The sequence below is a fragment of the Cyprinus carpio genome, chromosome B8 (assembly GCF_018340385.1).
Source record: "Cyprinus carpio isolate SPL01 chromosome B8, ASM1834038v1, whole genome shotgun sequence".
Taxonomy (NCBI): Eukaryota; Metazoa; Chordata; class Actinopteri; order Cypriniformes; family Cyprinidae; genus Cyprinus; species Cyprinus carpio.
In genome coordinates, this window is record NC_056604.1 from 9768345 (window position 1) to 9834029 (window position 65685).

The 65685-nt window shown below is 38.4% G+C and overlaps 3 protein-coding genes, 2 long non-coding RNA genes and 5 pseudogenes across 6 annotated transcripts; 3 read left to right on the forward strand and 7 right to left on the reverse strand.

The window, feature by feature from the left end:
• The first annotated feature begins 292 nt into the window (after window positions 1–292).
• LOC122138322 lies at window positions 293–5177 on the forward strand (annotated as a pseudogene).
• Window positions 5178–12421: 7244 nt separating this feature from the next.
• LOC122138123 (serine/threonine-protein kinase TNNI3K-like) lies at window positions 12422–13978 on the reverse strand. The gene is made up of 4 exons (XM_042728962.1): window positions 13880–13978; window positions 13680–13801; window positions 12777–12856; window positions 12422–12519 (listed from the first exon to the last, which is right to left on the reverse strand). Exons 2-4 carry the CDS (start codon window positions 13796–13798, stop codon window positions 12443–12445), a joined length of 276 nt encoding a protein of 91 aa, XP_042584896.1. The 5' UTR covers window positions 13799–13801; window positions 13880–13978; the 3' UTR covers window positions 12422–12442.
• Window positions 13979–15688: 1710 nt separating this feature from the next.
• Window positions 15689–18023, reverse strand: LOC122138122 (serine/threonine-protein kinase TNNI3K-like). Of its 2 annotated transcripts, XM_042728960.1 has the most exons (4): window positions 17844–18023; window positions 16979–17085; window positions 16222–16274; window positions 15690–15963 (listed from the first exon to the last, which is right to left on the reverse strand). In XM_042728960.1, exons 1-4 carry the CDS (start codon window positions 17882–17884, stop codon window positions 15817–15819), a joined length of 348 nt encoding a protein of 115 aa, XP_042584894.1. In that variant the 5' UTR covers window positions 17885–18023; the 3' UTR covers window positions 15690–15816. The 2 variants fall into 2 exon arrangements, with proteins under 2 accessions (XP_042584895.1, XP_042584894.1); XM_042728961.1 differs by lacking the exon at window positions 16222–16274 and having other exon boundaries at window positions 15689–15963.
• Window positions 18024–18211: 188 nt separating this feature from the next.
• Window positions 18212–18934, reverse strand: LOC122138128. The gene is made up of 3 exons (XR_006155331.1): window positions 18816–18934; window positions 18652–18708; window positions 18212–18332 (listed from the first exon to the last, which is right to left on the reverse strand). It is a non-coding gene; the product is annotated as an uncharacterized LOC122138128 (long non-coding RNA).
• A 297-nt stretch (window positions 18935–19231) lies between these two features.
• On the reverse strand, window positions 19232–20882 carry LOC109094081. The gene is made up of 6 exons (XR_006155328.1): window positions 20509–20882; window positions 20203–20311; window positions 19978–20059; window positions 19657–19891; window positions 19442–19586; window positions 19232–19302 (listed from the first exon to the last, which is right to left on the reverse strand). It is a non-coding gene; the product is annotated as an uncharacterized LOC109094081 (long non-coding RNA).
• A 989-nt stretch (window positions 20883–21871) lies between these two features.
• On the reverse strand, window positions 21872–25351 carry LOC122138117 (fucose-1-phosphate guanylyltransferase-like). Its single transcript, XM_042728925.1, is given in 4 exon segments — window positions 21872–23752; window positions 24477–24569; window positions 24650–24820; window positions 25077–25351. Coding segments are annotated over 4 exon segments (1737 nt in total). The 5' UTR covers window positions 25153–25351; the 3' UTR covers window positions 21872–22355.
• Window positions 25352–25364: 13 nt separating this feature from the next.
• LOC122138323 lies at window positions 25365–29367 on the forward strand (annotated as a pseudogene).
• Window positions 29368–30998: 1631 nt separating this feature from the next.
• On the reverse strand, window positions 30999–37365 carry LOC122138324 (annotated as a pseudogene).
• Window positions 37366–37630: 265 nt separating this feature from the next.
• LOC109083731 lies at window positions 37631–49764 on the forward strand (annotated as a pseudogene).
• Window positions 49765–52886: 3122 nt separating this feature from the next.
• On the reverse strand, window positions 52887–54858 carry LOC122138120 (annotated as a pseudogene).
• Between the last annotated feature and the right edge of the window lie 10827 nt (window positions 54859–65685).

Below are 65685 nucleotides of genomic sequence, written 5' to 3' on the forward strand. Positions count from 1 at the left end.
GGGCTGTAAAAAATAGGACTATTAGATTTATTAATACTAGACAACTTTAGCATGTACATAAAACAAGAATGGCCGAGTCTTGGATGGACATCGTCCACGTGATTCACCATGGCAACGGCTGGCTGGCATCAGTTCCGCGCAGGAAAAGGTGTTGAAAGGTGTTGAGTATTCAGAGCTGGGCAGACAGATGCACGCACACTAGGTTTATTGTCCTCTGGATAAAAGAAAGCTCTCTTATTATCGCTTGATTTTCATATCAAAAGATCACACTGCGCTCACCGGCAAAATCAAAATGAGTCATCTAAACCCAGGTGAGTAACTAAGCTAGACCAAGTTGCAGTGGCTGACTATAATGTAGGTGTAAATGTTCTCTAACTTTACTGTACTGTCTTAGGACATAAATCAGTATGCATAATAATTATGAGTTTTCAGCTTTATTTTAGGACATGAAACTATGACCAAAAAGCTATGTTACTGTGGAGATGCAACAAACAGAAGAGATCAACCACTGACTTGTTTTTGTATAACCACGGGCATGTTTTTGTTTTATCTTGTTTAACATCCGCCAATCCAATCTCTAGCGGTCATATTAATTATGTCTTAATTGATAAATTTAAGACAAAAATGAATTACATTTAGCCTAAGTGTAATATGAATGAATCCATATGTTTAGACTGTCTTTCAGAGGAATTATGTTTTATTTATGAACATTTTAGACAGAGAACATGAATTCATTAGGGGGCCATGGGTTAAGTGTGCTATCCACACTCCAAAACTCCAGTTCCAATAGAAACCAGACACTGGTATGGTATCTACTTGGCCTGTGGAATTGCTGCTACAGGTTGTGCTGTCTTCTTTACGAAACGCTGAGGGAAAATCAAATCTGTATCGGAAAAAAGCCAGGCAGACAAACAGTCAGCATTTCCAAGACTACACGTGACACAGGATGTAGCTGTTCACCTCAAGCTGAAATCCGCTTGGCACTGGTAGCCTTGAGGATCACTGGACATCATTCCATCAGTCTGGTCGTGAGGCCTGTCTTTACATTACAAGTCCATCCATGCTGTATAAATGTTACAATGTGCCTGACAGCAGGCCGATTTCCACTGGGATTGACAAAAAACTGTTTAGATTAAATTCAAATAGTGTAACATCTTGAAACAGTATCAAAGTTCAGGAATACAGTGTTGTTAATGTTTTTCTCCATGTAGTCTTATTTCAGCTTACAATAGCTTACCTGTGACAACACATCTGCGGGCTGGGTACTTCACCAATGCAAGGAATACGAAGACATCTTCCAGAAGTTGGGCTGGTATGTGCACATTTAACATAGTCCAATCTAGAAAAAATTATGTTATGATTATTCATTTGAAATTAACCAAGAGTTTAGATCGTTCGAAAAAGTTTAAATATTTACAAACTAACATACGTTGAGCTTGAGTTATAGAATGGAATAAGTATTCACATAATGATCACTTTAGGTAACCTGTCAAAAGATGAAAGGAAAAGCACTTTTATTTATATACAAGATCCAGCATGCAATCAGTCATGAAATGCAGGTGCATGTGCTTCAGATTCTCTCGGAATCAACCGCGCGGTCTCCGGATTGTTCCTGATAAGAGAGTACAAGTAAGCACAAAGCTGATCCAGCGAGGGCATCAGAGACATGTGAGGGTCAGTGTCTAGCTCAGGCCATCTTTCACAAGGTGCTAGACATGGAGGTGAGAGCTATTTGTATACAGTCCACAGGTGCTTTATCAGACACTATTATCCTTGGCCATTGTGTAGTGTCAAAAAAAGGAAGAAGAGTACTGATGTCAGCTATCTTCTGCTCACATAATCAGATTTGTACAGTGTAAAGACAGTATTTATGAAACTTTTACAAAAAATACAGTTCGTTTAAAATGGAGCACAAATAGTCAATTTTTATCTAGACGTCTCATAAAATCATAAAATGTATGAAATCCTGTACTAAAGCAAAAAAAAAAAAAATGTTTTTCCATAGTATTTTCTATAAGAATAATTCACTTTTCCGCTGTTTATTTCAGCGCCTTCATCAAACTGAGATCAAGAGAAAACTTGAGGAATTTGCAACGGAGGGAACGAAATCCACAAAATGAAGGTTGGTATCTCTTTGACAGAACTCCTACCTTTCAGACTCAAAAGTGGCCTTGGTGACATGATAATAAAGTTTTTTTTTTGATACATGCTTTTTGCATTTTATGTTAGGCTGAGCGCACCAAGAGATATGAGGATGAAACCAGTGGCTAAAGCGGTCACCTCGGCCCACCCACAAGGCCCAAAGATCTCACACGCACAGCATTCTGGGCCGCAGGGAGAGCATTCCGAGTCAACAGAATCTGTGAGTGGCCTATTTGAGTGTTATAAGGGTCAAAATAGCTTTAAATTCTACTTAAAAGTAGTTTTTACTGGTTACTTAAATTAAAGTTTTGTAATTAATGCAATTAGCATTTTAGTGTTAATTTATCTATGTTCAACAATACCTTTATTTACTGAGAGGAGGTTTGTATTTTACTGGCATAATAAAAAGGTTAGTGTATATATATAACTCCTTTTCTATAATGCACAAGTGTTACATTAGTAGGACATGTCACAAAACAGGTATATATTCAGGTATTATATCTCAAATTTGGTAAGGTAGTTTATTCTCATACTCCTGTAGCCGAGTTCCTCCAGGCCCAAAACACAGCTCCAGGGACGATGCAGAGGCCCTGTTCGACTTAAGCCCTAAAACAGTAAAAGTGCCACGGGCTCTCTGAAAAGAACGTCCCCTCGACAGAGAACCCGGGGACCGGGACTCCTCCAATGACACAGATCAGCCCCTCAGTTATACGGTGAGACCCTCTTGAGATGCTAATACATGTTCACTTACAAAGCCCCTTATCACGGGTCACTTACAAACAGATCAGCCCCTCAGTTATACGGTGAGACCCTCTTGAGATGCTAATACATGTTCACTCTGACAAGTTATTGAACGAATCAAAAGATTTTTTATATTACGATTAGAAATAAAATTATAAATATGTTGCTCAAATTTTATAAAATCTTATAAAACCCAATCATCAAAGATATGATACAAATGATTTTTATAATTGCATTTTTTATTAATCAAAAGTCTTTTAACTTAATTTGACTGTAAGTCAACAAGTTGGTTCTCAATTAGTTTGTTTTATTCTTATACGGATTTTTAAAGAAAAATAAAGTTTTATAAGAACTGGTCTCCAGAGCTATAAACTAGCAACCTTTAGAGCATTGTTATTTTACTATCATTAAGATACTATTATAGTTTTATATTAATATTTTGAATCAGTATATATATATAGTTTATTTATCTTATATATTCTTATATTTTTAGTTAATGTTTATTTCAAGTAACAAACATTTTTTTATGATTTTTAAGTGTAGTTACGTTTTTAGTGAACAGTACTAACTCTATTAATGACTACAAATTTCTGTCTCTCTGGGTTGTTTTATAGCTGGGGAACAGAGATGCTGTGAAAACAGTTGACCACAAACAGGCTTCTCTAGCACTGTCATCGCCCTACCGTCTTTCCTGTCATGTTAACAGTTATTGACCACCCCTGTGCCGCCCCTCACAAAGAAAAAAGAAAGAGAGCCCGAGAATGAAGAACGGCACCACGTCGAGGGGTCGAAAAGTTAAGGACCCAATACTGCACCAACAGTTGCTACAGAGGTCAGTATATATTGAAGTTATTTACATTAAAATAAACCTTCACTTACATCTACTTCCTATTATACGCTTATGCTATTCCTCCATCTACAGCCGTCTTCTCTCCAGAGGACATCAGCCCAGAGTAAAGTATTAGTACGCATGGTTGTACTTTGGAAAGAGTAGTGTTCACCCTGTCTCATGATCTGATGGACCTCAGGGATGAAGTGATGAGGTCTTCCAGCAGCACTGTTGGAGGAGAGAACCTGTGTGTCTACAAAGGGAAGCTGAGAGAAGAAGGTCAGTGTACAGGTCTCTGTACATCTGGGCTTTGTAATCATATTTTAAGGACACCATGAATTGTGTTACACTATTGATCTGGGGGCTTTTTGATAATAAGTGGTTCTTACCCTGGTAGTGTCGGCATATATTAGCAATATATATTATGCATATATTATGTGATTCTCATCTTGGTTATAAGACACAATCATCAAAGGCAAAATGAAAATGAACTTTCTTTTGCGCTACACCTTACTTGTAGAAGTGTTCCAGTTTGTGTCAAGATGCCACCAGGGACTTTCCCTTCAGTCTTACGTTCTTCCTGAATGGCCTGCAAGTGGATCGGCTCAGCTCCTGCTGTGAGTTCAAACACAGGAAGGTGCGACGGGCTCGGGGGCAGACATGGACACTTTGGATTTTGCGGTGTGGAAGGAGCCTCTCCATGCTACAAGTAATGAAAATTTATTTCAATATATATCAATTTCAATTATATAGGTACATACTACCTTTCAAAATTTGGGGTCAGTAAGTCATTTTTTTTAATAATTCTGCACTTTTATTCAGCAAAGAGCATTATATTGATCAAAGTAGATGAAAGTAAAATACATTATAACAATAATAAGTTGTAAAAAAGTGTATTCCCAAAAAATATTAAGAAGCACAAAAAGCATATCAGAATGATTTCTGAAGGATCATGAGACACTGGAGTAATTGCTGCTGAAAAATTCAGCGTTATCACGAGGAATAAAATGTATTTTAAAATATATAAAAGAAAAAATAAAAACAGTTTATTTTACAATTGTAATAATATTTCACAAATATTACTGTGTTTTTGACCAAATATAGCCTTGTTGAGGTAACTTTAACAAAATCTTACGAGCACCAAACTACCTACTATCATTATTATCGTTGGTTATTGAAAAAAAAACACTAATCAAGAGCATTGTGGTTTTTACGTTGTCATCTTCAGGAGTATTATTGCTATGGGCTTGGACAAAAAAACCCACCCTCCTCCAAAAAAAGAGTGAAAGAGGAGCTGACAACCTCTAAATCCTCTTATGCTAAGGAGGCCACAGAAAGTAAATGAAGCTATTAGAAACACCCATTCCAATGCAGAGCCATGACAAGCCTCAGGAAAATGGAGACAGAATCTAATGGAGAGAAACAAACACGACAGAAAAAGACCAAAGACGGTACACCTCTATGAGTTTGCTGATTTTAAAAACACTATCTTTTAATTGATGGCCTCTGCAGGGTCTATTGTGTACTAAGCATGGGTCTCATCTAGTGAGTTAGTAGTAGAAGAGCAGTAGAGCCTGGCCTCTAGCCAAACCAAGGGCCATGGGTCTTGAATCCCATTAGAAAAACATATAAGGATTAAAATGTATGTGTCACAATACCAAAGTGTATTTTAATGCATCTATAAATTACCATTTATCTTGTGCTCGCATATCGAGTATGGAGGAGGACCTTTGCGGCAGATGATGAAAGGGCCCGTTGAAGATGGTGATGAAGTAGAGGAACAATCCAATCACATAACTGACTAAATGAAGGAGAAACACGAAACTGAGCCCAAGGGCTGAAAATGACATAACTGAAGAGGGAAAAGCAAAACTACTGACAGTTGATGTCTGCCAGTATGTCTAGTATGTATTACTTTATGGACACACTATTCAGCAAACACAATTGTTCAAACATGGAAATTAAACACATTCTGTGTTCTTAAACACCTTATAGTCTCCGATTATTTGTCTTCTTCATTCAGGGTTTAAGGTAAGGTCATCATCTGTCTAATCGGTTCGAACCGTCCAGCTGTCACAGCAGTGACAATGACCATAGTGAAAGAGAAATTGGGGGAGGCCAGCCATAAGAAGTCATCACTGATGATGTTCCAGAGGACCCGAGCACTACATGCACCCCGCGAGGAACAGTTATCACAACAGACTGAGGCGCAAGATGATGTAGAGGACAGAAGGCCAGCAGAGCTCCACAAGCGATGTTAACATTGGACTCAAGCTGCCTGCTGCGGAAAGACCTCTGGGACACGGAGGATAAGTCCAGGGGATGGCATGGCAGAAGACAAGCGACCTGGATGAATGTCAGAAGACACAGACAAGACAGACGGAACTGAAGGTTGAGCAAAGTCTGGGCGGGAGGCGGATGCCAAACCGGAAGATAAAGCACAAGAAATGAGACGGGCAAGAGGTGAGTGTCTGCATGCAAAACAGTGCGGTGTGTCGTGGTCCTGATCTTTTGTGTTTATTCATTGATAGCTTTTACAACATCAGAACTGGAGGTCTGTTTGATGCTATTTACAACATAAACTGCCTGGGAGGATTGCTGCTGAGGATAAACCAAGTGTTTAGTTACGTCACACTGCATTTTTAATTAAAGCTGAAGTGTCATTTGTTGGATGTTGAAATACTTTCTCCTTATCCCAACTTAATCTCGAGAGACATCTGGTTTAAACATCTGTGTTTTTGTCACTACAGGCATAAAAATCACACATTTCAGCTTTAACCTGATGGAGCAGGCTTTATGTGAAAAACTTTACTTTCCTTCACCTGAGGAGAGGATATGACATGTACATGATCACCTAATTACGCGAGGTCTGATTGTGTTTAAAGCAGTACAATGTAACTTCATGCTCTGTGTAAATTGGCAAGACCACTGAGCGCCCAGTGTGTTAAAATTCTATGGGGTCGTGCAAACAGCATTGTCTTGATTGGTTGGTGTCATCACAAATGTGTTTTTGATAGAATGTTATGTGATGTGTTTACATAGGCATACTGCGCTGTCTAAACTGACATTTTCTTGACTTTCACAATTCATCAAGAATGTTTGGACTTATTTTTGAGCTCCTTATATTTTTATTAATATGACAAGTGCCCTGGCCAAGGCAATCTATCAACAATCTATATATTATGTATTACATGTTAGCTCTTGTGAGGGATGTGTTTAAATGGATGGGGGAATTAGAGAGCCGGTGTTTGTCTATTTGTGATTTGGGGGAATTGCTGTAAGTGTTTTGATTTCAGTGTGTGTGTATCAAATGTGCATCAACCATTTTTGATTTGTTTCTGTCCACATCTCAGAACTTTGATGACTGGAAATGGTACACTTCAAGGGGTTGATGTGGAAAATCCATGTGTATTCTCTGTCAGAGAGGGTTATGAGATCCTTTTTGTTGAGCGCGCAGCCTCGCGATCCTTGAGCGAAAGCTTTTGTGATAGCTAGTGATTGGAGTCACTGCATTTTGCTGGAGAGTTCTCAATCCAACGTGGTTTGCTGTGTTTCGGTGGTCAGTAAATTTTCATTTACACTATTATTTTGGTTCATTGCTTCTATGTTTCATTTCTAAATATTGTTTAACATGACATTGATCCTAAATGTTATTATGTAGTGAGTGACATTCACAAGGTAACATTACAATTTTGTTATGGATTACCTGTATGTCTGATCTGCCCTTCCCGGACTATAACACATAGCCAAGTCAAGGCAGGAGAAGTTGGCTGAGACCACTTTTGAGAGGAATCTCAATGTAGTTCAGCAGCCAGAGTTTAGTGCGTACAAAGCACAGAGGAGATGAAGGGGCCTCAGTAAAGACCCAACAGGATGGCCAGGTAAAAAAAAAAAAAAAAAAAAAAATCGTCTTTTAATGTAACACAGTTATGTATTTCCAAAAATAGCACTAGTACAAAGATAATTTGTATTCTGGTAGTACACAAACAAAATATTGACAGTTTTGTGTTTGTAAATTATGTATAAATCTGAAAATGGTTTCATTATAAATGCTCACTTTTACAGGAACCGAAATGGCTGAAATCACTTCGCCCACCCCAACCATCCAAATACACGTGATGACATTCTGGATGAAAGTGAAGCAGCCAACACACATGAAGCGGTGTGTGTGAGAAACCAAGGGGCGACCGATACATGATGATATTGAGAAGGTGTCAGCCTACCGAAGAGACATATGAACAGGAACCTAATTTCCACACAGAAGAAGAAGTACAAGAAATAGATGACGCACTCAGGAGGTGAGCAGAAAGTTTAGGACAGGGCGCGAAAGAACAAAGTGAGAGTACAAAACGAGGCTGAACAACAAGATAAAAGAGAGGAAGTAGAAAAAAAACTGCAATACGTGAGGGGGCAGAGAAAGAAAGTTATGGAGGGGGGATAATACAAATGCAGAGGTTAATACGGAGTCTAAAAAAGACAAAGACAAAGTATCATTAGTACAAGAACCAGAAACACTTGCTGAAATGTGGACACTGGAAATACAGACACGTGAGGTTTCAGGAATTTTTTTGGAGGGAGAGGGTTCGGCATCTCAGACCTAGAATGGTACCAGAAACAGGTGCAGGTTGACACTGAGAGGGGCAGCGAGATGCTGATGACGTAGATCAGAACATAGAGAGGAGGAGCGATGGACAAGACAGACAGAGATGAAAGAGAAGACCTAACAGATGAGGCTGGGGTTGATAGGTCAACCGGGGAAATGGTACAGGAGACATATGACAAGGTTGATGATGGTAAGGTGGAAGATGGAGAAAAATCTAGTGAAAAAAGGCGGATAACGGAAGAAGCTGCAGAAAAGCTAGAGGGTTCAGGATAGAAGGGAAAGTCTGGGGAAAAGAGGAGACAGAGAAACCTGGGGATGAAGAGACCCAGGATGGTGAGAAAGAAAAAAGAGTTTGGGGGGGTGGCAAAGTAATTTAAATGCAGAAAAGAAAAGAAAATGAGGACACAGTACAGAAAAAGATGAAAATGGTGTAAATGATGAAGCTTAAAGGAGGTGAAGCTAAAGAACTGTCTAGTGAGGCTAGGATTACACAAAATTGAGTCAGAGGATGTTCAGGATGTGAGGACACAGGGTAATGAAAAGAGGAGGATGCCCTGAATGATGAAAAGGTTAGAAACGAACTTAGTGTTGACGAGCAGAGGGGAAGAAAGGCAAGAGAAACCAAAGAGTGAGGGATGATAATTGGAGGAGAGAGGAAACCGATAAACGTGAAAAGTGAAAAGACAAAACAATGGAAGATGGGGCTCAGACCAGAGAGTCGAGAAGAAGCATAGCTGATGGAGGACAAAGACGATAGATGACGATGGCCGACAGAGAGGAGCAGATGGAAATTGTGTAGTAGAATGTGCTAGAACACAAGTGAAAATTTGGTATTAGAAGAGCCAAAGAAAGAGGTGACCAGATATGACAACCAAATTAGTGAGAATACATTAGAAGCAGGGGATTTGGAAAAGATAAGAGGCGGTTTCTGATGAAAATACAGCCCAAAAACTAGAGGTCAACTTTGAGGACCAAAATGAGGAATCTATTTCACAGGAAGAACAAAATGAAATAGGTTCAAGGGGGGCACCCGATGATGACACAGAGGTCAGTACCAGTACCAAGGGAGAAGTGGATGAACCTGCTGGGGTGAATAATGACCTGCTAGATAGTAACACAGATGCTGAAAATGGAGAGAGACAAGACGTACAGTTTGAGGAGGCTGAGAAGGTAGAAGAATATCTCCAAGAGGAAAATGCAAGGTAAATCAGAGGGTGAGACAACTGGTGATAGAGCTCAAGAAGTTATAGATGATAATAAAAAGCCAGAAAACTGAGTAAAGATGTGAAAAGAAGAAGAAAAACACGATTGACGACGAGCAAGAGATTGCAAATAAGTAAGTTGCTGAACTTGTTCCCTCGGAAAGGGAGTCTCAATTGGGTAATGAACATGAGGACCAGGCCGTTGGTGACAATCAAAAAAGCAGACAAAAGAAGAGGCTGATAAAGAATCAGAGACATCTGCAACAACGTTCATCGAAAAACGTAACCTCTCAGATAACCCAGGAGACAACCAATAAAGGATACAGAAAATGACATTGTCTCGGCAGATGCCAAAAGCACAAAGACCAAATGAGTCAGAAACTGAAAAGTACTGACAATGAACTGAGAAGTAGAGATGCTCCTAAAAGTAATGGATGGAGATCCAGTGGAACCTTTGGAGAGTAAAGTGAATTCTGTAAATACTGATGGTGGTTCATCTGTTACCCATTCACTGAAATCACAGCCTGTGGAGAAAGACAAAGATCCAGTTCTGAGCATCGATTCAGAAGAAGATCTGGCCATTCATTTCATCAGCTTTAACTAAAATCATTTGGGGTGGATTTAGTAAGTAACTGTATTAGCATACACCAAGAATCAAGGTATTTTCAGAGACATTTATCGAGCCGCTTTGATGAAGAGAGTCTCATCTCTGAAGAAACTGAGGAGAGGCTAAATGGTGAAGTATTAAAAGCTACAGACACACCAACAAGTACTGATATTGAGGGCCTTGATGAAACACTCAATAGTAGAGATGAAACTGCCAACTCCTGCAAGGAAAAATCTCAGTGAGAAACACCAGAGTCTGTAGTTGAAAGCTTGAAAACAGAGACCAAAGCTGAGGCCATAGAAGCAGATGCTCACGGTAATCACTCCAAAGACAGCATACATACCTCAACCAAAGATTGAAAGAGTCCCAGGAGGCTGGAGATACTAAAGGTTCTTTGGTCACTACTAGGTCAAGACAGAGTAGTATTATGAACAGACCAATCAAAAAGACATTGCTGGACAGGAAACATCAATATCTGATGATACCATAAACCTAGGGACAACAGCAACATCTGAAGACATTCAAGAGCGAGCACCATCTGAAACTGAACATCAGAATGTACCAACAAATGTCGACCTGAATGGAAAAGAATATGAAAAGCAGTAATCAACAAAACATGACTGATGAAACCATGCCATTTATCCCAAACAGATGGAAGCAAGTAAAAAAGAGACCCTGGAGAGTTTAGAACACAATTTGCAACCCTGAACATGTATCTCAAGAACCGAAGTGTATCGAGCCTCAGAGTCCAACAATCACAGTAATTACAGACCTCACAATCATCAATAAATCGGAAAACGGAAGCCAAGATGACACTGCAAGTGTAGACTTCCATTCCAGACAGTCGGATGGAAACAGTAGAACGAAAGTAATCGATGGTCATTTAAAACAGACTCTCAGCAGCAGAGACACATTAAGCACTTTCTCATTGGACGACGCAAGGTTTTTTGGGGCCCGCAGGATATCCAAGATTAACGATCTGCTCACACGTGTGAGAACAGTTATTAGAGCAATAGTTAAATCCTTAAGCTAACCCAGGGGTCTCCAATCCTTCTCCTGTTCCACCGAGTTTAGGTCCAGCCCCAATTAAATATATCAGAACAAGTTAATCAGGGTCTTCATGATTACTAGAGTTTCCAGACACGTGTGTTGGGGCAGATTGAACTGAACTCTGCAAGACATTGGACTTCCAGGAGCAGGATTAGACCCATATTAATGGGTTTAAAATAGTGGCACTTACTTTTCCTTATCAGAGACCCATAGTGAGTCCTGTGTGCTTGGTAGTGAAGCTATCAACAGCCCACTGAAAATAGACACCGTAGGACTCGCACAGCACAAATAATTTAATTATTCATGATGCGAGCCCTCCAGTTGGTCAGGCTGCACTAGCAGTATACCGACATACTTCAGAACTTAACTAAGAGAATTGAACTAAAACATCAATGCTTGCACTTTCCTCTGTGTTCCTGATTAGTATAGTATTAGAAGAATGACATGAACACCTTGCTGATTTTTGACACTAGTTTAATGATGTTCTTATGATTTTACACTGGATTAGTTCACATACATTGCTATGATACCGTCTTTGTTTCTTGTCATATACTTGAGATGTTTTCGATCCCACAAGCAAGGCCAAATTGCTCTAACAGTGCCTGTGTTGTTAGGTGATGTCAGTCATGATCTTGTCAAGTTCCTGTTTCTCTCTGGCTTATGCTCAAAAAAGCTGTTTGCTTTTGAAATTAGAATAAAATACTGAAAATACACTTATTTGTCCTGCTCTACCAACCAGATACTTTAATCGACACTGAAACACCCAAACACAATATAAAAACCAATAAAACAATAAAAATAAAAGTTTTGACTTTGAAATCAAAACTTTGAGATAATAGTATGTATAATGAAAATGTATAACTGTATAATAAGTATGTTGAAATCTTCATTCTTATACAGAAGTACACACAATGACTGATGTGTCAATGATTGAGTGTTATGTGTCCCTTAGACTAAATATGGTGCGTTCAACATAATAATTACAAGTTGACAATTCTGATATCCTACTCTTGAGCTGTTCACGCTCTCTGACCTCTGAATTATTAGTTTCTTTAATAACACTCTTCGGTTTTGCCAAATGACTCATTGTGAGGTTTTGATTCATGTTTGTCGTGCCATTTTGGTTGAAAGAAGTAGGAGCTCTTTGAACATTATGACCTTTGACAGCAATGTAAATAGTGGTTTTTAAAAGTCGAAAAAACTCATAATTATGGTAATCAGACATGTCATGTTTGCGTGTGTGATGTTTCTTCAGAGAGTTGCTGCTTCTAGTTGCTGTCCTCAAAACTTCCATTGCTGCTGCATGAATGGAAACGCATGGTGCTCATGGGATCTGACACATGTCCTGCGGGAACAGCACAGAACACAGTGACTGACACGCACTCTAATACAACCACCCACTTGTTGCACCATATGCTGACACGCACAATGCTCTCATCTTTGTGAAAATGTCATGTTAACTTCAAAACATGATTGTTGCCATACTGTGAATTAAAAATATGTGAATTAAAATGAAAAACAATGTTGCCCCCCATTAAGCTGTTACATAAACAGATGAATCACACGATAGTCATTGATAGTCATTTCCAGTTGGACACGAACCGTTTCGGTCAGTGGGTGGGAACTGCATGTTACTCCTCAGCTTATCCAGGGACAAGCCCTGTGAAGACCTTCGACCAGAGCTGTCAAAATAAAAGAAAGGATTGAATCAACAATGCGATTAGTATTGGTTTACACTAAAGACCACAGAACAAGCACGATTCTTCTGCGATATGAAATTTTAATGATGCTAAATAGGATACACTTCTGTTGCTTTGTTGTTGTCATATCAGCTCAATGAGGCCTTGCAGGGTTTGTCCTGCTCAGATGATCCTCTATTGAATTTGTTTTCGATTAGTTATTCACAGTGTCACTTTAGCCTGATTTATTGCTCACACCACCAAACTGCGTTACATCGCAGATCTGGTTACACATAAAACATCACATTGCAAAGATTATGACTAAAATAGGCTCCAAAGTAGGAGTGCCTTCTAGGAATTTCTCAGTTGGCGGTTTTGTTGACAGTTGCCTGGTTCCTCCAAAACACACATGTATTCATCACCACCCATAAAGAATTGAGAGGTGACCACCAGCAACGGTTCTCAGTGTGAAATGTCGTGGCAAGTTTCTTTTTGCAGTTGCTTTCTTTTGTTTGCATGCCTTGGTTTCCAAGCAACAGCACTTCGGACTGTACAGAAGTGTTGTGGTTGGACTGCATGGCAATGAGTGACCAAACAAAAGAGCAAGGTGACCTGACTCCTCCATTAATGTATGGGTATGACGCAACGGCCTCTATTTAAATTCATATTTGTTTTCTCGCTAATGTAATTCGGCGATAATTTGGTGGGAGGCTTTTCCTAGCAAATACAACTCAGTTTGCGAAATCATAGTTAGTCTTCATTCTTGGATAGTATGTAAGTTTGTGATAGAATTGTTTGTACGCTTGCTCTTACTCTTTACTCTTACTCAAAACGCAAGCGAAGGGCACCTACGTGACTTCGTCCAGGACTACCACGTGCTACCAGGCAGTCAGTGGAGGATGAGGGCGAAAGAGAACCACTGCTGTTACTGGAGGCTGGAGACATTAGCTGAACACACATAGAAATATGAATAAGTACTGGACAAACAGAATAACAATGTAAAGTAGATATGTGCACGTATGCTACCTCCAAATTACACAGGCATTCCCCTAGTTTGGCTACCACTTCTGAAAACTGTCAGAGAGAGTAAAAAATATGGGATTTTCATCAGAGAGGCATGGTTGAGTACAGGAAATAACTTCTGGCTATCCAATCAGCTGCTGCTCTGAAGAGGACTCGCTGATCACTGCCTAAGCATCATTCAGAGTGAAGGACTTCAAAAGACCAGACACAGTACTTCATCAGAGAAAAGAGACACAAAAAACCACACATGAATTACAAAGACCATATATGCACCACCGATGAAATTATTGGGTTTAAAAAAAAAAAAAAAACCTATTAAGCAAGCATGTATTAAAAGGGAATTCTGCAATGAATTGCTTTGTATAAAGAATCCTACGTTGTTTATGTACTTAAAGGTTTCCATAAATATATTAGGCAGCACAACTGTTTTCAACTTTTTATAATAGTAAGAAATGTTTCTTGAGCAGCAAATCTACATATCAGAATGATTTCTAAGGGTTAATTGTGGACACTGAAGACTGAAGTAAGGACTGCTGAAAATTACAGGAATATTATTTAAATAGAAAAGTCATGTATTAAAATATAAAGCAGTTATTTAAAACTGAATCTTGTTCATCTCTGTAAGCGACACTAAATGAAAGCACCGTACAAGCTGTTAGCATCCTGGCTCTTTTAAAGTGTTGCTCAGCAAAAAACTCCGTGCTCTAGAGAATAGTGTCAAGCTGCACTTGGTACCAGGGCACATTCCTAACAAGCACGCTTGACACAGTTTCAGCCCCACACCTGAGGGACCAGCACTGAGACAATTGCAAAGACGCTGTATATAAGACATAACACCTGGCAACAGGTTTGTTGTAGATAGAACACGGTAGGCTAGCAACTGGATGCTCAACAAGAGAAATAGAAATACAACTTGCCCTGAGCTACAGAGATTCTGGGTAATCTAAGAGTGGTTTATCTCACCTCTTTACCTAGAAACCAAACAACTATAATGTTAGTATTTAAACTGTGGAAAAGCAGCTACTCTAATTTCATATTGATTTTGAAAAAAAAAAAAAATAGTTTACATTCATTTAAAGTAAGTGTGAGTATCTCTTGATAAACCTACTTCTTTTCTGAGCATGTTTTTGGGCTGGATGTGGGTCACTCACCTCTGGACAGACATTCCAGCCTCTCAGCAGCAGCATTTAATTGAAATATATATTTTCATCTGTTTCAATACTTTATACTTTTAAAGGAATAGTTCACCCAGAAAAATGAAAATGTACTTGTTGTTTGTTCATCAGAACAGGTTTGGAGAATTTTAGCATTACATCACTAGCATACCAGTAGATCCTCTGCAGTGAATGGGTGCCGTCAGAATGAGAGTCCAAACAGCTGATAAAAATATCATAATAATCCACATCACTCAAGTCCATCAATTAACATCTTATGAAGTGAAAAAGCTGCATGTGTGTAATAAACAAATCCCTTATTAAAGCAATTTAAATTTAAAACAGTCGCTTCTGGCCAAAATACAACTCCATATTCTAAAGTAACACTTCCCCCAGTGAAAGAAATGGTTTCAAGTTAAAAAAACATCTTAATGCTAAATTTGTTTATTATGAACACAGCTTTTAGATTCACAAGAAGTTAATTGGACTGGATTCATGTGGATTATTTTGGACTGTTTGTTTCTGTCGTGACGGCACCCATTCACTGCAGAGGATCCACTGGTGAGCAAGTAATGCAATATTTCTCCAAATCTATTTTGAATCACAAAACAACCCCATTTATATCTTGGATGGCCTGAGGGTAAATTTTCATGTTTAGTATTTATATAATTATATTTTGCTAATCAGCTTGAAAATAAAGATGAAAAACCCATAAAAAGTTCCAAATACAGAGAAAATGAAACCATATAACCCAGTCTAAAGGGCATTAAGGGGCAGTATTCGGTATCACAGTGCTGTGCCGGGTTTGAGATGTGTGAATGGAATCTCCCCTGTGAGCAGCTCCCACAGGCAGAGAGCATAGCTGAACATGTCCGCTTTCACCGTGTAGCGTGTACACTGGGTAAACACCTCTGGGGCCATCCAACACAGGTTCTGCAGAGCATAATAAGAGCAAAATGACGAACACAAAACAATGTGTGACTTACAAAATGCCCCCTGATAACAAAGGAGAGGAGGAAATAATACCCAAAGAAGAAATGATGACGTACTTAACATGAACAAGAGAGCCAAAAACCGCAATGTAGGCAGTACTAAATCAGCTTGCATGTGCTGAAAGAGATTATTAATGCATTACCTTTTTAAGGTGATAATTAATAGACAGAATTAATCAAGAACACAGAATGCATGTACCCCAGGTTGTTTAGTCATGTTATCCTCATCCACAGACAACAGGAAGCGAGACTCTGCAGAACAAAAAAGAAGTATTTTCATTACATAAATTGTGGAGATCAAATGTGCCTTTTTCTAATTTAATGCATTTTTTTTTTTCATTTGAAATTATATTATCAGTATCTGAAACATGAATTTCATGTCTTAGTATTTTGTTTGTCCTACTTTTGCCTTTATGATCACAGCACTGAAGCTATTGATTGACATCAGCAACATTTTTAATGATCCAAAGAACATCTTGAAGCCGGAAAACCTGACCATTTGCACAAAGAAATTCAGATGGTCAGATCTGATTAGTGACTGAGAAATCGTCACAATTTCTTCCTCATTTTTTTTTTTAAAAATCCTAAAGCTTTCAGGTTTTTTGTCCAAGCATAATGTGATTTTGGATTCAAGATTTTTAACTTGACTTAACTGTTTTTGCTCTAACATAATAAAGCAGACTGAGGTAAGACTTAGTTCAAGTGCAATGCTAAACGCATCCAAAATCAGCCACCACAGCATGTCCATCTTCATACAGTAGAATATTATGACTGAAAAAGATATCATTGGATGAAAGGAAGTTTAAAACAAAGAGCTCAGAATGCCACATTTCATCCTGCTGCCTACCATGTAATAGGACGGTTTACACAAATGGACAGAGAAACACCATGATTACTGAATGAAGCATGTGATGATGATGATGATGATGATGATGATGATGATGATGGTGACTAACCTGTTGAGGTCTCTGTGAATGATTGGTTGGGTCTGATTGTGCAGAGATACTCCATGCCCTTGGCTACATCAATGGCAATGATGACCTTGGACTGCAGATCGATGATTCTGGATGTAAAGACATCAAGTGAACACCTCCTCCTCACCGCTGATCAATACACAAACCCATCATTCCAACTCAAACAGATCAATAAGATGATGATCACCTTAAACTGCATATGGAGCACTAAGTAGAAATCAGAAGCTTAGTGGAATTGATGCAGGTCCTAAAAACAGATCCTAGATTGCTTCAGATTTCTTTCTCTTATAGTTACGTTCAAGTCAGGACTTCTCCAACTTTTTTGAAAATGGCCCTATTCATGACCTTAACGTTGAGTTCCACCAATTAGAAAAGTTGTTGTTACTGTGGAAATGGGAATTGCAACACTAACCACCCACTTTCATAAAACATTGCAATTCAACCCCCCCCCCCCCCCCACCCCCAACACTCTCAATCAACACTCTCAATCAACACCCTAGAGCTGCATTATATATACATAATGTTTGTTATAAATTATACAATATACATTATACTTAAAAGTTTGGGGTCGGTAACGCAATGCAATCGTTACTCATTCTTCAGTCAAATGATCCTTCAGAAATCATTCTAATATGCTAGTTTGGTGCTCAAGAAACATTTCTTATTATTATCGATGTTGAAAACAGTGCTGCTTAATATTTTTGAGGAAACATACATTTTTTAAGACTGATGAATCAGCAGCATTTATTTGAAATAGGAATCTTTTGTAATATTATAAATGAAAAATGCTATACATTTCTCTTGAACAGTATGTAAACACATACACATATAGTATTCTTAAAATCACCTGCTCGTGTTACAATGAGAACAGTGATCCTCCGGCCACATATTGGGTTACAATGGCAAACTGACTGGGGTCGTCCAAACATGCTCCCACAAACTGGATCACACAGGGGTGGTTGAGACAACACAGAATGGACACCTCCCAACAGAACATACTTGTATCTGACTTTGAGCAGTATGTATTTGCGCGGGTACCTGTGGAAAGGTTATGGCAGATCACTTTGTATACATGACGTGGACAATAAGGAAAATCTAGTAAAAAGCTCTTACCGTTTAACTGCAACTATCTTATTGCGGCACCTTCTTTTGTAGACCTTTCCAAACGGAGCCTATAGTTGCAGTGTTTTAGTGGATTAGGTTTTACTGGGGGGACTAATATTTATCATTGAATTGACATATCTGATCCAATAATCTCCTTAAACTCCAGTTCAGAAAGTTGAAGGTGGAAATTTGATGGAAGACTTGCTCTCAGGGAGAAGCACATCTGCCTTCTCTAAAGAGAAAAGAGAGTAAACAGGAGTTTGTTTGTTTGATTCCTTCACATCAATCATTATATGAAATTCTAATCAGTTTATGTTGTTGACATATGCCCATGAGTCATGAAAGATTGGTTCACGTTATTTGAAATGTCTGTGACAGATAAAAACTTAAAGGCTTAAACTGTAGCAATTACGCAGTGGGAGGATGTTTGGAGTTTCTGACTCACTGACTCTCAGAAGGTTTTGGTGACTGTGGGTAGCAGTATTTCAGCACATAAAAAGAGTATCATAGCAACAGTGATTCATGGAGTCAGCTAAGTGTGTGTGCTTTACCTTTAGTCATACTTTTGATCTTTCCCAGGGGAGAAGGAACAGAAACATAAGATCCATCTGCAACAGAAAACAACAACAAAATAATTCACAGCAGCAACAGATTTGTCCAACCAGCTAATTCACAGTACAAATCTGTCAGGCTACATGTGGAGAGTGTCTTATACCCCCTCCTGGTTGAGAATATTCATTGCAGGGTGAACCATCCTGAGGTGGTTTGTAGTGTTTCAGCAGAGTAACAATGGCATCATGGCCTAAAATGAACATGCACACACATATATATAGTAAATATATAGTAAAATGTATATTTGTCAGTCACACATATCAAAAATCAAGGCTTTTACCTGTCATGTATAATTAGAAAATGTAAGAGATCAAGAACAGCATTCCTATTTTCTGTCATTTTAGACATTCTCTGACTTCATATATATATATATATATAATATATATATATATATATATATATATATATATATATATATATATATGCATGTCTCTGTGTGCGTTTGAGTGTGTATTAAATGTGAGATAGATAGAATTTTTTTATGTATATAAATTTATCTCTGTGATGATTTGTTTTTGTTTAGACAGACTCTCTGTGCCTGACAACTGAATAATTTCCTGCACCACTTCAAGCTTCCATTGTAGCAGGCTCTGATGGGGAATATGAGACTCAAATCACAATCACTTTAACTGCTCTCCAGTTTCCAGATTATTTAATTCCACTTTAGCCATTTGTTGAGTTTAACTGCCACCTTGTGTTATGTGTGATTCATTTCTCAGGTGAACTCACAGGTAGAGATGTGTGTCACCATAGATGTTGACAGAGTGCAGCTGTATGTCAAAGGTGTCCTGCAGAAGTAAACGGACAACCTCTTGGTGTCCAAATCGAGAGCAGAAATGAAGGGGAACATGGTCCTCGTTGTCTTGAGCATTAACTGTATAGGAGAGATAGGCTTTAAAAGAATAGTTCACCCAAAAATGTAAACATGCCGAAAATGTACTTACCCAGGTCTAGATCTAAGATGTAGATGAGATTGTTTCTTCATCGGAACAGATGAAGAAATTTATAAATACTCTTAATAGATGTCTCAAGCCGGAAGCAACGGTTTAAAGTAAAAAATAAAAAATAAAAAAATAAAACTGCAATGTGGCCAAAGTAAGCTGCAATGTGCAGAGGGGTGAAGAACACTGCATCTTAGACATTGACATAAGCCCTGTGTTGCGAGAGAATATCAGCAACCTTGATGGAAAAGTAGGGTGAGTCATATGTTCCAAATTAACATCATTGCATTATAGCAGATAACGTTTGCCATGTTTTAGCTCTACCTCCACATATGCAGCAGAGATGCAGCAGGGACAGTCCACCCTCTGTGCGATAATTCAGATTTTATTAAATGCTTCATCTTAGCTGTATCAAAAACATATAAAACAGATCTTCACGTTTCTTCTTTCCTCAGTTGTGTTATTAAAATAGAAGTCCACACATTAAGCCACATTTGTAAACACTAATAATAGTACACTACAAAAGAGGCTAACAAAACTTAGTCTCACCTGAAAACATGCTTGAGTTCCTTGAACTCCTCCTCCTTCATTTTCAAGTCTTCCTCCAGTCTCTTAATTACAACAGCATATGTCTCACTCACTTTCTTTTTCCACTCATCTAAAGCAAAACGTTGAATCAAGACCACAACATGGACATGATAATCCAATTTTAAATACAGAACAATCATTACTCACTGTCAGTGAAGACCGTAAATGTCAACAAGGATTAAAAGACTGAAAATATTGTATATTAACATCAGCTGAATGAATAAACCGAACGAATCAAACAGCCAACTGAAGAAACTTAATGTTTACCTGTACAGGTTTGAGTGGGTCTTGATTTATAATTCCTCATCAGATTGGTTGGTTTAAACTTTTGTACACAGTTAGTTGGAGGGAAAGTCTCATGCAGTGGTAACAAAATGCTTTGGCACAATAGAGAAGAGTCCGATAAGGGATCACAGACCCTGCTAAAAATACATCAGCCTCGGTGTGGAACGTGTGACAACAATGACAGCTGACCTCTCTAAGGATCTGTACCTGTTACAGGGTGAAGCCACGGTCGATTTCTCTCTTCAGACAACAGTTGCATCAAGACTCATCTATATTTCTCTCTTTCGCTCTCTGAACTTGGATGTGACTAAAACAGATGACTCTGTGTTCTATAAAGGAATTGTACTACCAATCAAAATCAGTAAGATTTTTTTTTAATTTTTTCTTTTTATTTTGGGTGAGTTTGAATTCCATTGATAGTAAAATGAAAAAAAAAAACATAAAATAAAATAAACTTACTGAAAAAACATATCACAATTTCCACAAAAATATAAGAAATGTTTCCTGAACAACGAAGTTTAAAATGGGTAAATTAAATGATAATTGTCTATGAGGTTACGCACATGATTTGGACTTCATCATGCCTTGATTGGTGTTTTGTGAAGATGCTCCAAGTAAGATAAATATTTAAACATTGTAGAAGGAATAACTCTGCACACACAAAATTTAATTGATCCAACAAAAATTTAATAAATAAACATGCCTGGAAAAAACAAAACAAAAATAAACATTGAACTGAAAAACACTGATGTCGGCGCAAATAGCCTCGTGGGCAGCGCACCAACATATAGTGTTGTTACGCTTCGGGCATCACGAGTTTGACTCCCGACTTGTGCACTTTTCCTAATCTAGTCCCACCTCTCTCTCTCTCCCACCTCACTTCCTGTCTTATCTAATAAAGGCAAAAATGACAAAAAAATAAATCAAAAAAAAAAAAAAAAAAACACTGACTAGGTTTGGTACAACCATTTAGTGAATTAGTGTCACAGAATACTATTGGTATACAAATACTAATTAGCATACATAATGTTTACTCAGCAGCCATATTTGCAAAGCCTAAGGGCAGCTATTTTGGACATGCAAGTCCTATCAACTCAAATGATGGAATCCTGAAATCTTAAAAACTGCTTGCCACACTGACATTAAATAACATATTTCAAATCAGCAACAATAAAAAGCTTGTGAAAAAAAAAAGTGAAAGTGACGTGACATACAGCCAAGTATGGTGACCCTTAGTCAGAATTCGTGCTCTGCATTTAACCCATCCAAAGTGCACACACACACCGTGAACACACACCCGGAGCAGTGGGCAGCCATTTATGCTGCGGCGCCCGGAGAGCAGTTGGGGGTTCAGTGCCTTGCTCAAAGGCACCTCAGTCGTGGTATTGCCGGTCCGAGACTCGAACCCACAACCTTAGGGTTAGGAGTCAAATTCTCTAACCATTAGGCAATGACTTATAATCCAGACTGGCCCAGCCAGTGTGCATGTGTGTCTCAGGACACTGTTTCTTTGGCAACCGAAGCTCTTAATGGCAGCTGCAGCAACACATGACTTTACTAATTGCCGATTGGCTCTTTTATTCAGAAGGAGGGACTTATTCCACCATACTGCATGTTGCACTGTCTTGGTATTTCTATAGTGTTTGTTATGGGCAATTTAAGATTTTCATCACATGGCTCAACCTGATCTCATTTTGACAAGGTGGCTAATTTGTACAAACTCACTCATACAAATTTGTGAAAAATTGTATGTATTTTACAAGGTGGCAAATTCGTAGGACTGAGCAGCAAACGCAAAGAAATAATTGATCATTTACACACACACACGCTCAGACCGAATTACTTAAATTAACCCTAAGAATGTCTTCATAAAGTTCTTTCCTAAATTTCAGCATTTCCTCCAGGTTCTTGTTCTGCAGAGTTTCTTGTAATGAGGTAAGTGTGGCTTTTTTTGGTAGTGTGAAATTGGTTCCACTATCCAGTGCCTTCAGCATCCCCAGTGACATCACAAATGAATCCTTTAGATTGGAGCACACTGGGAAAATGCAGGCGTTCCACAAACTACACATAGATGTGTCTCCTGAGAACCTGACCTTCTCAGGAAACAAACCCCAGAGCCCAACACAGTCCTCCAGATTAACCTTAAACAAACTCAGTGCTTTCATATGAGCAGGACTGGATACACTTTTCTTCAGATCATCTTTCACACCAAAAACCACAGTCACAAAACCTGTTTTTCCATCCAGGTTTACAGACAAAGAGTGTATGAAGGTGTCACTTGGCACTGTCAGATCGGTGCCTATCCAGCAGCCGCTGATGATAGATCTACTTCCGACTTTAACTCTAGCATCCAGTCTGGAGTATTCCACAACACTGCCCTGGGACATGCTCACACTGGGATGCAGGATGCTGTGCGACACGCAAACTCTAGTTTTCTCCGATGGCTCCAAGTCACACACACTGAAGGCAGCAGAGAGCAGGCCGAGTTCTGCTCTGAGACAGGGGTCAGCAGTGAAGTGGAACAAGTATTCCTCTGTGGTGCCGACATGATAAAACTTGGAGTTGTTCAACAGGATGACGTTGAGTGCCGTGCCTTTGAGATGATGGAAAATCTTTCTGCGAATCTCAACGAGACCGTTTTCCTTCTTTGTGACGTTGGCAGTGTTTTCCGTGTAATCCACAGTAGCTCTTCGCCCCAGGGCTTGAAGAAAGTCTCCATAAGCATCGATTTCGCATGTCAGAGGGCTGATTTCACGGAACAAGGTCAGCAGGGTCATGGCAGTCCCGTAATCAAAATAGTAAGTGCTGTCAGTGTAAACGAACTCCTCTCCTTCCCTCTTGCATACGGCGTTGCATTTGAACATCTTTTCGACGCTTGGTTTGTGCAGAAATTTAGAGCAAGTTCTGTATTCCATATCACAAATTCTGGGCGTCTCTGCAGGTTCGAGAACAAAAACTCCATGAGTGGTACCAATAGAGAGAGGGGAGGGATGTGCTAAGGCAGTAAAACCGGACTTATCAAACACCACATTCTCTTGGTCAGAAACACTGTAGAGCTCTATATCATCAGCACAGGTAACCAGCATCCCCGGCTTCATGTGTGCGGGGAAATCCACATACATTGCAAGTTTGAGCTCCAGCATTTGATATAAAGGGTTTCCCAGGGGCACAGCTGTGAGTATTTTACCCAGGGCACTGGCACTGGGCAAACGTTGACTGAATCCTCCTGCATATGTAACAAAATGCATAGATAAATAAGTAGATTTGAACAAAAGTATACAAATTAATATATCCAAGATTTCTATTTCAAATAATTGCTGTTCTTTTTGTTCATGCCTTTATCACCAGCAGCGTGGACTATTGTAATGGTCTCCTCACCGGCCTTCACAAGAAGACCATTAGACAGCGGCAGCTCATCCAGAACACTGCTGCCAGAATTCTGACTAGAACCAGAAAATCTGAGCATATCACACCAGTCCTCAGGTCCTTACACTGGCTTCCAGTTACATTCAGGATTGATTTTAAAGTACTTTTACTCGTTTATAAATCACTCAATGGCTTAGGACCTAAATTTTATTTTAACAAATGTAAAATTTAATTTACATTAAAAATCTAAAAAAATCTAATATATATATATATCTGTGTGTGTGTGTGTGTGTGTGTGTGTGTGTGTAATATATTATATATATATATATATATATATATATATATATATAACATAAATACTTATTTTGAAATGTAATAATGTGTCACAGTGTATTTTATTTCTTTTATGTTATTTTTACTTTTTTGAATAAATAAATGCAGCCTTGGTAAGCATAAGAGATTTCTTTCAAAAACATGTAAAAACTTTCTGACCCCAAACTTTTGAATAGTACATTACAGCTCATTAACAATAAACAAAATGCATGAATGAGGTTTGATGAATATTATATAGATTAATACAATACCTGCATGGATAAGGATGACTTTAAATCCTGACAGTGACTTGCCATATTTATCATGTAGACACTGCAGTGAATGTAAAGTTGATCCACCATTACCTGTATATTCAGATGAAGAAACATCTCTTAAAAATGTACATTAAATACAATTTTCAAATATATATTTTTATATATCTCACCAATCTTGCATCCTGGAGGATCTGCAAACACATGATATCTGATTCCGAGAGGCAGTTTCTTTCCTCTCCAGTTTTGTCAGTGATCTGAAATTTCATAAGCAGACCTCTGGTCTTCATCCACTGCAGTGATGACCACGAGATCCCAGAATTCATCAGACTGAACTTCTTTACCTGTGGATGGGAAATAAACAACTTTTACTCCTTTTATAGTTATAGAAACCCTAACGAGCAGCAAATGTCAAGCAAGTGAATATTCTCAGCAACAAAAAGTATAGAAAATGTTTATTGTGGACATGTAGTAAGTGATAGGAACTGAACTATGTAGTAAATACCATGGCTCGTGATCGCTCAGCAGCAATCTCAGCACTGCAACAAGTCAAGCAGCTGTAAAAGCAAGAAAAGTTTAAAGACGTAACGGAAGCTTTACCTCTTATCTGTTTGAATTTTTCAAGTTTGTCCTTGGTGGATTTTTGCAGATGGATGTTAACGCGCTCTGCCATCATGAGAATCAGCAAGTCTAAATCACGACGCTAGCATCTGACACTTTTATACAACCACAAATATGAACCAACAACAGGACATCGATAACAGATGTACGGAAACATGTGCGACAATGATCAGTTATTTGGCGTTTGCAAAAAAATTCCTTAAAACCGTTAGATACGTCCCGTAACTTGTGTTCACATAAGTACTTCCGGGTTCCAGTCACGTGACAAACAAACTCTGACGTAACGTTACATACATATTACTCTTCATCGAGTAATATACATTAAACTGAATTAATTATTTATAATTTTCAACCTCCAGACACAAAGCAGTATTCGTTTTATTTGTAAAGTGGTGTGAGTGGTTTATAAGAAAATGTTTGGAGGAGCTTCTTGTATTTCCAGCCAATGTTGTCATAGCAACTTTTATCTTGGAATCACTCGGCCAACAAAAGAAGGCACAAAACCATGGTAAGAACAAACAAAACAGCAGACTGAGAATTAGATTTTTTTGTTTAATTTTTGTGAAATATGTCCAAATATATATTAGGAACTATACTATAAATCATGTACTGTTGACAGTAGTCCTACCTCAGGATGTTTTTGTGATATATATATATATATAAAAAATGTTTTCTTCAAAAAATGGAAGAGATGATTTTCACAAAGATGTGAAAATGGTTTCTCTGGAGGGATACTGGGCCTATTTGGTAAACTGCTCTCAGTGTCTGATACTGGATCATGTGCTCCTGGACATCAGAGAGTGAGAAAGAGCTGAAGGACATTCTGATGGGTCAGATTGAGCAGTTTGCTTTTAAAGAGTCTGGATCAGATTGGATCTTGCAGAGCACTGCGAATTTGCTTCTTGGCTGACAACTTTCTGACGAGGATCGACGCTCTGATGGAATGCACTCGCTTGGTGAAGTTGGATCTGAAAGGAAATCAGGTATTCATTTCATTTGCTGCCCTGAATATTTGATTAGCTTTAAGGAGAAGAAAATCACTAACAGTCGTCTTTTCTGCTCAGATTGTTCAGCTCCCTGATGCTTCGTGTTTGGAGTCATCTGAAAGAATTGCAACTTCTATATCTACACGACAACAACATGTCAACTTGGAACAATATTAAAGGCTTGTCTGGCTGTTTAAACCTGACTGCTTTGACTCTCTATGACACCCCCGCTCAGTTTAAAGAAGAGCTACAGACACTGTCTGGTCAACAGTATATGGTCACTGAAGGCCTTGGACAACTTTGTTATCTCTGATGAGGAAATCATTCAAAACTGGTCTCTTCCTATTCGATTCAAAGCCATGAATCAACACTTTTGTGTCAGTTTGTACCCATCTTTAAAGTCGGTTAGTGCTCATTATTTATCTTGGTCTTCTTTGTTTGTTGTGTTTACTGCTATGTCTAAGTGCAAAAAACCAACATATTTTGATGTTTTCTTTTTCCTCAGGATTCATTTGAGACAGAGATGAAAGCGGCATATAAAATAATTTCAGAGATAAACAGGATTCAGGCTGTTTATTGCCCTACACTTATTATACAGCGCTGGATTCGAGGTCATTTAATTAGAAAAAGCCTTGGGTAAATATCCTGCTTTTCTTATATTTTGATATTTGCTATGCAACGTTTTATGCTTATTTTGTACACTATAAAGTACAAAACCAGTTACTTATTGATAAAGATAGTATTTGGGATGTTTGGTGTTTAAGAAGATTTCTTCATTGACAGGCTTTGCAGTACAAAGAAACAGATAACGTCTGAGAAACCATTCATTTCCATGCCTTTGAGCACAGAAAATGACCAGGTACAATCCCAGTCTCAGAAAACCATGGAGGAAGACACAGATGACCACCCGCAACAAGTATGTACTATATTTGACTGATATATGTTACAATTCAGAGGTTTGGGTTCAGTAATTTTTTTACATGTTATATATTATCATTTATTTGATCAAAAAGACAATATGTGGATTTATTTTTTGTGTTATTTTTTGTGTTTATGATTTTAGTTATTGTTTAACTCACCAAGTCAGCATTTATTTGATTGTGGCTATATTTATTCACCAGCCATTATTCCAGTCCTCAGTCTCACATGATCCTTCAGAAATCATTCTAATACGTTGATTTGACGTTCAAGAAACATTTCTTATTATTGTTGAAAAACAGTGCTGCTGCTTTTTTCATGTAATAGATCTTAAAGAACATAATAAAATTTTAAATGTGCGAAAGTTTGTAACATCTATTATACATTAATATTATAAATAGAAAGGTTTATGTATATAATATATATATTATATATATATATAGATATATATATATATAAAATTCTAAAATATGAAAAAAAATAGCATTTAGGTTATTTGAAATGCTCATGTGCAGTATTCTAATATGTAGTTATGTGTTTCTCATCCAAAGGAAAATGAAGAGAGAAATAAAGAGATCCAAAGACTTCATGTGAACCTTGATAAGCTGATGCAAACTGGCTATGCAGACGGGTAATGTGACAGTTTAAAAATATAAACACTGTAAACTCAAAAAAAATAATGTGTTGGCTCAAAAAAATAAATAAATAATGTAACGTTTTGGATGAATCTTTTTACGTCATAACAATTTGTAATGAAATTATGTTCAACCAAAAAGTGCTTGTAAGGAACATTGCTGGTTACATTCATGCAGTCTACTCTTCAGCATGAAATGTAATGACAAAAACCGACAAAACATAACGAAAGTGCTTTTAAATGTCAAATATAATAGCATTAACCATTAACAGGTCTTTCCCTTAAAAAAAACATAAAATACTGCCTAATTTTAACACTCATTTTTCTTATCTAGTCCTCTGCAAAGCATGCTGGGAACTAGAACTCTACTGGCCAAAAATTAACAAGACAATTAAATTAAGTTTCTACAACTACATTTTTTAAGAAAATCAGTTAACACAGAAATTTGAGTTTACATACAATATTAAGGTTATATTAAAAACATTATAATGTCAACAAAACTCATTAGAATAATGTTGGCAACTTTGAAGGTTTAATGAAATAAACTAGTTTTTTTTTTACTTGCAACAATGCATTTAATAATTTTGGTAACAGGTGCATTGAAATTTTTGCATTTAATTTTTTAGGGTGTATTTAAATGTAGACTCTTCACTTAACGTTTGTCACTTTGACACAGGTTATACAGGACGCTGCAAGTATTAAATCAAATGACCGTCAAACAAGACATAAAAGCACCATGCAACACCCCTCAGTGCAGTCCAAGTCTGAAATCTAAGGCCCATCTAAACACACTTGACCAAGGTACAACAGAAGTTTTTGACTTTAGTTAGCTCTCTGAGAGACTGATTTGATTCACTGAATGCTTCTGTTCTGCTTAGATATCAGTGTGACTGTTGATCTCTGTAATGAAGAAACTGAAGAAGGAACCTTTCGTGTTTTGGGACTAAAAGCTTTGGTCCACCAGAGTGAGCCACTGAGTGATATGTTGTGGTCCCGTAAAGCTGCAGGACAGGACGTACGTGAGGCCATCAGCCATTTTCACACTCAGAGACCAGATCCACCACCCCACTCTTCTGCCATTATTTCAGGGAAGCGTCTGATTGGTTGTTGCCATGACAAAATCAGCCTCACCCCCTTCAAAGTCATTGAAAGAGTCCATCAAGCATTTGATAAAGCCAAAATGCAAAAACACCTTGCAGAGAAGGTAACTGAGCGCCAGATTGACCGTGAAGTAGCCAAGGGTCACAGAGACATCTTTAGAGAAGCTTACAGGACAGAAGTACGTCTGCGGCAGGAGCGGGAAAGGGTGGATATGGAGAAAACTCTTACTCTACAGAGAGCCAAACTGGAGCAGGACATCCATCATGCACGTCAGAAACATGCCCAGTTTTTGGAAGAGAAGAGGATGAGGATCCAGGAGCAAGAGATGGTTTGCAGTTTCAGCCAACAGCACAACTCTCTAGCGAGGGCCATGCTTAGATACCACACATGGAAACGTGGGTAACCAGCAATAAATGCATGAATGTTTTTTATCAAACTTTCGGTTTAACATGAAATTTACATATTGGTTAGTTAGAACCCTTTGTGGACAGTAGTTTCAAAAGCAGAATATACTGCGCTATAGTATATCTAATAATATATTACAGTACTTACCAGAAGATGTCTGCAAAGATTATATTATAGACATCTGCTCCTCTTTTCAAAATCCAACATATTGCATAACTGGAATCCAAAAAAAAACTCCCCTAATACACACCACCACCCCATCCTTCAGGCACAAGTATTAAGAAACTAGTAGCCACCAACTTTACATAACACGTAATTCCACATTATCTGGGTCAATATTACACTCTTTACATAAGCACTTAAGAAAGATTAACTGAATGGCATGTTTTAGCAGGAGAAACTGACTCAAATAACAATATATTTTGCTATATTTCTCAACAGTTGTAGTATAACAGGAGGATCTTTAAATGATCTTTAAATGCCACGGCAAATTTAGCTTGACATTGAATAAAGATGAGCTACACTTAATTGCTACATGTAACAGTATTTATTTAAAAAGGTCTTGTCCAATGAATCAGCAGTGTGAAAATCAAGGCATTGTTCTGGCCTTACATAAAAAGGTAGTCTAACATCCGTCACTAACTAGACTGAAAATCTATGCAAACGTGATTGTCCCAGGAAGTACCACATATCGACTTTGCCACCCATTTGAAGTTCATTATTTTTATTTTGAGTACTTTGAGTCATTGAGAATGACAACACCCGCGATATACTGGCTTAGTCTTCTGGAAGTGGCATCTGTAGAGAGTTTTACAATATTGCACATGATCCTAAATTCTAGCTTAAAAGGTGAAATATCTAAAAAAAAAAAAGCGAGAATTATTATCATTTTTTAAATAATATTAAAGGGATACTCCACCCCAAAAATACTTTTGTCATTAATCACTTACCCCCATGTCGTTCCAAACCCGTAAAAGCTTCGTTCTCCTGTGTCTCTCCATATCACCGTAGGCTGCATATGCTCTTCTGTATCAGCCTTGCCACAAGGATGTGCTGTTTCTACGTGTATTTTGCATACGCAGCATACGGTGATATGGAGAGACACAGAGGAGACTGTTGACAAAGGAACTATTGAATAAAGTCGTTATTTTTGTTTTCTTCTCGTACAAAAAGTATTCTCGTCGCTTCATAATGTTACGGTTGAACCACTGATGGCAGGCGGACTATTCTGACGATGTCTTTCATACTTTTCTGGACCTTGACAGTGTATTTTTCTTAGCAGTCTATGGGACAGTCACAAGCCTCCCGGTTTTCATCCAAAATATCTTAAATTGTATTCTGAAGACAACGAAGCTTTTACGGGTTTGGAACAACATGGGGGTAAGTGATTAATAACAACATTTTCATTTTGGGGTGGAGTATCCCTTTAATATTCATCAAGGTTACATTACAAAATAATTCTGTATATATTTATATATTATATATACAGAGTTTAAACAAACCAAAAAAGACTCCCCCTGATAACAATGCTAATGCCTTTTTCTAAATTCAAAAAGGTACAAAACTGCCACAGGGGCGGTATCCTAATGTACTAAAAATGTACCATTTAGAGGTAAATATGGTATAGTGATGTACCTTTTAGCTTTTGTATCATAGGGTCCCATTCCAGTGACAGTTCTGTGCCTTTATTTTCTGAGAGTGTATAGGAAAATAAGAGTTTTATGTACCTAAAGTTCATGATCTTTTATACTAAACTCAAATGTGAATGTCTGTCATCCATATATATCTGGACCATAACCATTTTTTTAGAAGCAAAATCTAATTCTGAAGAGCATAGATTTGTCGAATTCCGCTTTCTCACAGGGTGTGGTGGGCAGGGAAGCCAAGGTGGTTGTCTTTATTCTCCTCCAGAAAAGCACTACATGAGGCAAAGGTGCAGTAGAAAACTGGAGGAAAGCCCAGCGATGGTCAGTGGAGATATAGGGCAGCACGCCAGGAGTGGCCTGGTTGTAGTAAGAAATCTGAGAGAAATGCATAAATAAGCATGTAAACCAAACGCACTGTTTAACCTTCAGTACTTTAACACCTACATGGCAGCACCGGGACCACTCTAAGCAGTTTTTAAACATGAGTTATAAACAATGTTATTGGCTAATGTACATGCACATTATTTCAGTTAAAGAGAGTGCTACATTTAAAGCCGTGTTAATTCTTGAACTTTGACCCATTCACTCATTCAGTATAAGTGTCCATTAGGCTTTCTGTGTATTTATTACCTTAGTGAAAGAGTTTTCCTCTTCCCAGATACTGAACCCAGCACACAGCACCTCTCCTCTGTTGTAGTCTTCAGTGGGAGGGTATGCAGGCAGGGTCACAGAGCGCAAGGCAATCAAATAGGGGTCTCTCAAAGTGACAAAGATGGATTATAAACTTATTTTGTTCTTTGGAAATACACAAGACACAATATAAAGATTTTGTAGAAGTTTAAGATTTACCCAGAATCACAAGGGCGCCTCCTGGAGGCCAGGAGGATGAAGTCCTGGACTTTGCCTCCTTTAGTCACGGAGGGGGTGACAACTCTGTAGATGGTGTCGTCTTCATGTGAGTCAGTTATCACTTCACACTCTCTGTATTAAGGCATATTTATTATGGTTAAGTTTAATATCATAATGCGTTCTATGTTAAATCAAGTCATTTGAAACTGTGGCTGATAATTTTATTTTATCTGCCAGCCATTGTAGCAAAGAACCTGTAAGATATAAATTAAAAAAAGACACTTGTAAAAGTAACATTTTATTTAAATTTACATTGCAGTAAAAAGTGGACCAAAAAGTGTTCATTTATAGATTTTAATGGATTTTATGATGATGGTCTGTTAAAAGTAATAGGAGGTTAATGTTTTTCTGAGTCTCATATTTCACCAAGGTTTGCAATTTATTTAAACAAAAAATACAGTACAACAGCAATATTTTTGAAATATTACAACTATAACTGTTTTTCTTTTTAATTGGTTTTAAAATGTAAATACATCTTGTGATGGGCAAAGCTGAATTTACTCCAGTCTTCAGTCTTCATTGTCACATGATCTTAACAAAAACAAAACAAACAAAAAAACATTAAATAATATGCTGATTAGGTGCTCAAGAAATGATCAATGGTGAAAACATGTGTACTACTTTTTATATACTTTTTAATATTTTTGTGGAAATATGGATACTTTTTTTAAGGGATTAATAGAAATCCCAAAAGAAAAGCATTTATTTGAAATAGAAATAATACAAAATGTAAATACTATAAACTCCAAAGTTTATATTATCATAAAAAATGGCTGTTAAATGTCTGTCGCTTATCAAATTCAATATTTTCTTTTTATTATATAAAATCCATTTGACATACTTGTAGTGGTGGTCCCATGCCTTCCTTCGCCTTAGATCAGACAGTAACAGAAACACCTGCTCGGGGCCGCCACCAGCCACATGAGTCTCCACCTTAAAGCACAACATCTGGTTCTCCTCCATGTGTATAAACTCACCTGGGCACAATGTTTCAGCTCATTAATTTCCCTCGAAGGATCTACAACAATTTGAGAACTGCTCAAGTCACACATGTAATCTCAAAAACGACAAAATGGAAAATTGAAGTGTACAAAACTTATCCCCTTGTTCTTCTCTGAAGTTAAGACCCAGTTACTCCGGGCAGCCACACATCGTCAGTGCCGAAACATTATTGTAACTGAGGTACCATCTGCCAAGACATGGATTATTCCCATGGTCCAACAGAGCATGTTGAGAGCAAATCCATGAGATTTTATAGCTACTAGAACAGGTTATTATACCTGGTTACTTGGGTCCCCATGGAACCGAGAGAGGAACCTCGCGTTTGTTTGCAGGATATTATGTACTTATCCTGTAAGAAGAGAGCATACTCATGTGATCTAGTGTCCCATGCTGGTCTGCTATGCAGGAATTTGTGTAGCTGTAAAGTTAACTTTGAATATGACATGCAGCCAGAGCCTTATAAATAGGCCTATGATATCATAAGATAGGGAAGTGCGGAAACGCAGTAAGCGCGCGCCTATAATGGGGGGGGCCTAACCGCCTAGATCCTACAGAATCCTACCTGTCAAGAGTGCAGGATTTTCTTTTCTGGCTATGGCTTCCTGAAAGCGTCTTTTACCATCCTGACACCGAAGACACAGAGAAGAGATAATGATTTTTTATTGTATAAAATGGGCTAATAAGATATAGTTTTAATAACTCAGTATTAGCAAGCACTGCACTAGATACACGCAGCGAAAAGGACGCGGGGGGTGCTGTGTCAATCCATAGTTTTCACCCTCTTGAACTCCATCAACAGAGTTAACTCTCCTCCACCATGGTGAGGATTCCAGGAATGGCTCTTACATGCTCACCAACAGGCTCAGTTCCGTCTCCGTGTGCAACGTGCATGGCTTCCTGTCATTGTTCCAAGACCTCAAAGGTCATGAAGCAGTGTTGATGTGTCGCAGGGGGCTCTTCCAACCCTGATAGGCCTTCCGCACAACCTCCCACCCACCTCCATACTGGCATTATAGCACACACAAAATACCAGTTGTTCAGGTTGCTCAAAGATAATCAGGCTTCCATTGATTCATGCCGTAAGTGATACTGAACCATAGCTTTTACTTGGTTATAACCATGATAGGTACAACCTAGAGGTACTGTTTTTAATCCTTAGTGCTACATTAGTGGTACTGATCCCTATAGCCTCCTTTATAAATCCAATACAGATAACAAATATGATAACAAATCTAATATTAAAATATATAAAATGGATAAATGAATTATATATATATTTTTACTTTATATAGTTAAATATAACAGTTAAAAAGTTTGGGTTTGGTCTCTTATGCTCGCTCAGGCTGATTTCTGTTTGAATATATTTTCTAAAACATAATTTATTCCTGTGATGCAAAGCAGCAATGTTTCAGAATCAGTACTCCAGTTTTTATTTTTTGTGATTATATTTATTGAATACGTAAGTTCAAAGACCAGCATTTTTTTTGAAGATTTTTTTTTCTTAAAATGTAAAAGGCTTGACTGTCATCTGATCAAATTAAATGGTGTGCCCCTCTGAATAAAAGTACCTTTTTAAATATTTTATATAAATAACTAAACTCCTAACTTTTGAATGGTAAATATATACTGCCCCAGCCATCCCAGAAGCCACAAATTTTTCTTGATATAGATGTACCTTTTCTTGAAAGCATTGTTTACAATTGCCTTCAACACCAGTCTGTCTCCAATGTGGGAACGGCCCACGAAAGTGGAACTGTCGATGCTCCGCAGGTTTGGGTGAGCATTACACAAACTGAACTAGAAAGATAAAGCAGATATCGAGTATTACACACTGAAACACCATTGATTTTCCTTGCGTATGCATTTAAATAGGTTTTTTTTATCATCAGATTTGACTGTAGTAAAATAGTGACTGTACACCTGGCAGAGCTGGTGGCTACATTCTCCAGCCCGCGCCATGATTTGTCCACACAAACGTGCTGACCTGGTGCATTAGCATGGGGCGGGAGCAACCAGCTCTACACTGTGTCTCTACCCAGTTCCGCTCTGCAGCACCGCATCCTGGGTAATCTAGACACTCACTCACTGACAAACGATAGGAGCACCACTTATCAGAGCTACTGCATCTTCCAGTCTAATTTTTCTCTACACCACTTCAAACCACGTGATCCTTATGTAAGTTGAACGGTGAAGGGGTAACTGCAGCATATATATATGCTTAAATGAGTGTTGGCGGCAGTTTTAGGAAGAGACAACCAAACAAACCGAATGACACTTCCATCAAAACTCAACTTCTGATTTGCATTACTCCGTTCCTGTGGCAAGTTTGCCTGAGACCTCTCTTCAAAGTTCCTCTTGTCAAGTAACAACACACCTTAGAGAAAGTGAGGGAGCAGTGTCTCCGCTCACCTGTCCTTGAGAGGAGCAGCTGCTGAGAAGAGCGTTAATTTATCTCTTCTCGGGCACTGAAGCTAGTCCCTAGCCTCCTGCGCTCGGAACTGCGAGGCTGTACGTCCATCGGCTCTGGCCTGCGTGCGTGGAAATCACCTGCTTCAGGCTGTACCTGTGCAAACCCACACACGCGCTGAGCCAAGCCGCAACTCTAACAAACCTGACCAAAATCCAAGAACTTTTCACACAGATCTGATTCAAGGGTGAGGCAAACTTTTTGGGGGGAAAATTGTTTCGTGCATTTATTCTTTGACTTGACGCTGTTTTCTGTTTTTTTTTTACCCTTTCCTGCTTCGGGTACGTCGGGCCACAAAGGTGGCGAAAGCGTGTACAGACCTTCCAACTGTCTGTCATCTGCGAAGAGATCTTTCCACCACTCACCGAAATGCCCCACCTGAGACCAAGACCCACTTCATCAGCCGTACTTCATTTAGAAGATCGCCATTAGATCCGCAGGCTCACGCTTAGGGACAATGAGGTAACATTGCAATTTATCACAAGTTTCAAACAATCCCCTTTTTGCAGCACAGCATACCCCGAGGCCAAAGAATAAACATATTTCCCCTATATTTGTAACAATGAATAGTTTAAATTATTTATTGTTACTTGAAATATACAGAATAATAGATTGGGTTAATATATTACAATGAATAATTGGAATTTAAGGGGGGTGGCATTTTACGGAAAACCCCCCCACTTTTTCCATAGTAATTCAAAACATATGCGACAGTATATTTACTTTTATATAAAGTAATAATGGAATTGTATATTAGCGCTAATACATAAGAGATAGATGTACGTGGATAAAATATGACGTACTGTGAGTGTGAGTGTGTACAATTAGTTGAATTTATATTGTTGTGTAGCACACATTTAATATGGAAACATGTCTGTGCAATTTGTGAGGAAAATGTTCATATTTGTGATACAGTATTCTAGATCCATATATTTAATATAATAGTAACAAAATAGCACTCAAGCCATGTAGGTATCAGTATAAATGTTGCTAACCCACCACAAATGGCTAAAAAAAAAAAAAATCTTAATCATCGCACAGAGTTTCATATGAGAGTTATCACTATGCAAAAAAACTAAGAGTGAGATAAATATGAAACGGTAAACAAAATAAAGATGAATGGATATGTGTTCATCACATGAATTTAATTAATTTTAGTGTTTTAATAATGTTTCATTAGCCTACATGTTTCAAAACGTGAGTGGCGTTTTTTGTCTTGATTGCTATATAGATTCTTTTTTTTATATTTATCAATATATATCATACATTTTCCATGCATGATATTGCATTACTTTTTGAAAAAGATAAAGCGTTAGTTTTCCCACAACGATGGAACTAATTATTAATCACATTATATTTTCGAGTCATATCCCCCATAATAGAGTAACACCCAAGTGAGAGCAAGTGAAATGCAGAAGCATGTGTTTTCGATGAGGAGTCAAGAACGAAAATTCAGCATGTTTATAATACAAGTAGATGTTTGATTTTCATGCCCAGAATCATAAAATGTTTGTGCTACTAATTTCGACTAAATTAGTAGTAGATGTTTTCCCACAAACCTCCATGCTGGATGTAAGGCTCTGGTGAACTTTTGGCTGTAATGTTTTTACAAAGCCCTGTCCAAACCTGCAGGAACACATACATTTTTTTTTATAGACATAAACAAAAACCTTTTGGTTCAATTCAAAATCAATAACTATTCCTGTATGTGTTTGTTACCCTATGGTGGTTTCAAAGTGAATGTCGTCCACTGAGGCTGTGATGCAGGAGCAGCCAGCAATGTCTCTCAGCTGGAAACAAGAGCAGCAAATATTGATAATTAATAAATGTTTACCACCCCACAGCAAGCATTTAAGCAGGTTCATCTGAAAAGCAAACACATAAGTAATCCTGAAGGAAGAAAAAAATGTTCCATGCTACAGAATGAAGTGAGAAACAAACAGGCCTGCACAGCTTAGTTTAAGCAAACATTACGGGAAGCATGTAAAGCTGTCACCAACCACCATCTGTGCTCCTCACAGTGCTACAAACGGGTTTAGCCACATTCTCAGCTGAAATGTTGTTTTGTTTGGCCTTTTTTTTCAGTTAAAATATGATTAAAATCATTCCAACTGCAATGAAACTTTCTCACCATCCTGTTACTCTGTTTATTCACAGAACGAGGAGGAAATCTCAGTCCAAACTGCACAGACTCCTCCATCTGCGATGTCTAATGGGACACTTAGTACAAGCATATGGTGTGGAGGTGTTTACATGAATAATGATTCAGCGTGAAATCAAATCACCCTAAAAGAGTATTCTTTAGTTTTAATTACTTAGCTGGAATAGTTGTTACTAGATCATTGACAGGGTAAAAAATCAAATCAAACAAATAATGGTTTCATTCACAACAGAACAGAAAGGCAGGCAGTGGAGTCCATCCACTTGAGCAGCTGCCCAGCACTGAGCTCTCCACAGTAGTTTGCATGGCAGGGAGGACTATCTGGCTCATCTTTACTTCAGTTTGGTTCCTGACAGCTCTCTCCATTTCCCATGAAAAACATGGGCTCTTCCAGCGGCATGGGATCCCTGGCTCATTTGCCAGGACTAAGGGCTCTGTTGGAGCAACTTACATGGTGAGATGTGTTATTGTGTGTGCATATTTGGGTGCGAGATGTAGCATCTGGTAAAGCATTGGGGCTAGATATATTACACTTGTCTTGAAGGATATCAGGAAGGTCAGAAAATTTAGCTTTTAAGACCATAGCCCTCGGGTGTAAGTGGTTTTGTATAAAATGGGCATGACTATCATGACAGGTAACTGTCCGCATCTCCACAGACTCATCACACACACTGTGTGTGTTTTCAAATGCCTTTTATAGCATACAGTGAGCGTGTTACATGTTTTCATAAGCCACATGCAATCTCCATCAGTTCAACAGGAGGTCAGTCCACCAGTTCACTGTAAAAAAAAAAATCTGCTTGAAAGTGTCAACACTTGCAACAGTGTTATAATTCGTAAGAAAATTCCTGTTGGAATGACTCGGTGCTGCAGAGCCTAAGAGATAAGTACAGGGCCTACTGAGTATGAATAAAAATAATTTATGTAACTTAAATAAAAATCACAAGATCATATTTACAAACACCAGGATAATTATTTGGGAGGATCATCCAGCTGTGCGAATTGCAATAATCATTCAATTGATATGCCGTGCAACCTGATAGATTATATACTGAACAAAAGCCTTTTTGTAAACTGTTACAACGACGTGCCATAGCGATTAATACGCTTAAATCGTTTTATGTTTGTCATTAGAATAAAGCTGGGCACAGCCAAATTCAGCGATTACAGAGATATGTAAGAACATATTACAGCTCATACCGTATAGTTGGCCAGAGGGAAGTTCCTATTGAAAAGCATACAAATTTAACCAATGACATCAAATAATCAGTGTGCCGTTATGCCCGTGTAAAGCACGCGCAAGCCCACGAGAACCTGGTCATACGTGTCAGACGAAAACGACCTTCAACAGAAACTGGACTGGAAGTAATGTAGACCTGTTGTGTGACTCACAGCCGTCCTACTCTTTCATATTCATGTATTATTTTCATTGGGGGTGAGCTGCAGACAAGGTATAAAAGTGACTATCCTCGTTAAATTAGTCAAAGACTGGATCTTAATATATGCGCCTAGCTAGTTTTTTCTAATAAAGAGAAAAAAAAAACCTACAGGATATAGTAGGCTAGGATGATATCTCACAATACCGTACGAGCATGCTGGCTGATTGTATTGCAAACAAATGATTACGTTTTCCAAAGTTTGCATAGCATGTTTAGCTATTCTGTCGCATTCCAAGTGTGAAATGCGTCTGAACTAAAATACGATTTGGGGAGGCTGGTAATGACAAAAAAGTCAAGCAACTTACATGAATAGATGTCAAACCACTCTCATTTGCACGAAGAGAAAGAAACAATTGTCTGCGTGACAGACGTAAACTTTGCAAAACGTATGAAAATAATAAACAGACATTCATATTCCCAATCATATACAAATGTCCACACTGCGCTCGGAAACTGTTCACATAAGCCCTATTTGAGTTACAGTGCCGCCCAGAAACTTTTTGTGAGGTAGACTGATTCCATTACACACGATCAACTCTGACCTTATGGAAAATAGTTTGGAATAAGCTAACAACGTTTCTGTAGTTAGAAAAAATATTAAGAAACAAAAAATAATCTACGTGTGTAGTGTTTTAATCATTAAGTTAGTTTAAAAAAATTTGCTTAACAAACCTTTAACAAAACACGAAGCCAGTGCATAAACACTCTAACACATGTTATCTTGACATATGCTCCTTTTATTACTCCAAGCATCTAAATTTATCGCAAAGAGTGTAGATGTAATTTGATGAAAAGTACATTGCATATAAATAACTGAAAAGGTAAATATGAATGCAAATAAATAAGAAAATATGTCTAATGGTGCGTTTTACGTTACAATTATTTTTATTACTATTATTATTTTTAATTAATAGCCTATTTTAATAATTGTCAAGACATAATAATAGGCTACATATCAGTGAATGATTCAGCTTAATTTCTTGTTTGTATTGCGATTTCGCACAGTTTTACTATCATAGTATGCAACCCATTAAGGCAACATAGTAAAACAAATACAGGGCTAATTAATGTGGAGCGCTTAATGCAACCTATCTTTAAAGAATCACAGGAAATTGGAGAAAGGAAACTATTTGGTCACCGAGCTTACGTCACTGCAGGGCATCACGCAAGAGAAATGGCGCCCTGCCATTGGTCACTGGCCCTTGTCAATCAAACGACAGCGTTCCCCCCGCCCCAGTGGTCAAGGTTGGTTGAGAAGGCGTCAGTGTGTTTAGTTTGTGCAGTCGAACCTGGAGCAGTGACAGATGAATTGTCGAAAATAGAGGAAAAGGGAACGCGGGCGACTCTCCCGTGCACAAAAAAAAAAACATGTTTTCCTAAAGGCAAAAGCTCCGTCGTGCCCATCGGATGGTCAAGCTCGGGGAAAAGTAAAGGTCTTTTTGAACATCGGCCGTCGTGCGTGTGTTTATTGTGTTGGATGTAGCCTATTGTTAGGGCAGTATAGGCACGGCTGCATATGGAGCGTATGCTGCTGCTGCTATAGGCTTGTCGTGAGAGCGTTGAATCGAAAGTGCCCGTCCGTGCGCCATTCTGGGGTCCCCCATGGCACAGAGCTTTCGCCTCTGATTATTGTGATGTGATCCAGAATAAAAACCGTGCCTTTTTAAATCACCTACGTTTGAATGCAGCCATTTGAAATAGTTTCTGCATGCGGGACGGGCGCTTCAGTGTTCCTTGTTTCATTTAACGTTAGCCTCAGACGCCAGTCTTGGAGGGGATTGGGTCCCGTCTTTTGTTTAGTTTTTATGCATTTTGCATGTTTTTGAGATGCATTCTTGCTCAACGGGGGGTTTATGAATCATAAAAAAAATTAATAAATTAAATATTTAAATCAGTATTTTTTTTGCTCAATATAATGAATATTTTCTTTGGATAGTACATTAATTTTTACTATAGACAGTTTAAGTTTAAACCAGAGAGGAGTGTGACACACAGTACTGATTTCTTGAATTTATCCTCACCAGCCATATTATGCCTTTTTTATTAATTTTGTTTTATTAACTTAATATTGTATTCTCTCTGTTTTATTGCAGGTTAGCTTTTGTATGTTTATGAGTATCTGTTACACATTGGTGCTCAGAAGTCAGCGCAGACTTTCCTGTCAGAAGTAAGGACCCCAATCTCAGTGGAGGACCATACTTTTGTTTTTTTTTTACAGACACGCACTTGTAAACATTAAAATTAAAAAAAGTATTTCAGGTCTATGCACTCATAGACTGCATTTAAAAATATATATATATTTGATAATTTTATGGTCCATTTTAGATCCGATGGGAAAAGAATATCACGCTGGGAGACCCTCCTGGGTTCCTGCATTCCTGGTGGTGGTGAGTATTTTGAGTGTATAGTTGACCCATTTTTTAAACCATATGTTTATGCAAGAAACAGACTGAAATTTATGTTATTCAGTGAAAATCTTTTACCACACACAGCTGTTAAATTGTATGGTTCATTGTTATTGCAAATGTTTTTTGTTTATTCCATTGAAGCAAAACTTGTAGAGGTTTTAAATGACACGAAAATGAGTAAATGATGCAATCATTTTTTGCAAGAAACCATGGGCACATGCAGGCTTATTTGACCACTTTTTCTTTACCCAGTGTCTTTTGGGACCTCTACTGTGCAGCTCCTGAGAGGAGAGACACATGCGAACATTCAAGCGAGGCCAAGGCTTTCCATGACTATGTGAGTACAGAAACACACAGACTGTTTCCATAATGTATGCAGATTAGAGGACAAAATTGCATTTCATGTGCCTGTGAATCTTGCAGACTCTGGAAGAGTCTCTGTGTTTTATAATAAGGAAGTGTGTACAGTGTCGTGTGTGAAGGATGTAGTAATCACCACTACAATAGCAGTGATGGTCAGCAGGGTTTTCCATGGAATCATCACTGTTTCTAGACAAAGATGGTACGTGTCTCAGACGATCAGCTTTTTCATGTACATGATGTTCGGCTGATTGGAAATTACGGTCTGCATCTTCACAAAGATTGAAGCCAGGACAGCTCTTATTATTGATAAATATTTCAAAATTGTGTTATGTGGCACTTTTAAAATGTTGACCCTGTGACCCTGGACCACAAAACCATTCATAAGCGTCATTTTAAAAAAAAATGGAGATTTATACATCATCTGAAAGCTGAATAAATAAGCTTTCCATTGATGTATGGCTTGTTAGGATAGGACAATATTTGGAATCTGGAGGGTGCAAAAAAAATTCAAAATATTGAGAACATTTTTAAGTTGTTCAAATGAAGTTCTTTGCAATGCATATTACTAATCAAAAATTAAGTTTTGATATATTTACGGTTGGAGATTTGCAAAATATCGTCATGGAACATGATCCTTTATTTAATATCCTTATTATTTTTGACATAAAAGAAAAAATTATAATTTTGACCCATACAATGTATTGTTGGCTTTTGCTACAAATATACCCATGCTATTTATGACTGATTTTGTGGTTCAGGGTAACAAATGGATTTGTAGGCAGAAGCCCTTTACAGTGGCATGAAGTTACTAACAAATCAAATCAAATAATTTTTAGGCAAGCCAAGTCCTAGTTTTCCATGAAATGCAAATTGTAGCATCTCTCATTTCTATGCATTTTCCCAACAGCTTATATAGGAATGATGCAACTCTTAGGCCAGAATCTCCAGTTTTAGCTTCCTACCAATAATATATGGCTGACATCGCTGATGTCTAGCCGCAAGCTTTAGTGAGGGGCCACAGGTCAGAGGTCATATGCAGCGAGTCTAAAAATCAAACCCTTGCATTCTCTCTGTCTAGACATCCTAATCTGAAAAGATGCTGCCATATAGGGATATATGAAACATTATCTGCCATGTGAAAATTAGCTGCATGTTCAGCGTGGCTGGATCTTCAGGAGTGTTATAGGGCATTATGTTTTGAAGTCATCGTGTGATCGCCGCAGTCTCCTGCCTTTTGTGCCCAGCTGTGGTCGGGACCGTGGCGTCAGGTCTGTGCTCTCTTATTCTCCAGAGGGTGGGGGAGGAGGCTGCGCCCTCTTTAAACAGTGGCCATGTTGTCTTCATGCTGTGTCAGGGGAAAAACACTCCCCCTCGGGCTGCGGTGGGGGATGGAGAGTGATTGATGGCTGTCATGGAGCCCGTCGGTAGGCAGATTGAAAAGGAGGGAAGAGACAGATGGAACGAGGAGCATGGAAGCGAACTTGGAGAGTGAGGGAAGGACGAGCTGTGTGGAGCAGGACTGTGTTGGATTTGTTTTGTTGTTTCAGGGCATTTTGGTGATATAATGATGTTAGATTGCCGAAGGAGGGCTGTCATCAGGGTAGGGCAACCAGGAACCTTTCCCTGGCTTAACTTGGAGGATTTTCCTTGGTTATGAGAAATTTTAGCTAATCCTAAAGTGACATGAAATGACATTCCCACCCATTTCACTTAAGTAATATGATTTTCCAAGTGAAATAAGATGCTCAGCAAGAGGAGGAAGGGTGAAAATTGATTTTGTCCATTGAGAATTGATTGGATCATGAAAAGTAGGCGTTCTTTTCCAGAATTTTTTGTTGAATTGCTCACCCTTCGAAACAGGAAATGGCAGCCTTGGTGAGGTCAGCCAAAATAGAAAAGTCATTTTGGAAATGGATCAAATCAATGAATTTTACTACAAACTTTAGTTTTCTTTGGAATAACATGCACTGCAGTGCTATTTATTAATATTTTGAAGTGGGGTTTTATTTTCAGTATTATTTTAATTTAAGTTTTAGTATTTTTATGATGTACGTTTATGATGTTTCTTTATTAGTAAAAACTATTCCTCTTAAGAAATATTTACATATTGAAATCATATTTACAATTTAATTTCATGTAATACTTATATTTTATTTTAGCTTTTTCAATTAGCAATGACTTTTGTTCCCTTTTTTTTAGTAAACCATAACACTGATAAGGTTTGAATGATATGTTTAGAAAATATCTATTGTGTCTATTAAGAATGTGATTAGGATCGACCTTTATATCGATGGCCCTTGAACTGTGAACTTGAATAGTCTGAATGAAAAGCGTAGCTGCTCCATTGTTGTGGATCAGTCTCGGTCTGACTCTTCCCATTGGCCGGTTCTGATCTGTGTTGTTCTATCAGGGTCAGCTGCTCTTCTTTCTTTCTACCTCCTTCCTGTGGTATTTCACAGTGCTCTCTGAAAAGCCTTGCTCGGTTAACTCAGGCTGCAGTGTGACAGGCAGCAGACCAAACTGTGCTTTTTCCACTGCCATTTATATGCATGATCAAATCCCTGTTGTGCTTTGAAACCGAGTTCTTTCCCTCTTGGTTTTGTAGACCTTAAAAAATTTGATTTTACACCAGTCAGTTGTGGCTATGCCATTGGCTTTATTGCTTGCTGTTAAGAGCACAGATTTATGAGTGATAGAATGCATTAAGCTACATTTTCTACTTGTGGAATAAATCTGTTTTTCCTAGGGAAAAAATCTGTACATAAGATATACAGGTGTCCCCCCCTCCCCCCCCATCTAATCTGTCCTGATCTTTTGTTTTTTCTTAACGATTTGTGCCCACAGAGTGCCGCAGCAGCCCCCAGTCCTGTTCTTGGGAACATGCCACCAGGAGATGGCATGCCAGGTGGACCCATGCCCCCTGGATTCTTCCAGGTTAGATCATCACCCTCTTTCTAAACCTCATGTCTTGTGAGATATTTTTAAGATGTCACAGATCCAAACCCTGCATAGACTATTAGTCAAACGTTTGGTCACAGTGAATTAATGTTTCTCTTGATTTTAAAAAGCTGTTATACAAATGTATTATTATTTTTGTTATTATTACATGTATGTGTATATATTATAATGAGCCTTAAACTGCCTACATTGCCTAATAAGTGCTCAAGTACATGCATAAAGCTTGCCACAGCGCAACGCAGAAGTAATGGTTATGAATGTGTCAGGGAAAAACAGTAAGGAGGCTGCATTAACATTTTAATAATTCAGTGATAAAACAAGTGCTTTCTTTGTTTCGGTTTAAGAGATGAAGTCGGCGACACTGACTTGTCATCGTCCCGCAAAAGTGGATGCGCCTGTGTGTTTCATACGGATTGCATAATCTGAGAATAGTTTTCCGTTTGAATTGGTTCATTTGAAAGTAGACATTTCACTCTCTATAGTTATATATTTTTAATGTCTGTAAGGCAAAGATATACACGACTTTTGTGCTCAAGTTCACAGAGGCTGAGATGGCAGAAAGCGCATCCAGTATGCTTTTATTATTTTAACACAAGCAAGTTTTGTCGTTATTGTGAGTGCACACAAATAAATGTGGAGTCTTTACAGATCTCTTATCTGTATGACCAAAATGATAGAGTATTTTAAGAATATGTGAGCGCACCGGAGCCTGCATCTGTGCTGAAGTGAGCGCTAATATTCAGCTTCCACACTCCACACAGACACTTGAACAGTGCACATTTCTCTAGGTTAACATTAGATTGAGTGGAAATGTGAAGCACAATTCATATTTCAGAAGGCGGGACTTCATTTGGTACAGGAAACTATTTCAGCCGATCATGCCAGACTGGGGAGAGAGGTGTTGTAGTAATGTAAAATATGTGAAAAATTATTTGTTTTTCGAACAACCTAGTATGAGATTCGGTTCTAGTACCCCTCCAAAACAAAATCAAGACTTTGTAAAAGAGCATAATAGGACCCCCTTAAGTAAAAAAACAGGGGAATGATGGGGCAGATCTCACTACTCAGTGTTGGCTCCAGTATTGCCTTTCTCTATTCAAATTCTGTTGCTTCTGTTGAATTCTTCATAAATGTTTATTTGTGTTCACTCATTGATTCATTTGTTTAATTTGTCCAAGTGCTTTGCTCTTTCAGTGTGAGTTTATCTGTTCAGCCACCAGTCACTTATGATTCTCAATGCGTTCTGTGGTGTTGTTCTCTTTCCAGCTCTTTAATGACTCTCTCTTTTTTCTTTCTTGTCTCTCCATTGCCCTTTTTATCACTTGCCACCTTTCCCTTGCTTGGTCTCTCGCTCCTGCTCTCCTCTCATGTGGTCTCTTCACTTTCTTAGGGCCCTCCCGGCTCCCAGGCCTCCCCTCACGCTCCTCCTCCCCCTAACAGCATGATGGGACCCCACGGCCAGGTAGCGGCTCCTGTCTATTCACGGGCTATTTCATTTGACTGATTCTGCCCTCTGTATTGTTTCTCTCTCGCCGTCTTCCTGTTAGCCTGCTCTGCTGAGCTGTGGTTCCCCTGTGTTCTCCGAGGCATCTTTGCAACTTCATTAGGTTCAGACAAAATGTCATTGTTACAGTTTTCTGACCAGTTGATTTGTGTTGCAGCCTTTCATGTCACCTCGCTTTGGTGGGGGACCACGACCCCCCATCAGAATGGGCAACCAGGTGAGTTCATCAATGTGGTCTTGATGTCAGCTTTTGTAGCTTTAATTAAAATGTCCAATAAAAAAAAATTAATAATCAAAATAGATGTTAAAATGTGTACCGACACTTTTCCAGCCCCCAGGTGGAGTTCCAGCCGCCCAGCCAATGCTCCCAAACATGGATCCCAGACTACAGGGTGAGCATGAGTTATGAGTATATTTAAGTTAACATATTTTAAAGCTGCAGATGACCTAAACTTATTTGATTTATTTTTTCTTTATCTATATGGAGGGTGGATAGGATGAATGTTCCTAGAGGAATGGGTCCCATGGGCCCCGGCCCCCAGAGTTTCGGAGGAGGGATGAGACCGCCACACAACTCAATGGGCCCTGGCATGCCAGGAGTGAACATGTAGGACCTTTTGTGACAATAGTGTTTGGGGTCATTAAGAATTCAATAAAATTAATGTCTTTAATCAACAAGGACACATTAAATTTGAGTAAAGACATTTATAATGTTACAGAAGTTTTTTTTTTCCAGCAAATGCTGTTTTTTTTAACTTTTTATTCATCAAAGAATCCTAAAAAATGTATCAAAATAATAAACAGCACAACTGTTTTGTTGAATTGATAATATCTTGATCACCAAATTTGCATATTAAAATGATTTCTGAAGGATCATGTGACTCTGAAAACTGGAGTCATGGCTGCTGAAAATTCAGCTTTGACATCACTGGAGCAAATTACATTTTAAAGTGTTTCTTCTGTTGTAATATTTTAGGTTGTAATAATATTTCTGTTTTTTTAATAAAAAAAGCAGCCTTGGTGAGCATAAGAGAATTCTTAAAAATTATTACCAACTCCAAATTTGTGAACAGTAGTTAATGATGTAAATGACTGATTAAATGGAAACTGAATACTCGTCCACATTATTTGTGTTTTGTAGGGGGCCTGGAAATGGCAGACCACCATGGCCAAATCCAAATGCCAACAATGTAATATATTCTAATTTGAAGTATTTTATAACTGTAATTACATTTATTTCTGTAATAAAATACTACATTCCCAAACATAATTCCTTTTGTTTTCGTTTAGATGCCATATTCCTCACCATCTCCTGGTGCTTATGGGGTAACAAAAAAAAAATCTACTCATCTACTGCACATTTGATTACTATAATAATTCATAAAGACTTTGGAGTATTACTTTAAAGCTGTAATCCATTTGTTCCTCCAGGGTCCACAAGGAGGAGGGCCTCCAGGAACACCTGGAATTGTCCCTAGTCCAGCAGGTCTGTTTGCCACACATTCAGTTCAGAAAACACTGTAAATCAGCTGAGAGTCTTTCATATCCTTCTCAACTGGATTTAGTTGAACTCTGATTTCCATAGATGTCAGAATTACCCCAGACTTTGCCTAAAGCAGAATATTGATTGTTTAACTGATCATGCAGAGATTTCCATCCCATTAATGAAACCTCTCTCACCCTCAGACTCCAACAACTCCAGTGAAAACCTGTACACCATGATCAACTCAGGAGGTGGAGGTCGCAACAGTGTAAGAGACAGACCTGCTGACTCATTTCTCAGAGGCACACCATTCAGAAATTGCTTAGTGTAGTACATTAGCGCAGCAGAAGTGCCCTTGGCTGTGTTCATGTTACCCTTTTTCATCATTACTGTCTGATGACAGAACATGTCAGAATAATTTTAATTTTTTTTTTCGCTGGTTTTGTCCAGTTTCCCATAGGCCCAGGCTCTGAGGGCCCCCTAGGGGCCATGGCAGGAATGGACCCGATGCATATGAACGGAGGTAAAGCTACTGTAAAAACACATGGTTATATTTAAAATAAAAACTTAAATCTATTTGAAAACTTTTTTTTTAATCTTTATATTGCATTTATAGGTTCAGGAGATCTGGATGGACTTCCAAAGGTGATTATAATCTTTCTAATAGTATTTGAAGACCACCAATGTTATATTTTGTTGGAGTCAGAATTGGATGTATTTCAAGAATATTTAATAGAATTCTGCAGGAGTGGGTCCTAAAACATGGAAATGAGTAAGCATTTTTGCACTTCCGGTTCCATCCTGAAGTCAGTGGGGTTTTGGTTAAAGGGGTCATATGATGCTTTTTTAAAGATCATTATTTTGTGTATGTGGTGTAACAGAATATGTTGACATGCTTTAATGTTCAAAAAACACATTACTTTTCAAATACTGTTCATTATTGTGAGCCTCTATGCCCCGCCTCTCTCAAATGTGTCATTTTCTACAAAGTCCCTCCTTCTGACAAGCACAGTCTGCTTTGATTGGCCAACTGACTCATAGTGCATAATGATTGGATGAACACCCCAAGCACTCGTTGGAAATGTAACGCCCCTTTCCATAATCCCGAGCTTCATCTTTCAAAATAAATGTAAAGACAGTTAAAAATGTCCTTAGTTTTACCATCAGTTCAAGCCCGAAACGGTAACAGAGTCGCGTGACAGACCCAGTGATGATGCTCGTATGTGTTTGCAGTACACAAGCCACTGACGGTTAAGACAGCTGACTCCAAAGTGTGGCCCTCTCTCTCTCTCTCACACACACACACGCACACACACGATGCGCAAAACTCTGCATTTGAACAGTCAGTAGCAAATACTTCAATAACAAAACATACTTACAGTAGCTGATTCAGAAGCGCCAGAATGTTGTAGCAAAGTCAGAATTACCTCCTCTCCTAGGTTCATGAAACGGTCGTCCATAAAATGCGTTGCTGTTCTGTTGTAAGTAATCTTGAAGCTTCCTAAATGCATCTACTTTCAGAAGGCCAAATAAAGTGCTTTTGCTTTCGCCTCGATACACACAACATCACCCTGATATGGATGCTTCAACACTAACTGCGATAACTGAAACCATGCCTTCTTTCTTTGCGTATACATTTGGGCGGCATTACGCAAATATTTCCACATAGTGATGTAGATATTTGGGGGCGTTAGAACGAGCCGTTTTAGGAGGCGTGGCAGAGTCTTAACTTTGATAAAGAATATCTCTTTGGATTTGAGACTTTAGTCTTTGCAACTTTACAGATCTTCTTTATGCACCAAGAGCTTGTAACACTCCAAAGAGAAAGAAAAAATTGAACTACAGAGGTTGACTTTTTATTCAGATTTTACAGCTTGTTGTGTTTGTACTCGCACTCTTACAAACTATTCTAACTCAAACTTGTAGATTTTAAAATAAGATCGAAAGAGTTTTCAGAAACCTAGTGGTGTTGATGTTGAAGCTAATGGAAAATTGTTTTGGAACTAGGGTGATGGTAACTTCCAGGTTGGCCAAAAATAGATAAATACGTCATCCCTGCAACAGTCTTATTCACTTTATCCTATATGAGAAGTTTCCAACTAAGTTTCACATCTCATCATCAGAATTCTCCTAACAACATGAGTGGCATGAGCAATCCACCCGGGACCCCGGAGGATGAAGATGTAGGAGGGCAGCTACCTTCACTCCTTCCAGAATGAGAATGTAAGATTCAGCAACTTTTACATGCCTTTATGTTATATATTATGACAGGGTTTCCCAAACTGGGGTTTGTGAGTGGATGGAAAGCTAATAATTAAATCATGAAAATTTTAAATGGTTTTATTTAAAAAAAAATTATTTGATCAGAAGAATAAAACCCCTACTAAAGTGTATCAACTTAAAATCATAGTCTCAAATCTGTATTTCAAAAGAAGTTTGGGGATTATAGATGTTTTTAAAACTGCTAGCTAGCTATGAAGCTTAACAATGTGCCATTACGAACTTTTTTGTTTCTTTCGGTCTTTACAGGCAGTACTCTCCTTTCCATGACCATGAGCGGTCTGATGCCAGTCTGTTTGCTCCATTCTGCTGGAAACTCACAGTTGGCCATCGATGACATAGACAGAGTACATGTACAGGAAATGGAATTGGGTGGGACTGCCCTGCGTCCTCACAAGTGGTCTCATGCAATATCAAAATGATTTTTGTTGTTACTTCTTTTCTTTTTTTTAAATGGCTAGCAAATCTTTTCTCCTCTATTACGATCAGAAGATCTAAATGTGACTCAGTGCTCCTGGATTTTTAGTTTTCTTGTTCCCCTCAGAGGCCATCTCTCATTAAGAAGAAAAGTATGGTTACTGCTGACATAATCGCTGGATGTGTGTACATTTTGTGCCGAAGAGGAATAATCGCAGTTCGCTCTCTCTCTCGAAATCCGACATCCACGTCCAACTTTCAGCATGGTTTACACGTACGAAACTTCCTCCGATTTTTTAACACTGAACTCTCATACGTGGCCTTGAATTCTGTGAATATTTTATTGCCTTTCGATGACCTGTTTTTATTTTTTCTCCAGCGAAACGAAACGCATCAAGTGGTGAGAGAATTCAGTCTTTTCTGAATGGGAAAGACTCCCAGTTGTATTTTACTTGTGCACTGTCATTTTTGTCTTCAAGCATTATAAGCAGCTGCTTTTAAGGAATAACTGCATTGACGGGTCCTGTCGTGAAGAGGACTTTTTTTTGTTTTCTGCACTGATTTCAAGTTCTTTTATTTTTCTGAAATTTAACTGCTGTCTCAATCTTTGGTGAAGACTGAATGATACGCTGATCCTCTCAGATGCTGACCCCGACAAACATACTACCTATGAGACCTTCTCAGAGCTCCTCAGGCGGGTGACTGGATTACGTGTCTGGATGGGTCCATAGATAACCCATATCATGTTTTCTTTTTTTATATATATGTAAATCCCTCCCATGTGCCTCTTGTTTTAGCTCTGAAATGGTTTGATGTTGGTTTAAAGGCGTCGTCCTGTTGCTTTTGTAAGCCAGACTCTAGTGTGTTTGGATTTGTTTTGTATTAGGTTTCATTTGAGCGACATCAAAGTCATACTACAGTTAGAATGGTATCTTCTATTTATACAGACACTTGGACATAGTTTTACTTTTTAGTAGTTGTTTTGCACTGCTTTTGTTAGCTTGTGCATCATACTTTTAACTGTGGGCTGAATGGGCTTGTTTATATATTGACTACTAAATTATTTGGCTCCTTTGAGGATTTTTGTCTTATGTTTTTCAGTCATTTATACTAATTCAAGCAGGAAAGCAGCGTTTCAGCCTACCTTCAGTTTCCATCAAATCACTTTTTAAGATAAAAGGGAAAGCTCAGTGTGAAATGATTTTAACTTTGGAAAATGATGTAAAGCTGTTGATGTTCCCCGACTTCTTTAGGGCAGCATCTCTCCAGAGGGCCGAGATCCAGCCAATTGATTTCCATGTAAATCATTCTCTTTGAATCAGTGAACCAGTTTCAATGTAATATAAAGTTGTTCCCCAAATTGTCTCAAGCCTCTGTCTTGTTTTCACTCATGGCACAATGCATGTAATGTTTTTAGTAGGCAGAGCGTGTAGTAAGAACCCATTGACAAAGCTCTTCGCTCTCCTCTTCTGCGAAACGTCCAGCAGGATCATAGTGGACACGGCTCAAATGGGCTGCAAGGGTGTCATGCACAACCTGCGAGGCTCAAGTGATTTATAAGAGCTCTACAGGTTTTGCCCAACCAACTGGCACTTAAACTGCAAACCAGTGATCGCCCTTAAGAGTGATTTTCTTTCTCAGCAACTCTCATGGTATTAGTGACTGTTCCCACAGAAAATGTTTTCCAATTTTTTTTTTTTTTTTTAAAGTAAACATGCACTAGACCAGTGCTTTGCAACCTATTTGACTCCAAGGCCCAATAATGACTCCAAAAATATTTGAAGACCCCACCCCCTTTTGAGAATTAAACTCATCACAACATTGCTAAAATTATATTTTTAGTATAGTTGCTTGGTAAATTTCAACAGATTACATTTTGTGACTTGGCTGCCTGATCTTGTGGCAAACAGTGAACTGTCATTCTAATTACGATGGAAATCAAAGGTCACGATAAAAAAAAGATATAAATCAATCATTTACTGCATATAACTGACACAAAGACATTTTAAAGCCTGTGGTGAATATAAAAAGCTTTGCACATCCATGTTTAGCTGTTTTAATAAACCAGTTGTACCATTAGTCCTTAAGAATATTTTTTTTATTCTAGGGCTTCTAGAATTATTTATTCTAGCAGCCCTTTTAAATGAATGAAAGCAGGGTCTTGAGTCAAACTTTGTCTTTGGATCAGTCTGTAGCTCTGTGAGCAACCAACAACAGGATCCTGACTGCCAAATACACCATGTGACGAGTCCAAAGTACAAACGCAGTATAGGGTAAGGTCAAGCTTGCAGCTAAAAACAGGAACTGATCGTTGTTTATCATTCATGAATATCTCCGAATTGAATTGCTCCAGTCTGAATTACATTAAAGGTTAAACAGGTAGAAGTCCCAAATCCAGCACGTCTTTTGTTTTACATTTAATAATTTGATATGATCTTCCATCATTTCATTTGACCTCTCCATCTTTTACAGCTTAACAAAGGTTCAAATATTGTGCAAGGGTTATGAAAACCCCCCCCACATAATTTTTTTGTGAAAATTACATTGTTATTGTTCAAACTGTGCAGCTTAAAAGAAGTTCTTTGAAATATTTGTCTGGTCAAGTATGGATAAAAGAGCAGTTCAAGATGTGCTTTTCACTGAAGGACATGCACACGCCATTGATGTGAAGTAAAGTTGTCATGCCTACTGACATACACTGTATGATATATGATATGATATGTTTATTTGAATAGTTGTTGAAAACAGTATTCAGTGAAATCCGTGCTTCTAAATTTGTTTAGAACAAATGACTGAATTATCAGTTTACAGTTCACACAGTTTTACCCTGTAAGCATCATTTAGTCACAAGTTAAGAAAAAAATCTTACAAGCACAGATGCCCTTCACAATCTCTGCTGATGGATATTTATATAGTCTTTGAATACAATGCTGGTATGATAATTATGCATTTGCATTAAAGCAGAAAAAATAGATCAATGTTTACAAAAAACCCATTTGGTTACAAATTCCATTGAAAAATATATGCTAAAGATACTGTCACCAACTTACATTTTACATCCCCCTGTGTTTGAAACATCAAGGTACAGAGACCAGCTGGTTTAATCTGTATCTGTCACAAGCAAACACAAGGACTCAGAAAATGAGTTCAAGGACTGGAATTTCAGAAAAGTGCAAATATATCAATGCAATCATGGATAGAAAACTTAAATTTTTTTCCCTTTTAATTAGTTTTCTCCAGAACTTTTCGACCTCTTCAGGGGTTGTATCCCCAAGGTCCAATGCCACCCTGTTAGGAAGAATAAAAACGAGTGTGAAAATCCCTCCATACTGTGGACTTCCTGATGAATATATTTAGACTATACAAAACACTGGCATTCAAAAATGCAGCAAAAGCAAAAGAACAGAACCAATTGCGACTATAAAACCTTTTGCCTCATGCTGTTCAGCTCATTCCAAACCTTTCACCTTTATAAACCACGAGAAATCTCTTACTACAAGAGGAACAGAGTGTGTAAAACCTCTGGCCAAGAGCTTTCACTGCTTTCCAAAAGCAGTGCCTATGTTCCAAAGCTTTCACTAGCAACTCTCTACTGCTCTCACGAGAGCCGTTATGAAGGCTTTGGAGGCATTTCCTGTACTGTGTGCACTGTGCAGTTTGTCTACATTACAAAAACACTCACCTGATAGATAACTTTCCCACTCTGAACGACATAGAGGCGCTCAGGCAGGGCTCCGTATTTGCTGGCAGTGATGTTGGTCATCTCATCCACTACCACAGGGGCAGAGGGGGTCCTCTTTGACCAGGGTCCGGGCCGCAGCAAGTCTCTCCTCCAAGTTTTTGTGCACGCTGATGTCAACGTGGTTTTCAAAGGCCCAAGCATCTATAAGAAAACAGAGGAATTTTGCTATTTGTATAACATTTATCACTTAGTGCTCTATATGTAAAGTACTCTACAGTGTATTCTATGCAAAGGTTATATCAGCCCATATTGTTACTACTGCATCAGAACAACAGCACATTCTTTGAAATATTGTCATTACCAGTTGCATGCGCTTCTGCAAGGTATACAACAAGGAAATCTGCCACATCACTGAAGTCCTTGACAAGTTGTTTGAACTCGTCAAGTTTGTAGAGAATTGGGGTCAGGTGCAGCTTCCGAAACTCAGAACCAGTGGACGGTTCCCTGTGAAGAAGACTGCATCAGTAACAGTGTTGGGTGTAATGCATTACTAATTAATTCATTAATTAATTTTAATGTAATTGCATTAAATACTGCCTAGACTATAAAAAAACAATCTTTTGATGTAACATCCCTTTAAATACTGTGGTCAGTTCAAGATTTTTTTTCTTTAATTGGAAATGAACCTTAGGACTGATGCAGTCAGTTTAATTATACACATAATAATAATAATCATATAGAATACATTTACTATACCTTTAAGAAAACGATGAATGCTCGTTTTTTGTCCATCCAGGGTGAATAAAGCTGTGTCCGGAGCCGCGTGCCCCTCAAACGCCTCCAGGCCCAGCGAGCACCAGTTCACGGAGAGCACGGTTTTAATGAACCTCAGAGAAAAGAAAGTCGGACCCCAGTCTTCGTATCTGAATTTGGGGTTTTGAGTCATCGTCGACTTCTCTCCCATTTTTAGATGGATTTTTCCTCATCAGTCCCGGGGAAACGAAGGACAGGGAGTTTCAACAGGGTACCATTCACGATCGCAAATAATATCATGGCCACAGCTGATACATAAACAGAAAGTTTTCTGAGCGCATATCCCACCGCTATCCCCCATCGCGAGAAGAATTTATCAGTCCACGCGTCGTGGCGCGAGCACTAATGTTACATGAATGAAAAAAGACTTTGCCTGTGTTGTAGCAAAAGCTTCCGCCCTCCACACCACAGCAATATTACATCACGACAAAATTCAAGATCAAATTTTACTAGGGCAAAGGCTTTGCTCATTATTATTAATTAGGTCGTATTTGCGTTGCTTGATAACCTTCCTGGGGAACTTATTTATAAGCCTTTTTTGTCATAGCGGGATTTGTTGATTCGCCAGTCGACTAGCGACCACTTGCCTTCAGCAAACAGCTGGGGTCGGCTACTGGAAGAACGTCACGGAGCGTAATTAATATTCATGAACCAACCTTCGCCATAGTAAGAATCATAACTTGGCTTGTATATTGTTATTGTATTTATCATAGTGGACACAAAAAGTAAAAAACAAACAAACAAACAAACAAAAAAAAAAGCTCCATAAATACCACATTGTTTTTGATGCATATTTTATATAAAACGTCCTATCAATATTCTTATTAGGCCGACTGACGTTTTAATGTTAGTTTCTAAAAATGTCCATAAGATGTCACTATTGATGACAAACATTTTCTATTATTTTTTTTTACAATTCGACCGCTGGCTATATGCACATCATGTTGCTGCAAAGTCTTTTGAGAGCTGTAAGAGTTTTTTCCTTCAATTAGAAATGAAGTTCCTAGATCATGTGTGTGATCATACATCTCCACAGGTACAAGAAATGATATAGGGACTATTATTGTATGGGGACTAACATGCACCACTTGGAAGTCAGAGGTCCAGATGCAGAAATCTGCATGACAGATTATATAAATAGATAACAACACTAAAAGTTAATCACACCATACAATTTGTATGCATTTATTAATTAATCTGTTAATTTGTTGCATAGCAGCCAGACACAGAATTTTGCTTTTGCCAAAGAAAATTAGTTAAAGAGTTGATCTTGTCCTTTCAGGGATAGTATATACAGGTGCTGGTCATATAATTAGAATATCATTAAAAAGTTGATTTATTTCACTAATTCCATTCATAAAAGTGAAACTTGTGTATTATATTCATTCATTACACGCAGACTGATATATTTTAAATGTTTATTTCTTTTAATTTTGATGATTATAACTGACAGCTAAGGAAAATCCCAAATTCAGTATCTCAGGAAAATTAGAATACTGTGAAAAGGTTCAATATTGAAGACACCTGGTGCCACACTCTAATCAGTCTAATTAACTCAAAAACACCTGCAAAGGCCTTTAAATGGTCTCTCAGGCTAGTTCTGTAGGCTACACAGTTCATGGGGGAAGACTGCTGACTTGACAGTTTGTCCAAAAGACGACCATTGACACCTTGCACAAGAGGGGCAAGACACAAAAGGTCATTGCAAAAGAGGCTGGCTGTTCACAAAGCTCTGTGTTCAAGCACATTAATAGAGAGGCGAAGGGAAGGAAAAAGATGTGGTAGAAAAAAAAAAGGTACAAGCAATAGGGATAACCGCACCCCGGAGAGGATTGTGAAACAAAACCCATTCAAAAAATGTGGGGGAGATTCACAAAGAGTGGACTGCAGCTGGAGTCAGTGCTTCAAGAACCACTACACACAGATGTATGCAAGACATGGCTTTCAGCTGTCGGATTCCTTGTGTCAAGCCACTCTTGAACATCAGACAGCGTCAGAAGCGTCTCGCTTCAAAAGGACTGGTGGACTGCTGCTGAGTGGTCCAAATTTTGTTCTCTGATGAAAGTAAATTTTGCAGTTCCTTTGGAAATCAAGGTCCCAGAGAGTCTGGAGGAAGAGAGGAGAGGCACACAATCCACGTTGCGTTGAGGTCCAGTGTAAAGTTTCCACAGTCAGTGATGGTTTGGGGTGCCATGTCATCCTGCCTGTTGGTGTGGTCCACTGTGTTTTCTGTGGTCCAAGGTCAACGCTAGCCGTTTTTCTTATACCAGGAAGTTTTAGAGCACGTCATTCTTCCTGCTGCTGACCAACTTTATGGAGATACAGATCTCAATTTCCCAACAGGACTAACGACCACTTGCCTTGAGAACGGTATAACTGCAGCCCGGAGATCTCCAAAAAAGGGGTGTGAACTCCAAATGTGGGCTGTACCTCCAAAAGGGGGCGGGGTATTCCACAAAGACGTTTCGCTGTTTTTCGCCATGTTGTTGATGGACATATCAACATAAAAGTTTGTGAATTAAATTCCGTTTCTCGCTTTAAAGGAGCATTGCTTAGGGTTCTGAAATTTCTAACCGTTACGGACACCAGTGGCCGTTAGAGGAACTGCAGCCAGTCTCATGCTCGTTCTCAGTGCGCACGCTCTCATAGCTTTTTGCCACACTAGATACGTTTTTTTTGTTTTGGTTTTTTAACTTACGAGGAGTGTCCGTGGGTGTCTGAATTGTGGCGCCGGAGGCTGGTCGCTTTCTTTCCATCCAGCAGAGTCCATCTGAAAACACTATTGCCGCTGCTTACTATAATGGCTGGCGTGCCGTACGGTTGTAAGCCCCAAGTAGACGAGAACGCGCATGACGTCACATTTTGTGAATTTTCGCACCAATTCGGGGCCCGACTCCTCCACACACAATTGAGCCTACAGGCTGATAGAGGCAACCGTGGTGGACAGTCCGAGGGTGTCATTCTTTTTTTTTTTTACATCATGGTTGGCTCATACATGTACAAATGAAAACTCTATCTTAAAGATTTTTTTAAGTAAAAACCTCCACATAGCTCCTTTAAGTTTAACTTTTAAGTTTAACTAATCTTGCATAAAATGTAAGCATTTGTTAATTAAAATTATAAAATAGATATATTTAAATATCTGAAGGCCTATGACATGTTAAATCACGAGCTCAAATTTATCTCTGTACATACATTAGATGTACCCATGTCTGTGTTGTGCCCATTTCTAATGTTTTTTCTTGATTCTTCTGGTTGGCTTGCCATCCTTCTGTGGAAATATGGAAAATTACTTAGAAATGTGGTCAGCAGTCTGACTTCTTAGCAGTCTCTTTTAGAGTAGCTCTGTAAAAGATACAAACCCACAAAGCTTACTGTGGGGTCTGGACAGTTTTCTTTTTTTGGGGGGGGGGCTTTGGTATGCGGAAGACGGGTGTTTAAAAGTTCCCTTAAGAATTTGTCTCCCATCTTCAGTCCAATGTGCAAATCTCTTTTCCCGTGACTGCAAACGCACATTATTGAAAAATAAGACGATTTTATTTTAATTTAATGGTTGCATTAAAAGCATTTAATTCCCCCCCCCAAAAAAAAAAAAAGTACTCTTCTTTAGATGAAAGTTCTCCATCAGAACTATACAGCCACACCACCTTCTAAGATCTGGCATGTGCTTCTAAATAGGGAAAAACAATTTATTTTAAATTTCTTCTCTAAAACAATTCATATAAACTAATTCAAACACAGGAGAGTAACACTCAAATCAGTATAATCACATGTAAACTACAAGATTACACCTACATGAGGTATGGGAAATGATTAAGAGGTTATCTGTTTTTTTTAGAAAGGCTGTATAACGTCAATTTTAAGCAACACTTACCACAGTGAAATCAAAATAAGCCTCCACTGCCATATACCAGATGTACTGCATATAAAATATATATTTTCAATAACATTTTTGTCATGCAGTATAGCTGAACAGCTTAAAACAGTCTTAAAAATGAATTAGTTATTTTTGTTAATTTTTTTTTTTTTGTTTTTTTTTTTTATATAATTTTGTCAATTTAATCTTGTTAACTCACCATGATCATGAAGATACTGCAGTCATTCCCATAATCTTGCACAGGAACTCGTTTTTTTTTCCCCCCCTTTGGGGGGGGGGGGTTTAAACAGATGTTTTTATAGTTACTTATTCAGTGGGATAACACAAGATAAAGAATAGTTTCATAAATCACACACACACAAAAAAATCATTGAGTTACAGTATGTTTACCTTTAAATCACTTTCCAGTTTTTTTTCTGACCATTTTCCAAGGACAAAGATTCTGTCCAAGTTTCCTATAGAAAAAAAAAGGAATGGTAGGGGGGTGTATGAAGTCCTCCGTTTGTTTGCTTATCAGTGCTTGGAACACTAGAACTGAAGACATGAACAGTACATACACTAAAGTCACACATAAATTGTTCCCTGTAATACTGCAGGCCAGAGAACATGACCACCAAAATGAAACAAAACAGAGGCTGGCCAGGGGAGGGAACGTTGGCTGCCAAAACGCACGTCTTCATTAAGTAACCTTAGGACATTTTGGTAGGACATGTCTCCAACTTCTCCTGCAGTCTTATGGTACATAGACGTCCAGATAGACCAATTCTCTCTGTTGAGGCCTCATCACCTACATGCAGGGATACAACATATGCAGTCTAACTAGAAAAAAAAATTGCATGTTTCGTATATATACCTTTCTAGTTAAAATTGCACTATATACTTTAAAAACATTGATACAACATAGTTTGCTTGCTGAAGAGGAGGGAATGTAATACATAGCATATATTGTCCTGGGAACCCTTAGTGGGAAAAAAAGAGCTTCTTTCTTAGATGCATCTGCCTAAAAAAAAAAAAAAATAAAAAAAAATATTAGTCATTATGAAAAAACTTAAACTGTTACTAAACTAATAAATGTAATTAACAGTCTTTTATTATGTATAGGTTGTTGAAAAGCTGTCGAAAATCTGAGATCTCAGAAAATTAAGCCGTTGAAAAACTTGTTCTCAACCTAAATCGTAAGGTTCAAAGCCCCAATTTTCCTTGTATGACAATGAAGAAGACTCTGAACTACTGACTATACAGCAAACAATATAAATACACTGAAATCATAAAGTAGAAATATTTTTTCTATGCAAAATATTTTTAAAAAATATCCGATGCGAGTTGTACTTAGTACAACTTACTGGGAAGGAAAATTAGAGGATCACTGTGTGCAGGTGGGAGCCAAGTTGGTGGGATATGCAATGTGGAAATAAATGTGGTTTTGTTCCTGCAAAAACAATACAAAGACTTTAAACTTCCATACAGTGCAATTAATTGGCCACACTGTTACATGTTGGAAGTAGTCAAAATGCATTACTTGATTTTGTGCCAATGTACGCCACAACATCCAAGCATGCATCTCCTACCTGTTTTAAAAAGAGTTGTTAAATATGTCGCTTTTTAGCATACTTCCACAAATGAAAATAAGGGTGTTGACTCCTCAAGAGGGTACCCCCAAACGAGTCCATATGTTCCTTTGCAGACCAAGAGACAACAAATTGTCTCGTGTAAGGCAAAACTGATCCCTCCTCAACTATCAGCTCACTGGCTGGTTTTTACTCACATCCAAGACGTAGTTGATCTGAAAATGACAAAAAAAGAAGAAAAAGAAATCTGATATGAAAATGAAATCCCAACAATAACAAACCTTCTAAATCGTACCATTTGTTCGTGAAGGAGATGTCCCTTCAGTGTCTGCAGTTTTGGGGTGGCATTTGTATATTCTGAAACCTTACACAGGGGTTAAAAAAGGGTTTTGCAGCACATTGCAAAATAAGATAAGTGGAGTCACCTGAGGTGGTAATGATATTCATTCTAATTCATCATTATGTGATTCTTTGACTACATGGTAAATTTACACTTGGTACAAGAAGCTCTTACCTTTATAGTCCAAAATATATTAAAAATGCACAATGTGATGTGCTTCTCCTGGCACTCATATTCTGTTCTGATAATGACAGACAGGACAGTGGAAGCATCCATTCTATACTGTAGAGAAAGTGTTCTGTCCACGAAAAAAATAATTGATCCCATGAACCCTAATAAAAATACAAACCAACATATAACACTCATTGACTTTTTATATTAATCTATTACTCACCTATTAAACAATTATTACTACATACTTACCGTTGTCTTAAGTGATAAACCATATTTCCACAGACGGTTTACCAAAGTTGCATTGATATAGCAACCGATCATCAATAGAGTAAAAAATCCTTTAATATTAAACTTTCACACTGACACACAACAAACCTTACGTTTATATTTTTTTTTCATTAAAGCCAAAATAAACTTTAGCCTATCTGCTATAACATCTTATGACGGAACTGCTTACCTGGAACCGCCAGTCTCCCTTTATTTAGCGTGCATGTCCCAGTCAAGGCGAGTAGACCACGCCCTGTTTTGGAAGCTCCCACCCCGTGTTGGAATTCCCGCCCCCATTTGGAGGCTCTCCGGTCTTGCAGTTATATCCACTTGGAGAACCTCAAGTGTCCTGTGTGACGGAAAGGTTACGCACCTTCCACCATACTGTGATGCCATCTCCGGGATGACGAGACAAAAACAATATAAAACCTTTTACAAAAAGAATTAGGTTGCATCCAGTAGTGGGGACATACTTACTGATATAATGACTATCCGGTCTTTTTACACATTGCATCATTGCTGAATAAACAAAAACCATGTCTACATTGTGTGATCTGAGGAATGACCAAACAACAAAACACATACCAGCAAACTTAAAACTAACCACTGATTTCTAGTCGTGACCCTCTTTTGGAAAAGGCCAAAGTAGTTTCGATGCATCAATGAAAAACCACGGTGGGCTCCGAGTTGAGCGGAGGCAGTTGGAGAACGGGGCAGATGGCGGGAAACAACAATGTGATGAGCCCAGGCTGGACTCCACTTCATCCACAGGATTGGAAGGCCGATCGGCGATTCACAGAGCAAAAGTTGTATGTCCTCAGCGGACCAAGCATGGATCAGATCTAGACATGAAGCGAGTATAGTCCTCTTGTGGAAGGCCAACAAAAGTAGTTTTCGCTTTCACAAGAAACAAAGCATTTCCACATCATGGTGACGTGGAAACCAACAATATTACATGGCGAATAAACGTTACCGCCGTTTTGCTTTGCTACACATTTGGTTGGATTATGCAAATTCTTATCACATCGGACGTAGACGTCGGGGGCGTGGTAGAAACTAAGCCGGTTCAGGCGGGGTGGTGGAGACTTTCACTTTTATAAAGAATATCTTTTTGGATTTGAGACTTTTAAAATCGGCATCAAACAAAAGATGGAGATGACAAATTACCAGCAACACACAACAGATGTGGTATCTAACTTTAGCACCTGTGATATAAAGCAATACAAACAAACACAGGTATTTATCTGCTGAGGGTAAATGTCCTTTAACATATTTACCAAACTCTCGTACACTTATACTCGAATTTTTCACAAAGGTAATCAAAGGATTAGCGATTTTTTTTACCTGATTTTGCCCATATGGTGCAGGACTCGCAAGGAACACATCTGACCTGCCTGTGTTAACATTCAGTTTTTGTTCTGATGTGTCCACGCCCATTGATCTATATATTCTTTATTATAGATCAGTGGCACGACTTAAATTCGTGTACCACTGATCTATTAAAAAAAAAAAAAATATATCTAATATACATATATAATATATATATATAAGTAGAGGCAATATATACATTAAGTTGGGGGAATTTTCCGACACCCGAGCAGTTTTACTTAGCAACCATCATTTTTCAAATTAGAAAGGTTAACACTTTCATGGGCCACGTGTCCTGGATGGGACAGCCAGATTTACCAATCATGATCAAAGCAATAAGGATAAAAACAACCAATTAAGAATGTGTTCAGCTTGGTAACGCCAGCGAAAAGGCATTTAGTTTTTGTGGTTAGATTTTTTTTTTATTATATTTAACATGGCCTTTAGATTTTCAACAGGGTTTGTGATCAAAAAACTATTGTGAAAGCCTAATAACATAATGATCTTAATTAATAGGCAGAAATTTCTTTTGTATGCTGTTCACAGACTATAGCTGTGTACCAAAGGAAGCACTATACACTAATTACACTACATGGCTGAGTACAGGTGTGTATTTAAGTCTATAAAGGTATTTTGCCATTCATAATTGGAGTATGATCGCCCTCATCCTGCGTTACGTCATTTAAAGACTGCGACCAGTTTAGTGCATGAAATGTCCAAACATTAACCACGTCATTTTTCGGTTAAGTGCAGCATCCGGGGGTGTTTGAAAAAGTGGCACTTTTTCCTTTTTGGAATTTTCAATGTGAACACATACTTCCACATACATAAACATATAGAGTAGTGCAAATTATGCACCTAAATACCAGGAAGTCCACTGTATAGTTTTGAATGGGGGAAAAACATGCGACGCTCATATGGCTGATCAATTCGCAAGGAAGCCCGCCTTCTGAATGAAGAGCCTACGTAATCAGTAAAGTCAGCTGTCCACTGCAGGCTGGAATTAGCAAGTCCTGGTTGCTATCGAGAAAACCGTCAGCGTTATGAGATGTGCTCTTAGGACTGCGCATGCGCCCTGCTGATCTATAGCCTGGAAAACAAGCTTTTTTCATAATGCTAGCGCAAATAAGCCACCACATGGACAGGTGCTAAATTTCAAATACGAAATTTTAATCATAGGCTTAGTGAACAGCTGAGGACTGTGATTTGATTCCCATTCAAAGGGGGACATGGGAAGGTGCATTTGCAGGCATGAGCAGGGAGTTTCAACGGATGGCCACTCAAGTGACTTGTCTTCAAACAGCAGTCCAAGTCCTTAAGACATTAAAGTTGATTTCAACAGACGCATATCTTAATTTCAGTGATCTTTTTAGATGAATATCAAAAAGATTGATCTCCAAGTGTCTTTAACGTCCTCATCCATTTTTTCAGCTTATTACATTGAAGGTCGTGGTCACGTGCTAGGCTAGCGCGCACACCGACTTAGTTCCAGTCAGGGTTCAATAGGTTAAAGGCTGTATCTCTTCTGTGGTCAATCAACGGTGTTACACTCTGGGATTGCGAGAGCTGGGGCCTGGCGCTTGACGAGGAGCTGTGGAGTAACGCTCTAGTCTCAACATTTAACTCTGTGCTGGCATTTGTGCTAGCCTTGAATTTCTTATTGAGTTTACATCTTGTTCACAGACTTCACTGCCACCAAAGCTTGAAACTGCCGAAAGCCACACCCCCTTTCCTACTAGACAGTATGACCTTAGGCTTGCAATAGCATGTTTGCTCTCCCCTAGCAGATTCACAGCTTGTGCTACGGACTACAAGATCTAGTATTTTAAACCACCGCTATCGGCCTCTTCATCTTTGTATTCAGTCTGGTCTGTTTTTTGCTACACTGTGATAGCGCTATCAATGTTCTCTGTTGAACCCCTGCATGATAATTGCAATTTTTGAAGCAATATACATGTTGTATTGGCTTGTACAACAACCGGTCTGTTAGTCAATTTGTTGAAGTAACCTGTCTACGCATGCCCCTTCTGCCCGCAATGGTCGGCCAGATATTGACGAATTTACCCGGTTGCACTGGAGAATTCCTTCATGCCTCCCTCATCTAATCGTCTTGTCTTGGGCTGGAAAGAACTCTTAATGTCCATTTCTACACCCTGGATAATAAATCTAACTCCCATCAGGGAACCTCTGTTAAAATCAGTTTTATAAAGTGGGATGGAATCATAGGGATTCCTTTGGTGAGACACAACACCTTCACGTGGATTTGATTTGACTTAACCAGTATTATTTGTTGTGTGTGATATGGGATGTTCTGGGGTTGGGTTCAGGTTCAGAGGGGTTCTGTATATTGTGTATAATTCTTTCTTTATGCATTTCGATGGAATGTTCAACCAAAAAACAACAAAGCACAGGTTGGTGTGTTTTTACCCATGTCAATGCCTATATCATTGAAAATTGTCACGTTCTCGACTTGAAATCAACCAACTATAAAAAACAAACACAAGTCTAGAGTATTGGAGATACTGCGTATTACAACAAAAAATCACAAAACCACAAAGCGGTAAAGGATGAACTAATATAGAAAAACATGCGTGAGTGTTTATCATGTAGAACAGTGGTGATTCCAATCCCAGCCGGGAGCGCTATCCTACACATTGTCAGCCTCCACCTCAAACACACTTGAGAGCCAGCTGGCAATGTATTTTCAGGGCTACTGTAATAACTAACTAGGAAGGTGTGTGGAAGCCAGAGGTGGGAACTGAAGTCTGCAGGGCAGTTTAGCTCTCCAGGAGACAGGGTTGGACGATCCCGGGATTTAGCAGAAATTCCTATAAATTGTAGTTTGCAGAGCAACTAAGACTCGAGAGTCGAGTCTAGTGAGATTTACAGATTTGGTGACGGGTTTCTCAAGACAAAGTTTTACATTTTACCAAGGAAAAAAGACTTACAGTGTACCATTACCAACAGTAATATTTTTTTATTGCTGCTTGATGCTGTTTAAAAAGTCCCCCAAAACTTGCGACTCAATCACAAGCGCTTCATTGCAGGTGTTTTCAGTGACTTTAAGGAGTTTAACCCACGGCTGGTCAGACCCGTATTTTGCCACTGAACTTCACCTTGAAGAGAGAGAAACACAAACAGTAAACTCTCAAATCTCATGGAAATCAAATGGAACGTCACCATATTGTAAAGCAAGAGAAACGTGGTCTTACCGGGCAACATTGGGATCCTTTGGAAAGGCACAACATGGTACTAACGGCCACCCTTTTTGCAGTTGGTTATGTCCATCTTCACAGTGAACATGTAGTTCATGCCAGCGACAACCTGGTGTAAAACAGAAACAGGTTCAGACATAGTTGGGTCAACCCAAAGTTAAAAAAAAAAAAAAAAACCTTGTCTGAGGCCCAAAATTCATTAA

Coding starts and splice junctions, on each gene's coding strand:
- LOC122138122 (XM_042728960.1), bottom strand. CDS start 17,884: ATGTGGCCGGAGGATCACTGTTCTCATTGTAACACGAGCAG. Junction 16,275..16,978: donor ATTCACAGAGACCTCAACAG/GTTAGTCACCAT, acceptor TTTGTTCTGCAG/AGTCTCGCTTCCTGTTGTCT. Junction 15,964..16,221: donor ACATGACTAAACAACCTGGG/GTACATGCATTC, acceptor TATGCTCTGCAG/AACCTGTGTTGGATGGCCCC.
- LOC122138123 (XM_042728962.1), bottom strand. CDS start 13,798: ATGTCTCCAGCCTCCAGTAACAGCAGTGGTTCTCTTTCGCCCTCATCC. Junction 12,857..13,679: donor GCCCTTCGCTTGCGTTTTGA/GTAAGAGTAAAG, acceptor TTATTTTGACAG/CTCTGGTCGAAGGTCTTCAC. Junction 12,520..12,776: donor CCCACCCACTGACCGAAACG/GTTCGTGTCCAA, acceptor CTGTTCCCGCAG/GACATGTGTCAGATCCCATG.